Source organism: Hordeum vulgare, chromosome 2H (assembly GCF_904849725.1).
Source record: "Hordeum vulgare subsp. vulgare chromosome 2H, MorexV3_pseudomolecules_assembly, whole genome shotgun sequence".
Lineage (NCBI taxonomy): Eukaryota > Viridiplantae > Streptophyta > Magnoliopsida > Poales > Poaceae > Hordeum > Hordeum vulgare.
The window spans coordinates 182,757,204-182,829,292 of NC_058519.1; the positions used below are offsets into that span (position 1 = coordinate 182,757,204).

Consider the following 72,089-nt stretch of genomic DNA (forward strand, 5'->3'; position numbering starts at 1 on the left):
AGGCCTGAGGACAACGGCAGCCTCACCGGCGTCCATCTCCACCTCTCTAGCTGGAGATAGGAGAAGGACCCGACAGGTGGAGCCCACCTGTCGGTGTCCTGGGGCAGCCAGCGCGCGCAGCCGCTGACGCTCACCCCACGGGCCCGCAGGTCAGGTTTGAACCTGGCCCGCGCGTGCCTGGTGGCCAGGTCTGCTGGCTGGGCCGGCTGGATCTGTTTCCCTTGGCCTTTTTCTTTTGTTTTAATCTAGCAAACTAAATGATTTTTATAAAAAGATTTAGCGAGTAGAAAAATATAATTCTTCCACCAGTATTTTTCTAAAAATGAGTAGTATTTGATTCTGTAATAGTTGACATTTATCAATAACAGAAACTATTTTGGTATAATAAAATGATATTAAAAAGCACTTGTTTGCTTCTGTTTACTTTTAAATAAATATGTTTAGCTAATAAAACAATAGGAAACATTTTTCAAAATAATATCCTGAATTTATTCAAGCCTTGCAACATTTTTAAAAGCACTTTGTGATCTGTTTTAGTGAGATCTAGTATTTATTTATTCCTTTCTCGACGGTAGAGTTACCGAGTGACGGAGGATCCGGAGCGGAAGACCTCGAAGACCCCGGATACCTAGCTGACCAAGGCAAGCATGCCATTTTGCCATGACTTAAGTAAATAAAATGATGCATGCTAAAATAGCAAGTATTTTCCGTTGCATGTGATCACGATGCCGGTACATCATTGATGAGATGGTACCGAAGGCTTCTTCGAAGCACTTGCATTTATAGTAGTGATATTCACATGGCTCCTCGGAGCAAAAAAATGATGAGCTTGATCTTACCATCTACGAGGATCATGCTACTGTCATGTTGGCTAGTAGAGTAGAATCACTGCATTGAGCTTGACCCGACCCCGTGAGGGTCATGATATTATCATGTTGACAAGTAATAATAGAGCATCTTATCATGAGCATGATGATGAGTTAAATAAAAAGTTTATGAAAACCCCGTCGGGTGCCACTAATGCCCGAGGGTGATAATGAGTTGGTGATCACTTTTGGTGAAGTGATGCATCGGTGATTTTGGTGTGAGTATGGTTTCGGAAATGGATTAGATTTATGATGTGTCGACCGTCCCAACCTTACCCAGTACGACCACGATACCCCTTTATGGGACGGGGCTTTGTTGATTACTCTGGTCAGTGCTAGCAAAGAGCCACATTACTAGTGGCGGGAGTGATCGGTGTCACTCTCGTGATGGGGTCGTGCCAGGTAGGACGACTATGCCATTATTATGAGTTCCAGGCACACCGTTGGTCCCTGCATGGTTGATACAGTCCAGAGTCGGTGCTCTTAAGACGTACAACATGTGGGCTGGGTACCAATCGAGTGGATCTCTCTGTCTAGTATCGCTAGGGGAAAGATGATGATCGGATACTTACCTCGGGTATATGTGATATACCGCGAGTCGTGGATGACACGGAAGTATTCCGTTTCTCGTGGGTCCAGCGTACTGCCTCTGCAGAGTGTAAACTATTCGAATAGATGTGTCCACGGTCAAGGACAGTTGGGTGGTGCTGCTTAAACTACGTCCTGAGTTTCCGCATAAACCAAGTGTGTGTGCGTGGTGTTAAAAAGGTGTTGTTATGATAATCACAATAATATGATCAAGTTCGGTGACTTGACATATAGGGTAAACCCGGATGGTTTAGCCCTCATTAATACATTGAGGTTATGACAAGTCTGAAGACTTGGCATACAGGGTGAACCCGGTGTGTTCAACCCTTGACAGATATGTCAATATCCGTAACCTGTTCTTCAAAAGTAATTCTTTAACTTGTTGCATATACCTGATCATGCCACCACATTGCATTCCACTAAAGATACATGTTACTGTTATTCATTACCATATATATGTCATGGGCTGTTTGCGAGTACATTCAAAGTACTCATTGGCTTGCCACTGGTTATGTTATTGACCAGACATGGAAGGACCGGAGTTTGGCGATGAGTACGACGTCGGAGACGGACCTGCGATCTAGGACGCTTCCGAGTCAGAATTCCTGTCAGTGTAGGCTCGATGGCATGGGCACCGCTTAGCCCTTACGAGTTTCCGCTACTCGATTTATCTGTTTTATTTGGCTTTAGGCCTTGCTCTTGTACCCGACCTTCTAGTCATTTGATGTAATAATTTGGTACTTGGATGTAAGACTCTATTATTCAGTATATGTGTTCAGTGAACATTGATCCTTGGGGTCACTGGGCACGGCGAACTCGACTTGCTAGTCGGGGTCCCCACACGGGAAAACCTTCAAACTTAAATAAACCACAAACTTCATCTACATAGATCAGATGCAAGTCTGGATATGAATATCCATCTCCTGTAAAAGGATTAGCCAGCAGTTTCTCAAGCATACCCGAAGGAATTTCATAAAAGATATTTTCATTAGGTACCTCAGGTTGAGGAACAACTCCTCGTGCTTCCATTCGTGGTGAAGATACCCCGAACAAACTCCTCAAAGGAACAGTTTCCATAGTGACAAGTGACAATTAATTTCAGCACAGTATATAAATGTTTCCTTACCAAATTCCACTTACCAAAGGCGCTTCACTCCCCGGCAACGACGCCAGAAAAGAGTCTTGATGACCCACAAGTATAGGGGATCAATCGTAGTCCTTTCGATAAGTAAGAGTGTCGAACCCAACGAGGAGCAGAAGGCTCTGATAAACGGTTTTCAGCAAGGTAATAACTGCAAGCACTAAAAGTAGCGGTAACAAGTGATGGTGTAGTGAGGTGAAACGTAGCAAGCGAAAAGTAACAAGTAACAAGTAGTAGCAACGGTGCAGCAAAGTGGCCCAATCCCTTTTGTAGCAAGGGACAAGCCTGAACAAAGTCTTATAGGAGGAAAAACGCTCCTGCGGACACACGGGAATTTCTGTCATGCTAGTTTCATCATGTTCACGTAATTCGCGTTCGTTACTTTGATAGTTTGATATGTGGGTGGACCGGCGCTTGGGTACTTCCCTTACTTGGACAAGCATCCCACTTATGATTAACCCCTCTCGCAAGCATCCGCAACTACGAAAGAAGAATTAAGACAACGTCTAACCATAGCATTAAACTAGTGGATCCAAATCAGCCCCTTATGAAGCAACGCATAGACTGGGGTTTAAGCTTCTGTCACTCCAGCAACCCATCATCTACTTACTACTCCCCAATGCCTTCCTCTAGGCCCAAACATGGTGAAGTGTTATGTAGTCGACGTTCACATAACACCACTAGAGGAAAAGACAACATACAGCATATCAAAATAGCGAACGAATACCAAATTCACATGACTATTATCAGCATGACTTATCCCATGTCCTCAGGAACAAAAGTAACTACTCACAAAGCATAATCATAATCATGATCATAGGTGTAATGAGTAGCATCAAGGATCTGAACATAAACTCTTCCACCAAGTAATCCAACTAGCATCAACTACAAAGAGTAATCAACACTACTAGCAACCTTACAAGTGCCAATCGGAGTCGCGAGACGGAGATTGGTTACAAGAGATGAACTAGGGTTTGGAGAGGAGATGGTGCTGATGAAGATGTTGATGGAGATGACTCCCCTCCGACGAGAGGAGTGTTGGTGATGACGATGGCGACGATTTCCCCCTCTGGGAGGGAAGTTTCCCCAGCAGGATCGTCCTGCCGGAGCTCTAGATTGGATCTGCTCAAGTTCCGCCTCGTGGCGGCGGAGAACCCACGAAAAAGCTCCACCTTGATTTTTTCTGGAACGAAACCCTCCATATAGCAAAAGAGGGGGGCCAGTGGGCCGTCAGGGAGCCCACAAGCCATGTAGCCGCCACTAGGGGGTGGCGACTACCAGGCTTGTGGGGCCCTGGTAGCTCCCCTCTAGTACTTCTTTCGCCCAGTATTTTTTATATATTCCCAAAAAATTCCACATTCATTTTCAGGGCAATTGGAGTTGTGCAGAATAGAGGACTCAGACTTGCTCCTTTTCCAGTCCAGAATTCCAGCTACCGGTATTCTCCCTCTTCAAATAAACCTTGCAAAATAAGAGAGAAAAGGCATAAGTATGGTACCACAAGGTAATATAACAGCCCATAAAGGGATAAATATCAACATGAAAGCATGATGCAAAATGGACGTATCACTGCCCGTGGGTCTCAACACTTTTCGTGTCGGACTGACCGGTTTCTGGAGTAGTAGTGCAGGGCGGTAGTACCGCTTGTTACCACTGTGCCAGAATCCCTCGGTACTTTTGGGCCAGGTCTGCAACATATCCTGAGCGGATATAGGAAGCGGTACTACCTCTTATGAGCGGTAGTACCGCTCCTGGCAGCAGTAGTACAGCTCCGACCGTACTATCGGCACCTGCCTTCCTCTGTGGTTGCTGCCATCTGCCATAGCGGTAGTACCACCCCTCTCTGCAGCGGTACTACCTCTTATCATCGGTAGTACCGCTCCCTGGATCAGTAGTACTGCTTTGGTGCGGGCAGAGCAAGTGGGTAACGGTTGGATTCGTTCCCCCACTATATAAAGGGGTTCTTCTTCCGTGAGGACTTCACCTTTTCTAACCCTAAGCTCCATTGTTTATCCAAGCTCAATTTTCGCCTGATCACTCTCCCTAGCCAACAAAACTTGTTGATACTCTAGGGTTTGCTTGAGAGGGCCTTGATCTACACTTCCACCAAGAGAAATTTGTTTTCCCCCATCAACCCCTCGCGGATCTTGTTACTCTTGGGTGTTTGAGCACCCTAAACGGTTGAGGTCACCTCGAATCCATATTCCATTCTAGTGAAGCTTCGCAGTCTCGTTGGGAGCCTCCAATTCAATTGTGGAGATTGCCCCAACCTTGTTTGTAAAGGTTCGGTCGCCGCCTTCAAAGTTGTCATATTCTACTGCTTATCTTTATTTGAAGCTTTGATTGTATGTTGTCATCGGTTACCAAAAAGGGGTAGATTGAGAGCAAATATGCTCCCCTGGTGGTTTTGATAATTCATGACAACATACATTGTCTCTTGGACTAACACTTTTACCTAGTATATTTCAGATAGAGTCCACAAAGATGCATTGGCTAAGGATTGTGTGGAGAAGCCCTAAGGAAGGAAAGGAATAGGATTGGCCAAGCTTCAAGCTATAAGACTCTCCATTTTATATTTGTGAGAAATCACATTTGAGTCCATAGGAAAGGCAATACTATTCAAAGGGGTGAGGTATCTATGATGAATTGGTTGCTCAAGTGCTTAGAGATAGCCACCAAAACTAATGATCCATTCTCCCACAAAATTCTGTGTCCAAAAGCCTAAACATCAAAATCGATGCCACCAATATTTTCCACTCGACCCTACCGATTTTTCCAGAGACGGGACCTTTGCCAAACCCTAGAATCCCGGTACCACCAACATTCCATTCGGTGCCATCTAAAATTAGTGGACAACTTTCAGGTTTATCGCTTTCAAGAATCAGAAATTCCGAGTCTTAGAATCGGCCTCACCAAGATTTGGAAACTGCCCAAGGTCACCATATCGGTACCACCGAGATTCCTATATCGGTCTCACTGAAAATTCAAAAGTTGCCACATTTTGTGCAAATCAGTGCCACCAAGATTCACTTCGGTTTCACCGAGTTGTGCAATAATGTTGTAACGGTTGGATTTTTGTAGATGCCTATATATACCCATCCACCACCTCCCATTCGAAAAGGAAGCACTTAGAACACATACACTTGCCATATCCATTTTTTTAAGAGAGAGAGCCACCTACTCATGTGTTGAGATCAACATATTCCAATCCATCCATTTGAAACTTCATATGTAGCCTCCCCAAGTTGCTTTCCACCCAATCAATATATTCTACCCATGCCAAATCTGTGAGAGAGTGAATGAGTGTTGAGAAGACTATCTCTTGAAGCACAAGAGTAAGGAGTTCATTGTACTAGCACACCTATTACCTTTTGGAGGGTGGTGCCTCCTAGATTGGTTAGGTGTCACTTGGGAGCCTCCTACTTTCTATTGTTGAGTTGAACCAAGAAGTTTGTGCAGGCAAGGAGATCGCCTACTTCGTGAAGATCTACCTCAAGTGAGGCTAGTCCTTTATGGACGTAAGCCATGGTGGAATAGACAAGGTTGCTTCTTCATGGACCCCTTGTGGGTGGAGCCCTCCATGGACTCTCGCAGTCATTACCCTTCGTGGATTGAAGCCTCCACTAGCGTAGATATATGATAGCACCACCTATCGGAACCACGCCAAAAATCACAGTGTCCTTCTTTGCGTCTGATCTTCCTAAACTCTACTCCTTATTTTACATGGGCATGTCTTTACTTTTCGATGCTATACTTGTAGACTTGCATGTATGGGGTGTGTATGACTTGCTATAAATGCTAAAATGTGCCAACTATTAAAATTGGGAAAAGGCTAGGTTTTAATTTGTCAAGTAGTCTATTCACTCTCCCTCCCCTCTAGACATCCCTTCTAGTGATCTCATAACGGGGTGAACGGATGTGAGTTGGCTCCATTTACTCTAAGATTGTATGTCACTGAGGTCTCGCACATCATCATCGCGTGCACCCATCGGTCATCAAAGCCTAGGTGTTGCATCATCCGCCTTAGGAATTCCAAGTTCACCGTGTCATATGCCTTGGACAAATCAACTTTGTACGCACAACTTTCTTTCTTTTTTAGGAGCAACGTGAGGTCAAAGGGAGTTGCAACTGGGTTTTGATCATTTTTCTACCCCCCCCCCCCCCTCTCAATGACACAACTACTTTTTTTGTCTTAGTTGCAAGTGCACCAACAACTCTAAACCGAGTTTGGTCTCTTATTTTTGTCTTGGTTGCAAGTTCGCCATCGACGCACAATCGCCGTATGGTTTTTCTTTTGTCCTACATACAAATGCATTAACGGGCTCGACTTTTTACCCCTTAGTTGCAAGCCCACCCCCGACAAGTATTTTGTGGGCTCGACCTTCTTTTGACTTGGTTGCAAATCCATCATCGACGTTGCTCTCGGCTGCAAGTCCATCCTCAACCCATAACTAGGTTTAACTTTTTTTAAAGATTGCATGTCCATCATCGACATGCAACCTACCCAAAACTTTTCTTACACATGTTGCAAGTCAACATGCAACGAGCCTTTTACCCTCTTTTTCCCTAGTCTCAAGTCCAACCTTAACATGCAACCGGCCCCTTTTTTGCCCTATTGTTGTCTCAGTCATAAGTCTTCCCATGACTCCATAATTGGTCCTTGCTTTTTTCACCTTTACCTACTCTTTTTTTTGCCTCGGTTGCAAGCCAATCCTCTATTCGCAGCTGGGCTCGACTTGTTCTTCTTTAGTTGCAAGTCCATCCTCAACATGCAACTAGCCGCAGACCCTTTTTTCACTGTCATAAGTTCACCTTTGACGTGCAATTGATCAAAACCCTTTTTTCTTAGTTGCAAGTCCACCATCAACATGCAACATGGGCTTTTTTTACCCTTTTTGTCTCAGTTGCAAGCCCATCATTTACTCTGCATATGGCGCTGGCAAAAAAATCTCAGTTGCAAGTATACATCGATCCATAACTAGGGACCAACCTTATTTTCTCGGTTGCAAGTCCACCGTTGACACGCATTTTCTAGTCTCTGCTGATTTTTGTCCGAGTTACAAGTTCACCATCGACATGCAATTGGGACCATCCATATATTTTGGTCTTGTTTACAAGCCCACTCTTGACATGTAACCTGTCCAGACTCGTTTTTGCGTCAGTTGGAAGTCCATCATTGACATACAACTGAGCCTTTTTTGACCATTTTTTGTCCTAGTCGCGAATCGCACCAAACTCACAGCTCGGCCAAACTATTTTTGCATAACTGGACTTGGCTTGGAAGTCCACCCTCAACTCATAGTTGGGCCAAACTATTTTTTTTCTAATGAAAGTACACTTGACATGCAATTGAGGGTGCAGTCTTTTTTATTTGCCTTAGTTGCAAGTTCATACTCATATGCAACTGGGCTCAATCTTTTTTTCAGTTGCAAGTCCACCCTTAATTTTCTACTACCCCAAAGCCTTTTCGTGCAAGTTGCAAACTCATGAGGAAATGGAAACATTGGTAACAAAAAAATCGGCCTTTTTTCTATTTGCGATTTTTTGCATTTTTATTGGGCGTTAGTTTTTACTTTCTTCCCATAACAAACAAAAGCAATATTTATTTATTTTCAATTTTTTTATTTCCTGTAGTTCATTAATGAGCAATTATTATTATTATTATTATTATTTTCTATCACGTAGTGCATTCTCTTTGTCCAGTAGCCTAGTTCTGGCATGTGGAATAACTTTTTTGTTGAGAATGGATGGAAGCAGCTCTGGCAGGTGGACGTCCCAGGAAAGTTATGCAAAAAAAATGGAGGCTGGCAAAACATTCTATTCGAACTGAAGACGTCTCGCATCAATGATACTCCCTACGTGCCAAAATATATGACGTTAAAGGATTTGATGTGTAAATTTTGTAACACTACCAACATTTTCCACTTTTCAGAAATGCCCTCCCACCACCGCTCGCTCTCTCATTCCCCTCGACCGCCTCTGGCTCACTCTCGTTCCCCTCTCACCCACCCCCTGTCGCTCCCCTCCAGATCCACGCCGTCGCCGGCCTTCCCTCGCCGTCGTCGCTGTCCTCTCCTCTTAGTTGTCACCGGCCTCTCGTCGCCTTCCTTTCCCCCAACCACCGCGCACCCCGTTTCCTCCCACCGCGCACCCCGTTTCCTCCCACTGCTCACCCTGGTCAAAAGTTTGATTTTTTAGGCGCCGACGACGAGCTTCTTCCTCGACGGAGTAGATGGCGGACAGTGCTAGTGGAGCAAGACTACTAGCAGGAAGGGCACCTCGTTTCTTCCTCATCTTGAATCGGGGACAAGGAAGCTGGGGCAGATCAGGCGAGCAGCGTGGCTTGCAAGAAGGTTGGTGGGAGGTTGGTGGAGAGGCTGCTAGCAGGAGGGTCCAGCGCGCGCTGCTGGTGCTGGGCATGGGTCTGGAGTCGCAGTTCGACCGGCCGTACCTGTCGGCGTCGCTGTGGGACTTCTGGGGCCGGCGCTGGAACCTGTCGGTGCCCGTCGTGCTCCGGTCGGGCGTGTACCGCCCCGTGCGCGCGCGCCTGGGCCCGGCCGCCGGGGTGCTCGCGGCGTTCGTGGTGTCCGGGCTGGTGCACGAGCTCATGTTCTACCCACCGGGGAGGACATGGTGCGGCCGCCCATCGGGGAGGCGACGGCCTTCTTCGCGCTGCACGGCGCATGCACTGTGGCGGAGGCGTGGTGGGCGAGGCACCAGGGGTGGTGGGCGAGGCACCAGGGGTGGTGGCGACCGCCCCGGCTGGTTGCCACCCCATCGATAGCTTCCACACACCGCAGGGTGCAAAGCTTGTCAAGTATGATTGTCCATAACTAAATTTGTACAGTTCGTGTCTGAATTTGCATGCTTGCCAATTTAATTAATTACAGATTGTTGCACTCGACTCGACTGGATTGCTGTTGCATGTAAGTTGCAGGTGAAGACGCTGGGCAAGTTTTTCGCGATGAGCTTCAGCTGGGGCTTCTTCCAGTGGTTCTACACCGGCGGCAAAGACTGCGGATTCAGTTCCTTCCCCACCTTGGGCCTCGAGGCACGCAAACAAAAGTATGTTCCTTTAGAAATGTCAGCAACTTTTCACATTTCATGGCTAGCTAGCCTAAAGTTTGTAAATACTCCAAGTTCTAGGTTCTTCTTCGACTTCTTCCCAGGTGTTGGGCATGCAGAAAATGATTATTTGTTGTTGGGTCGATTTGCAATGAATCAATCCAGGTTCTTCTTTGACTTCTTCCCAGCAGCCTCCACGGCATCGTCGGCTACCGGGTACGCTTGCACCCCTCTCTTGTCCTTGTGATTCCATCGTCGTTGCAGCAAGGATTGATATGAATGGTGCATGTTAATTTTTGAGCTTAGCTTAGCTCTTCGCTCCCAATTTGCTGCATGCCCAGGAACACAAAGAAACCAACCATTTTGTTGGAGCAGTACTCCTCTCTTGTCTCCTTACAACAGTAGTTGTACACCTGTTTTGGAGTAGTGTAAGAGTAGCTTAGTTCCTTCTTTTCTCTTCTCTTATTTCCAAGTACCCCTCTTGTGCCCTCCATTATTTTAATTTTCTTTAATTAAAATTAAACTAGAAGAATTTCTTTAATTAAAATTGAAATTAAACTTGAAGAGTCCAAATGATCATAAAAATGAGAAAATTCAAAAACTTATCATACAAACAAGGTGTTATACACACGAGGGGTTCAAATGATCATACTCCACATGAGCTCATAATCACAAGGATGCAACACAACAAGAGAATGTCTCATCACAAAATACAACAAGGAATACAAATGATCACAACAAGACTCATCTCACTCATCAAGCATCTCAACAAGCCTCATCTCACTCCTCAAGCATCTCAACAAGCCTCATCTCACTCCTCAAGCATCTCAACAAGCCTCATCTCAAGCATCTGAACAAGCCTCATCTCACTCCTCAAGCATCTCAACAAGCCTCATCTCACTCCTCAAGCATCTGAACAAGCCTCATCTCAAGCATCTGAACAAGCCTCATCTCACTCCTCAAGCATCTGAACAAGCGTCATCTCACTCCTCAAGCATCTCAACAAGCCTCATCTCACTCCTCAAGCATCTGAACAAGCCTCATCTCAAGCATCTGAACAAGCCTCATCTCACTCCTCAAGCATCTGAACAAGCGCATCTCACTCCTCAAGCATCTCAACAAGCCTCATCTCAAGCATCTGAACAAGCCTCATCTCACTCCTCAAGCATCTCAACAAGCCTCATCTCACTCCTCAAGCATCTGAACAAGCGTCATGTTAAGCACTAGTGAACTCTCTCCATTAGCCCTAAATTGTGTAGGGCATTTGCATACACCTCTCGAGGGCATGAAAGCCGTAGAGGTAGAATTCCAAGATTCTCCAGCCTTTCTTTGTTCGCATGGGGTATTTTATACTCATTGCCACCAGCATTGTTCAAGATCTCTATCATGCAAGCCTGTAGAGATAGGAAAAATCTTTTCAGTTTGTAAACCTCGTAGTCTTCAAATTCCTCTAACACTCCATTAATTAGATCTTGAAGTGTTTTAGGGCTCACGCAATCTGTCACAGATTGCAATGAGTTGAAAAACCCAAGGTCAAGCGCATTCAAATCAGGACTGTTGGAGGGTTATTGTATTATTCTGACGTCCATTCCAGTTCTTGAAACGGCTTCTAAAAATTCCGGGTCAGTAGGTAGTATGTGGAGCTTGGCATTGTCATGTTATATATAGATTGTCTGCCAACATCACTTTCAGGCCAAACAACTTGTATTGCTGCCAAGACGTTCTCTATCAAGAATTCCCGCATCACCTTTCTGTCGACTTTTATTGATTTTGTCTCTATTGTGCCTCTAGGTCTATTATTACTTTTCCTCTGAGCTGGAACTTCTTTCACGAATGGCCAAATACCAATTTTCCCAGAGAACATCACATTTCCTTCACTATCCCATCTTGGCCTAGCAACTACCGTCAAGAACATGATTTTTCCAATACAGTTGCTGCTTAGTATAGTTCTTGTAGGCTCTTCCTCCCCATCCAAGAGATAATAGTTCCTGTTTCTCTTTGTCATATAAAACCATTTCTCGTCAATATGGACAATGTTGTGCATAGATTTGAATTTAAACCTTGGTGTTTCTATTGTTGTCTCATCAAGCATTGACAAGCAGAATTTCATCCTACTAATCTTATTCTTGTCCTTCAGAACAGGCTTCACGGTATTTGTATGTCTCTTTATGAGCTTCAGCTTGAACTTCCTATGAAATGTGCTAGGGCTGCAACCCAGTTGCCAAGCTAGTGATCTTATAGTCTACCTCTTGTTCAGTGGTATTGTTGGGATCCGCTCTAGGTTGATGTTCTTTGGCTTTCTTCCACATCTTCCCTTTTTTTGGTTGGAAACATCTACCTCCAAACCATCTGCAATTTGCTTCATGGCCTTCTGCCAAACTCTTTGTATACTCCTCACATCTACCTTAAAAAATTGTGCAACGTCTTTCTTGTCATTTCTCTTGAACTTTCCGCCTCTACTCATACACAATGTATGCAGTGCTACATAAGCATCATATTTTTCCTGGTCGCTGAGGGTTTTCCTTTTTGTAACTCCTTGCTCAACAACTGCAACAGCCAAGAAAAAATATTAGTCCCACTGAAATGATCAAATGATCAAATGAATATTACAACAAGAAAATACTTCCCAGAAAAAACTGTATAGCAAATATTTTTAACAAGCGAAACACTGCAGAGAAATGCCATCTCAAGATTCTTAACATAAAAGATATTTGCAGCTGCAATACTTTTTCAAAGCAGTAGTACCTTTTAGATATATTCAGTTTTCTCTTTAATACTGAAAGCGTTGCATTTCTTCCAACTTAGCCAAGGTCTTTGTAAAAAATATTTTCTGTAGACCAGAATCATGCTACATAGCCAACGGGAAACGTCTGAAATTCTACTCTCCAAATGGTACCAGAATCATGCTACATAGCCAACGGGATGAATAGAAACAAAACAGACCAGCATTGACACTATGTCGTTCATTGACTAACGCCACATACCAGCATTGGATTTGCATAGTCAAGTGTAAATGAGTTCAGGCTTCAAACTAATCCAGTTCATGTTAATACGCCATAGACCAGCATTGGATATGTACCTTGCTCGACACTGACTGCATCATGACCGGGATCAATGCCCTCTTCTTCTTCTTCCATGTTGATATCATCTTGGAGTATGTCTTCTTCTTGGGCTGGAGTACAATTGAGATCAAACTACATGCCTTTGCCCTGATTATGTCTCTGCTTTTTCAGCTGCTACCTCTTCTGGACCATTGAGTTGGACCTGCTGGACCTGGAGCCTGTTCAGATACTGCCACAATGTAAGTTCATGCAACATCAAGAACTGTAGTACTCCAACATCATGTAACTGTACTCCTGTCATGAAAATGATGTTGGATGATGTTATACTCCACTGAGTAAAAGTGATTTTGTTCCTGTAGCACTGCATCATGTAACCATACTCCACATCATGTTACTCCAGTACTTCCTATGGAGTAGTAATGCACTGATTTTTGTCATGCTCCAACATCATGCAACTACTCCAACATCATGCTCCAGTACTAATTTTTGTGATGCTAAGATTTGTTGATACAGCCTCAACATCATGCTACTGAATTGCCCGTGAGCAGGACGTGGAGCCGGCGGTGAAATGCGGTACCTGGAGCTGGCGAGGCCCTAGGAAGGTGGAGGCGATCTGCAGCAGGGCGTTGGCCAGGAAACCTCAAGGACAGGAGGTGGCTTGGCGCTGGCCAGGTCCTCTCCGGCACAGGGAGAGGCGATCTGCAACACGGCGCTCGCGAGATGGGAGAGGGATATACTGGGCGGCGAGATGGGAGGGGATCTGTTAGGCGGAGGTGGGCGTTGGAGGTGGGCGGCGCTGGAGGTGGGGGCGTTGGAGGTGGGGGCGATGGAGGTGGGGGGCAATTCAAAATTGTTGTACGATTCCTTTTTTTTATTGTAACGATTCGCCCCTGTAATGGATCTAAGGGGTAGACATGTCTTTTGGACGATTTTGAGAGGATGTCTTAAAACTCCCCAGCGTCATATATTTCGGGACAGAGGGAGTATATGTCACCATCTGATAGCTGTCAGTTGTGTGGAGCGACAGACTCGTGGCGTCATTCCCTACTCGAGTGCATGACATCGACGTGTGTCTGGGCTTTGGTCGATGGTGATCTAGCTGGGCACTTAATTGCTATGACAGACACAAGCGTCAAAACAGTGGCTATTTGGGATGATGGATACGTTATCACATGAAGCTTGTCACCCTCACGGTGACTCTTTGGGCTATATGAACAGCAAGGCGGAAGGCCATCCATGAGTCTATTTTCCATGGTCCTCTTGCCACACATATGTTCGTTCGGCGCTTCATTGCTGAATTGGAGAGCATGAAGAATGCCACTAGAGACCCATCAATGACCGGCTGAGCATAGCGTCAAGTATTGGTGGACGAACATGTTGAAGCCCAACACAGTGAACCGGAAGGCCATGGCTTTCCTGACTATGCTTGTTAGTTGGGTTATTTGAAACGAGAGAAACGCTAGAGTTTTTAGGAAGAAATCAACGCCGCCCTTCTACATCCTAAAACTTATTCAAGATGAAGCAAAGCTTTGGGTCACGGCAGGAGCTAGACACCCATGTATCATCATGCCGCGAGAGTAGTTGTTATTTCTTTTGTTGTTGGGCGGGCTACGACGTGGAGCCATTAACTTGTTCCGTAAAACTTTCCTTCTTTATTAATATATGAAGCAAGTCTTTTGCCACTGTTTAAAAAAATGCCACTAGACCGATGAGACCTACTCCTGCAACAAATGTTCAGGAGTACCAGGTTTGGACGCCTCCTCCATCAGAGATGTTTGAGATCAATGTGGATGGAGGGCTCTCCCAAGATAGATTCATGGGCGCATCCTCTGATGTATGCCGTGATGATAAGGGCCTTTACTTAGGGTCCTCAATGATGGTCTTTCAAGGAATTAATGACCCGAGCTGTCTTGAAACACTAGCATGTCGAGAAGCGCAAGCACTTGTCAAGACCTGGATCTGGGAAGAATTGTCATCTCATGTGATAGTAAGAGTGTTGTCAATGATATAAAGCATGGTTCACGAGGGAAGAACTGCGTAATAACTCAAGAGATCAATGCAAATCAACAGCTTTTTTAAGCATGTGGTACCCTGTTTAAGAATTCGTTCGATTAATCAGTTAACTTATTGATTAATCCCTACTCATAGGATCAAGATGTAGCCGATTAACTCATAAATCGTCTGATTAATTGATTAAATGATCGATTAACTTATTAATCCCCTACTCACCAACCAACGAAGCAAATAAACAATGATGTGGTACCATCTTCAAAGGTAGGGACATAAACAAAGAAGCTCATAGCTTGGTTAAATTCTCAGTTTCTCTTAACCAGGGTCGCCACTTATGGCTAGGCTATCCACGGACCCTTTTGCTATTCCTTTGAACTTCCCTATTAGTCAATAAAGTGTCCTTTACCCCTAAAAAACAAGAAAGCCCAGTGAATCTCAAAAAAAAAATCCAGTGGGGAGGGGAGTGGGCGGGTTGCAACAGAATAGTTTTCCAAGATACTCAGGTGAACGAAGCCAGCGTCTTATATCTCATCAAGCAAGACATTCTTCTAACCCACTGTCACCATGCAATGGATGTCACAGACTCAAAAAAAACGCAATGGATATCAAGCAAGCAAAACACTCTTCAACTCACTGTCACCATGCAATGGATCTCGGACTGTAAGAACGAACCACCTCCGGAGCCAGACTAACTTAGGCACTGTTCGGCAATGCTCCGCTCCGCGGAGCCAGCTTGGACCAGCTCCAAAAAATTTAACTGGACTCCACTCCGCTCCGGCGCGGAGCGGAGGGAATCCAAACGCCGCATTAATATTGATTTTGTACCAATACATGGAGCCCGAGCTCCAAAAGGCATTTTTGCACAGAGCTGCCTCAAAAAAAATTGGAACGGAGAAGGTAAGTAATTTTATCCTCACGAACCAGATTGTTGTGTGTCTACAATAAACAAGTACTGCTAGAAAATTAGGATTGTAGAACATGGCATCTGATTGTAGAACATGGCATTTGCGATGCTTCTTCCTGAACTAAATCCACAACAAAACTTGTGGACCGAGGGAGTACTAGTTCTCCCTGGACAGCTGATAGTTAGATGTATATCATTTACATTCTCGATGAATTGTTATTAACACCAATCTATTACTCCCTTTGTACCGAAATACTTGTAGTTGGGGGAACCAGTACTAGTTTCCCCAGCTACAAGTATTTCAGTGCAGAGGGAGTATTTTTTTAGTACAAGTATAGATAAACATCATGCATACCTACTCCCTCCGTTCCTAAATACAGTATAAGTTTTTTTTTAGAGATTTGACTAGTAGACTACATACGGAGTTAAATGAGTGAATCTACACTGTAAAGTATGTTTATATACATACGTATGGTCCTTTAGTAAAACCTTTAAAAAGACTTATATTTAGGAACGAGGGAGTACATGTATATGGCAGTTCACTGTTGGACACTGATCGTATCTGTAACGAAGTTTAAATTATAGCTAGTGGCAAATGTTACAGTTACACAGACGTATACAAGTGAAACTATGATCAATTCCATAACCGTACCGGAATAGTTCAAGCGACCAACACTAGATTTTATCCCTTCCTCGACAATTTTTTGGAAATCAACTTCCAATTGGTAGCATATAAATTGAGAACAAGCCATTTCTGATCGAGAGAACTAACTAGCTAGGGTATTGGTAGCCAGATGACTGTGTACCCGCTGATTGCGGCGGCTGCTGGGCTTCTCTCTGCTTGGCGTACTCCGCAAATATCACCCAACCATCGAAGAACTACAACAAAAAAGGGGGCCTAGTGTCACAAGAGTAGATTAAAAGTTGCTAAGAAACAGTGTAGACAATGTTTCGTGTCACCTAGACCAAGATAAGTAAGAAACGTCAGCTAATAACTGATCTACTGTTTCCGAGTTCCCATGTGGACACGATTATGCATATGTTTCATTATTTGGACAAGAACAAGTGTTCCCTCTACCACACCATGAATCATCCGGGTAGTGCATTAGCTGATCAATATAATGACTCACCTTTCCATCCATGCCTTTTATGCCCTCAGCAGCTTCTTCTACGGTTGCATATTTCACAAAGCCAAACCCTCTAGAGTATCCAGATATTCTATCAGTGATGACTCTTGCTGCAAATATCGTGACAATTGGATTTAGTAGTAGTACAGAGAGGAATGAGTTACAGAGCTGAGAACCACTTACCATCGGTAACCTGACCGAATTTCGAGAAGGCTTCCCTCAGTCCGTCAGATGTCGTGCGCTTATTCAAACCTGCATAGGTACAAGAACAAATTTCAAAATGAACACTAACAAGACTACAGAAATAATTCCTATATCATTGTCATCAACATTTTCTTCTGTAAATAAAATGAATTATTGACATCCAAACCACATGAACTACTGGCATCCCACTACAAAAAATCAAACAGCCCTCAAGACAATATACCAACTTTTGCTTTTCCAGGGCAGAAGTCAGTAGTTACTTAGCACGCATGATAGGAAACTGTAGTGAAGAGAACTGGGAAATGCTATGGAGAACTGCCTAACGCCACTCCCTCAAATCTCACCCTCCATCCTACATCACACGACGTTTGTCTTTAGCATCCCTCCATTAACCAAAATGTATTATTCTATTTCAAGCTCCTGTACATCTCTTTGTATTTTAGGTACACACAATACCCGCATGACATCACCCAGTGTACAGGCATCGCAATTAATGGAATATGCTTGAGAAAATATAAGTCTCTTTCTGGTTTTGCTTTGTTATAAAAAGAGTAATAGCGAAAAGGGGCAACTAGATGACCTGGTAGCTGATCAGTTGGAGACTTTCGACCACAACATTTTCCTTACATCGCTAACAGAATATTTCCGAAAAGCATTGACAAAAGATAATCATGCCTTATGGACAATTCCAAGTCTCATCAGTCAAAACTATTAATTGCATGTTTAGTTCCTGTTAAAATAGTATGTCTGGACCAAATACAGATAATTCATGTTCTGCACTATATTAACTACTCAAAAAAGGGAATGCTTGGTTGATGCCTAGCATTGCCACAAGTAACACATGTAAAATGTGGCTGCTACAAGGACTGGCAAACAAAATGATCACAAGGACGGCAAAGTTTGGCAAATAAAGTTGAGTCTATGACATAGTGTGGCAATGTAAGGAATGCATGCCTAAAGAATTGTGGTGCAACTCAGAAGTGCATGACTATACCTTGTTGCCAAAACTTTGCCTACTAAAAACTCGCCTCCTATCTTGCTCAAAGTGGATACAAACAAGAGTCTTTGAGGCGGTATCACAGCCCTCTGTGTTGGACCTGCTGCCACACCTCAGTTTCGGGCCGCATTGGAGGAACTAGGGGGCCATCCTTCTTGCTAGTTCAAAGCTCCTGCATCCTCCTTAATAGAGTCCCTGGGAGTAAGATCCATGGTCAGGGTCTGCAGAAAGGAGACCCCTCTGTCCCCTGTGCTATTCATTCTGGCTATTGAAGTCCTAAGTGCCTTATTCAAGAGTCGAGACAGCCGGACCATCCAACATGTTCCAATCTTTTGGGTCATGTGGGCATCCGTCACCAGGTGTCAGCTAGATGCTGGTGATGTGCTGGTCTTTTTCAGACCCAGATGCGGTGAATGCACTGCTGGAGGCCTGGAGCAAGTGTGCCACCACATCCACTAGACCTTGGTGCTGCTACTTCCAGCCTCACAACTAATATGAGCAAGTGCTCTGAGAAGAACACCCAGCTAGTCCTCCAGCCCCTCCCTTGTGCGGCGAAGCATTTGCCTTGCATCTACCCTGGGCTGCATTTGTCAATTGAGAAATGGTGAAAGCAGGACCTCCAGGCTCCAGCTAAGCTCCCAACCTGGAACACAAGCATGGTGACCAGGGGCGGCCGGTTAGCTCACCAAGACAATGCTCTCCACTCTCTCAGTGTTTCACATGCAGTGGTTTCCATTGAAGATCTAGCTGCTTAAGGCAATTGAGAGCCACCATTGTGCCCTCATCCAGAAGGGCACCAAAAAAGTGGCAGCCAGGCGCCGTCTTGTCGTTGGAGTGTTGTCTGTGTACCCTATGAGTATGGAGGTCTTAGCATCTTAAACTTCTTGGTTACGCACACCATGTTAGGTGGATGCGGCTGCACCATACCAACGCTGTGCGCACCTGGGCCGATCTCACCATACAGCACATGGTCCAGCAGATGTTACAGTAAACTTTGCGTTTGGAGATGGCCAGATCACCCTGTTCTGGCTTGATGGAGAATCAGTCAACTCCAGCGCTGGGCCCTTTGGTCCAAGACTGTCGAGATTCAAGAATCTAGGAAGGTCTCTGAGGCAATGGATGGGCTAGCTTGGGTCCACGTCATCACTGACGTGTTCACGGTCACTGACCTAGCCTAGTTTAGTAACTCTCCCTGTGGAGCCGTGGTTCTGGCACCACCCTCATCGCTTGCCAAGAATGTGGCCCTTCGGCGTCAGTCCTCAGATTTGCAATACTTGGCGCAATCAGCTCATAAAGTGTTCTTCCTTGGTCACACCACCTTCACTTGCTAATCACTGAAAAGCCATGTGCCCCTAAAGTGTTGGCTTTTGAACGTGCATATGCAGCTGTACAGGCGTGCCTATACGATTCTTGCTTCGGCCGGCTACTTGACGGAACTTGCATAACTAGCGACACGAATAAAACTGATCGATGGATTTGATGGCTAAAGGCCCGTGTCGAGCCTTTGCTTTGTATTGCTTTTCGTTTTTCTGGTGTTACAATCAACACCCCTAGGGTGTCTTTTATACACGTCCACAAGGGACTATGGAAATAGACTAGGACTAGGAATCATAATACTACTAGGACTCGGTTTGGCTTTCTTTCCTAATCCTAAAGAAACAACATGATTAACTTCTACATTCACCTCCTTAATCTTGTTGCTTGACTTCACTTCTTGCACTCCGACTTTCCTCCTCATCTCGATGAACTTCTGTCGACCGAGGGACTTGGTGAAAATATCGGCAAGTTGGTCTTTCGTGTTCACATGTTGAACCTCGATCAACCCTTCTTCAATGCACTCCCGGATATGGTGGAACTGGATATCTATGTGCTTGCTCCTTTCGTGATGAACCGGATTTTGCACAACGAGATTGCAGCTTGGTTATCGATCTTCAGTGACACCTTCTGCACCTCCCGCTTTGCAAGAATAGCTAGGAGTCTTCTCAGCCACACTGCTTGACAAGCCGCCGTGCTTGCCGCTATGTATTCTGCCTCGCATGAAGACAGTGCCACCACCTTTTGCTTCTGAGAATTCCAGCTAATCGGATTCGGGCCAAGGTAGAAAACCATGCCCGTTGTGCTCTTTCAGTCATCAACATCACCTGCCATGTCGCTATCTGAATATCCACGAAGGACCAATCCTTCCTTTCCCTTTCTGTACGTGCAGCCAAGATTAATTGTGCCTTTCACATAGCGTAGGATTTGATTGACCGCGCTCATGCGTTCGGTTGTCGGATTCCCCATGAAACGACTCACGATCCCGACTGAATAAGCCAAGTCAGGTCGGGTATGCACCAAATATCTTAGGTTGTCCACAACGCTTCGATACATTGTGGTGTCCACCGGCGGATTTGAGCTACGCTTGCTCAACTTGTGACGTTGGTCCATTGGAACTTGTGTCTCGTAGCAATCTGACATGCCACACTTTTCCAATAACTTGACCGCATAAGCCGATTGACATAGGGAAATCTCTCCGGAGCTTTGCTTCACTTCGATGCCCAAGTAATAGCTGAGTAATCCCAGATCGCTCATGCTAAACTTGTTCTTCATTTGCGCCTTGAAACGTTCAATTTCTTGTACGCTATCTCCGGTGATAATCAGATCGCCGACATAAACTCCAACTAGCAGGTTTGAGCCTTTTGAGTTCTTTGTATAGCCTGCGTGCTCGAGGGGACATCTCTTGAACCCGAGCGAGACCAGACTTCGGTCTAACTTTGAGTTCCAAGCTCTTGGCGCTTGCTTCAACCCGTAAAGTGCATTCTTGAGCTTGTAAACTTTCCCTTCTTCGCCTTTCTTCTCGTAGCCGAGGGGTTGTTCCACGTACACTTCTTCTGTAAGATCGCCGTTGAGGAAAGCGGATTTAACATTCATATGATGAACCTTCCAATCCTCTTGTGTTGCCAAAGCTAAGAGCACTCTCACTGTCTCGATTCGAGCAACCGGTGCAAACACCTCATCATAGTCAACTCCTTGACGTTGTACGTAGCCCTTTGCAACGAGTCTTGCCTTGTACTTCACAATGGCACCTTGTGTGTCCTTCTTTAACTTGTAAACCCACTTCAAACCTATCGCCTTTTGGTTTGGAGGACGGGTTACCAAGGTCCACGTGCCATTGCTCTCAGTTGCCTTCATCTCCTCATCCATGGCGTGCGTCCAGCTAGGACTTCTGCTCGCCTCTACGAAGTTCGCCGGCTCCTCAACTCCGAACAGACATAGTCCGGAGTACTCGAGCGTAACTGGCTTTGTGTACTTGCAGACTTTCTTGAGGGTCTTGTAGCGACGAGGCCCTAAGGAGTCCGTTGTGTCTTGCGAAGGAGGCGACACAAATTGTGTCGGTGTTGATGCACTTGAGGAAGACGGCTGAGACCCTGGTGTGTCATCGACATCCGCGTCATCGGCGTAGTCGTCGTGACCGTGACCATCATCTTGATTGTCGTCGTCGTCGTCACTATGCGCCTCGTTGTCAATGTTGTCGTCGAGATCTCCGCCTCTGTCGTGCGCGGCATTGTCGCTATCTCCTTGCGACCTATGCGCGTCGTCGGCGGCGTCGGCACCATGATGATTACTACCATTGTGGTCACCTTGGTTGGGCATCTTATCAACCACTTGGACATCCTCCCCTGCATCATCATCAGTTGGAAATTCAACCGTGAATATGTTACTGTTTGGAGCATTGTCGGCTGCGGCGCTCCAATTTCACGCTTGGTTTTCTTCAAACACGACGTCGCGTGAAATTCGTAGACGCTTGGTTTGTGGATCGTAGAAGCGGTATGCCTTGGTGCCGGAACTCCTCTCGTATCCGATGAACACCATCTTGATGCTACGATCCGCAAGCTTTGAGAGGTGCGGATCCGCCGTCTTCACATGTGACACGCACCCGAACGTGCGTAGATGAGACACATTCGGCTTACGTCCGTAAATTGCTTCATACGGAGTCTTGCCGATCACCGCCTTCGTTGGAGCCCGGTTGAGAAGATAGACCGCCGTCGAGATAGCTTCTCCCCAAAAAGTCCTCGGCAGGTTCTTGCTCTTGAGTAAACTCCTTGCCATGTCAACGACGGTTCGATTGCGCCTTTCAACGACCCCGTTCTGCTGCGGCGTGTAAGGTGCCGTGAGGAACCTTTTTATGCCAATCTTCTCGCAGTAATCGTTGAATTCGTTCGACGTAAATTCTCCGTCGCGATCTGTCCGTAGAGTGCAAACCTTCAACTTGTGTTCCATCTCCGTTGCAGCCTTCAGCTTCTTGAACGCTTCAAATGCCTCATCTTTAGATTATAAGAGAGCGACCCACATATATCTCGAGTAGTCGTCTATCACGAGGAAGAAATACTTCTTTCCCGCATGAGTTGCTGGGGTGATAGGGCCACATAGATCACCATGGAGCAGCTCGAGTGCATCACTTGCACGATAGGTAGACTGAGCAGGGAACGGCCTGCAGTGCTGTTTTCCAACCAAGCACCCGTCACATACTCGATCAACATGGTCGATAAATGGCATCCCGGATACCATCTCCATCTTTGACATCTTCTTCAAGGTGTAGAAGTTAAAGTGTCCAAATCTAGCATGCCATAACCATGAATCATCATCACTCTTGGCGAGCCAACACTCCGGTTGAGATTGATCAAGGTTGAGGATACAGAGCCTATTCCGTGTGCGATTAACACGAGCTAGCACGTTTCGGAGGTTGTCGAAGATCATCATCACTTCGTTCTCGATATTCACCTTGCATCCATTCTCGTCAAGCTTCCCAATAGAGATAATGTTGTTGCGAAGCCATGGGATGTAGTACACTCCGGTGAGTATGCGATGTTCGCCTGTGAGACCCTCGAAGAGGACAGATCCTTGCCCGCAAATCTCCACAGCTGAACCATCACCGAACTTGACCGAGCCTTGAACATCTGAAAGGATCGATATGGTTGGCTAGAGGGGGGGTGAATAGACAAGGACCACTTTTTAATTAATCTTAGCAAGTTAAGATAAACAACATACGGGTTCACAAATAATACGACAATGAGGTGAACCCTAAAGAAGCTAACAACGAGAGCTATTAAGACAAGTAAGATATAGTCACAAGCATAAGCAAATACAAAGTAAAGGATAGAGATAACCACAAGTGGAACCGATGGAGACGAGGATGTGTTACCGAAGTTCCTTCCCTTTGACAGGAAGTACGTCTCCGTTGGAGCGGTGTGGAGGCACAATGCTCCCCAAAAAGCCACTAAGGCCACCGTATTCTCCTCACGCCCTCGCACGATACAAGGTACCGTGATTCCACTATAGGTGCCCTTGAAGGCGGCGACCGAACCTTTACAAACAAGGTTGGGGCAAACTCCACACAAAGCTTGGAGGCTCCCAACTAGACCACGAAGTTTCACCACAATGGAATATGGCTTCGAGGTGACCTCAACCTAGGATGCTCAAACACCCAAGAGTAACAAGATCCGCAAGGAATTGATGGGGGAATCAACTTTTCTCTTGGTGGAAGTGTGGATCTAGGCCTTCTCAACCAATCCCTAAAGAATTAACAAGTTTGATTGGCTAGGGAGAGAGATCGGTCACTTTTGAGCTTGGGACGCAACAATGGAGCTTGGGATGTGGATGATACATGGGTCAAGCGCAAGTTCCTGAAAGCCATCATGCCTTTCAACAAAGCCATGTCATCTGTCATTCGTCAGCGGCCAGACTTCCACTCCTTGTCTTCCAGTGAGGTGTTGGATGAGTTCATTGCAATGTCAATCATGAACGAAACAGCCGACAATGCACTTGCTCGTGTTCGATCAAAGACAATTTTACCCAACCTTGCGTTGAAAGCAAAAGCAATGCTTGAAGAAGAAGAAGAAGAAGATGAGGAAGAGGAGAGCTGCCCTGAAGACACAAAGTATGCCTATCATGAGCACATGGCTCTTGCATCAAGGCAATTCTGGGGCAACAAGAGGAACTCAAGACCCACCTTCACCAAAAACAACTCGAGTGGATTCAAACCCAAACAACGAGTAAGGACATGTTATAACTGTGGTAACGTGAGTCACTTCGTGGCCGAATGTCCCTATGAGAAAAGGGAAGACAACGGAGGCAAGCTCATTCGCAAAGACAAAACCAAATCATTTCCAATCAAGAACAACTTTGTGAAGAAACCTCACCCAAAAGGGATGGTGGCCCTTGAAGAGTATCCTTCCGATGATGATGGTGATGATGATACAGTGGCAACGGCAACTGTTGCTATTGCCACTACCTCTTCCCAGAAGGTGTCTCTCTTCAACGCCCCCAACGAGAACCACATCACCAAGTGCCTCATGGCAAAAGGTATCAATCAGGTAACTCCCATCATTAAGACCAACATTGTTTCTGCTCCTTCATTGTTAAATTGTGTTGAAGATAGTGATGTTGGGGAACTTAATGAGCATGATCTTGATAAGTTTCTGTGCACTATTAAGGGAGAACCCAAGAAGCACTTTGTTGCTCTCTTGGAACAACTGGATGAGGCCACTGACCTCATTGAGTCTCATGAGGAGACCATCTCCGAGCTTCAGGGACATAGTCGTGACTATGCCGATGAAATTGCCGAATTATCTAGTGCTCTAGAAGAGGAGCGCACTCTTTGTTTGGCTCTTGAGGAGTCATATAACGATGACTGCGCTAAAATGCAAAAGCAACTAGATCATGATGTTGTTCTTATTCGTATGCTTAAATCTGAAAGTATGCTCTTGGGGTTGGCCATGACAGACTCAAAGAGGGGTTTGACATACTTGACAAGGCCCACAAAGCCTTGAAAGGTGCTCATTTCTCTCTGAAAGAGTCTCATGATCAACTCCAAGCAAAGCTTACCAAGGAGATCTCTACTTGTCCTCCCTTTGTGTTAATTGATAATGCTTGTGCAACTAACCCCTGTTGTGAACATGTACATCTTGTGGAGGAAAATGCCAAGTTAAAAGAGAAACTTGAGAAGGGCCTTGTGGCATGCATACAAGGTGAGAAGAGTCTGAACGATGTATTGAGCACTCAAAAGGGTGTTGTAGGAAAGGAAGGACTTGGACTTACCTCCAAGTCAAAAGGTAAAAGGAGGAAGAAGAACAAACGATCTCTCACCCTCATGGACATCTTTGTCAAAGAGGGTGAGGGGACTCAGAAGGTGAACAGGAACAAGGTGGACTATGGGAACCCCAAGAAGGGCAAAATCATTCCTACTAACACAGCCGGCAAACTCAATTCTTCTTATGTTTTGTGTTGTGCTAGTGATGGACATGTTTATGCCAGATTTGTTGGTTCCTACGATGAGGATATTGAATGGGCTATCTGGGTTCCTAAGACCCTTGTCTCTAACATGAAAGGACCCATTAAAAAATGGGTAACTAAAACCAAGCCTTGATCTATTGCAGGAGTTTGCTTCCGATGGGGTGTCATGGTTGCTCGATAGTGGAGCAACAAATCATATGACCGGAAGCAAGGACTTAGTGGTGGATGTGCATCCTTCTCCATCTATGCCCATCCATGTCCAATTCGTCGATGCATCCTCTTCAAAGGTATTGAGATTTGGTAAGGTGGTCGTCTTTTAAGATTTATCTATTGAGAAGGTTATGTTTGTTGAGTCAGTTGCCTACAATTTACTTTCGGTTTGTCAACTTGTAATTATGGGTTTTCCACATTCTTTAATATTGACACTGTGGTCCTCCTGAGGAGCAAGACTCTTAAAGTAGTCTATGTTGGACATGTCGAAAATGGTCTTTATATGGTGGACTTCTCAAAGCGACCCACTAAGACTGCGACATGTTTAATGGCTAAAGTTGACGTGGGCTGGCTTTGGCATCGCCGGTTAGCTCATGTCAATATGAGATCTTTGCAAAGTCTTCTGACAGGGGACCATGTTCGTGGACTAACAAATATGAGCTTTGCTAAAGATCGTGTTTGCAATGTCTACATTGAAGGAAAGATTCATGAAACTGCTCATCGTCCAACGACTCTTATCTACACTAAGAGGCCATTGGAACTTCTCCATATGGATCTGTTTGGTCCTCCATCATTTGATAGTCTTGGAGGCAGAAAGTATTGCTTGGTGATTGTTGATGACTACTCAAGATATACCTCGGTATATTTTTTTTTTAAGAGTGAAACTCAACAAACGGTCATCAACTTTGCTAATGAAGCGCAACGTCAACATGAAGCAAAGATCTTGATGATTAGGAGTGACAACGGCACCGAGTTCAAGAACTACACCTTAGATGAGTTTCTAGTTGATGAGGGAATAAAACACCAATATTCTGCACCATATACCCCTCAGCAAAACGGCATGGCAGAAAGGAAGAACCGGACCTTGATAGACGCTGCAAGGACAATGATGGCAGAATTTAAATCTCCATATAACTTCTGGGCAGAGGCCATCAACACAGCATGTCAGGCTCTTTCTCTTCCTCACGGCTCCTCCCTTCCCTAGCCCGAAATCTCCCTGTTTTGATCTCGTTTCGTGGAGCTCCTTCTCTCCGTTGGATTGGAGGGGTTGCTCCACCTATCCTTCCTCCTCCAAGGCCCATGAATCCCGGTAAAGCTCCTCCCCTTTTTCTATTGGTTGATGTTCTTATTGTAGGATTAGGAGCATTGGGGGATTGGATCCATGTCTTTGATTTTGTGCCTTATTCTTGGATGGCATGAAGGAGATATTTGAGGGGAGTGTAGGTCCTATGAATCATTGCTGATTATTTTGCCATGCCCTAGGATTTACTTGTTTTAGATCAAGCACTTGAACTATGTTTGGATTAGATTTAAAACTTGCTCTCTCTTGCCTAGGCATGTACTTATTTCGGTGATACCTATGATCCTCATGTGAGTAAGGCTGGGGTGGAGTTCTTGTGTTCATATACAGCCCATGTCCCTCGTAAAAATCGTGTAGCCCTATGCATGAGGTCTATTTTTATCTGTCAGATCTGAAAGTCAAACATCAGCGGTAGTACCGCCAGGGGTAGTGGTAGGTACTACCGCTAGGACCCCCAGCGGTACTACCGCCAGGGGTAGTGATACTACCGCTAGAACCATTATCTCAGAGAAGGTGTGATCAAGGATGTTGACCATGTTTGGGCAAAGGGTCAGTGCAGGATCTACCGTGATATTGTCATGCATTTCAAGAAAACTATGTCCCCGTTCAGTGGATTGACCTAGCTCATCTTCAGCGGAACCTGGACTATTTTGATGATGCTCTCTCTCTGATTGACAAACTGGGCATCATCACTTTCAAGACAGATTTTGACCCCACTGTTGTTGCTCAGTCTATGTCACCGTCCACTTCTCTCCTGATGAAGAGCGCTTTATAGTGTGGATGGCTGGGACTCAGAAGATGACCGGTACCTGGCATGAATTCATAACATTCCTCAAGGTTGACTTCCAGGGAGCTGACACTCCACTTGGGTTGCGTCCACATGCTGCAGCCCCCACCGATAGGTCCGCCGCAAAGGACAGATTGCAGCAACTCTATTTGAGGAAGGGTGTGCTCACCAAGTATCTGGACATCATGCATCGGATCCTTCACAATACCCTCTTCCCTCGCATTGGTAACTTCAACGAGGTTCATGGCTCTTTGGCTGAGATGCTGCTGCTTTGTGAGAAGGCTATGACTAAGGAGTCTGCCCCTCTTGATATTTCTAATGTGATGTTCACGGAGCTCTGGAACTGCATCATCATGCATAAGGTTTCCATCTACGGACCCTATCTGTTCGCTTATATTCGTCAGAAGTGGTAAGATGCTTTTCCGAAGGAGGTGCTTTACGCTCAGTCTGACTACATTGTGCACGACCCGATCAAGCTTCGCGTTAAGGAGAAATGGGCCAACCCATCAATTTCCTCTCAGCACATGGTTACTGACACAGAGACTGCTGCTGACAGAGGAGCGGTACTGATAGGCGGTTCCTCTGTCAGCAGGAGTCTCTGTGTCAGTATCCATGTGCTGAGAGGAAATTGATGGATTGGCCCATTTCTCCTTGACGCGAAGCTTGATCGGGTCGTGCAAAATGTAGTCAGACTGAGCGTAGAGCACCTTCTTCGGAAAAGCATCTTGCCACTTCTGACGAATATAAGCGAACAGATAGGGTCCGTAGATGGAAACCTTATGCATGATCATGCAGTTCCAGAGCTCCGTGAGCATCACATTAAAAATATCAAGAGGGGCAGACTCCTTAGTCATAGCCTCCTCATAAAGCAGCAGCATCTCAGCCAAAGAGTCATGAACCTCGTCAAAGTTACCAATGCGACGGAAGAGGGTGTTGCGAAGGATCCGATGCATGATGTCCAGATGTTTGGGGAGCACACCCTTCCTCACATAGAGTTTATGCAATCTGTCCTTTGCGGGGGGCCTATCGGTGGGGGCTGCAGCATGAGGACGCAACCCAAGTGGAGTGTTAGCTCCCTGAAAGTCAACCTTGAGGAATGTCATGAATTCACGTCAGGTACCGGTCATCTTCTGAGTCCCAGTCATCCACACCATAGAGCGCTCTTCATCAGGAGAGAAGTGGACCGTGACATAGAATTGAGCAACAGCAGTGGGATCAAAATCTGTCTTAAAAATGATGATGTCCTTGATGCCCAGTTTGTCAATCAGAGAGAGGGCATCACCAAAATAGTCCAGGTTCCGCTGAAGAATAGCTAGGTCAATTCACTGAACGGGGACATAATTTTCTTGAAATGCATGATAATATCACGGTAGATCCTGCACTGATCCTTTGCCCAAACATGGTCAACATGCTTGATCACAGCCTTCTCTTTGAGATAATGGTTCTAAATGCGAAACTGCAAAAAGTACTTGGGGACATTGTTCGGACATTGATCTTCTTATCCTTGTTCGCGGTCTTCTTGAAAGACTGCTTTTTGAGTTGCAGACCTGAGGTAACAGACCCCTCGGGAGCCTCTGGGTTGCGAAGCTGCTTTGACTGCGTGTCCCGTGGGGGTTCGAACGGCGAGAACTACCAGTGACACAAAACACACAGCGAAAAAAATCGACAAAAAGAGTCAAGGCAATGAACTAAAAAAAGCAGAAAAATAAACACTCATTGTCAAACACATGAAAAGAATGCACAGTGAATCCTCCTGACGGTAGTACCGCTATCCCTGGGGTAGTACCGTTGGGGCCCTAGCGGTAGTACCGCTACCCTTGGCGATAGTACCGCTGGGGTCCTACGGTAGTACCGCTACCCCTGACGGTAGTACCGCTCGGTTTGACTTTCAGATCTGACAGATAAAAATAGACCTCATGCATAGCGCTACACGATTTTTACGAGGGTCATGGGTTGTATATGAACACTAAGAACTCCACCCCAGCCCTACTCACATGAGGATCACAGGTATCACCGAAATAAGTACATGCCTATGCAAAAGAGAGCAAGTTTTAGATCTAATCCAAACATAATTTAAGTGTTAGATCTAAAACAATTAAATCATAGGGCATGGCAAAATAATCAGCAACGATTCATAGAACCTACACTTCCTCAAATATCTTCTTCATGCCATCCAAGAACAAGGCACAAGATTAAAGAAAGGGATCCAATCCCCCAATGCTCCTAACCCTAGAGTAAGAACATTAACCAAATAGAAGAAGGGGAGGACCTTTACCGGGATTTATAACCCTTGGAGGAAGGAGAGGTGGAGCAACCCTTCCAATCCAACGGAGAGAAGAAGCTCCATGAAACGAGATCAAAATAGGGTGATTTCGGGCTAGTGGAGGGGAGCCGCGAGAAAGAAGAAAGAGCCTGAAAAAACAGGTTCCCCCTCCTTTATATAGCTCAAGGGGTATGAGCCAGCGGTAGTACCGCTGAGGACCTAGCGGTAGTACCGCTGCCTGGCGGTAGTACCGCTGGATGCAACGGTAGTACCGCTGGGGTCCTGTCGGTAGTACCGCTCCCCCTGACGTTAGTACCGCTCCCCTGACGGTAGACAGCCCTAAAAATTTCCTATCCGGTCGTGTTAGATGGGAATCCTGGCGGTAGTACCGCCATACCTAGCGGTAGTACCGTTACCCCTGTCGGTACTAACGCTACCCCTGTCGGTAGTACCGCTGGGATACTGGCGATAGTACCGCTACCCCTGGCGGTAGTCCCGCTGCAAATGTCACAACGCGGCCTAGGATAAGAGAAGAATTTGGGCAAATGACAAGTAAGTAAAAACGAGATATCACCTAGAAAAATTTACTGACTTGTCATTGTATATCATTTCTTCTATACAAAAGGAAGGTGGGAGGGGCGGTGGCCGAGGCCACCTATATTGGAGACAATGGTATGACACCGCAAAAAATTATCCTTGGGTTTATGACCAATGCTCGTCTTTGAAGCATAAGGGCCATTTGACAATGGCTAAAGTTAAAGACTAGATGAATTTATGCATAATGAGGGAAGGGAAAGTTCATTGAGAGAATAACACTCCTCCTATGTCCATGCCTACATCTAGACCAAGATGGAATGCAAAGTGAGGTGCAACATGCCTAGTTTCAATCCACATTACTTGAATCAATGATATTTAGCTCATGCCTTAACTTCCGGAACCTTGCTTCATCTAGAGGCTTAGTGAAAATATATGCAAGTTGCTCTTCAGTGTGGATGAAGTGAACCTCAATATCACCTAGCTTGATATGTTTACGAATGAAGTGATGACGAATACCAATATGTTTGGTTTTGCTATGTTGCACTGGGTTGAGGGAAATCTTGATTGCGCTTTGATTGTCACATAGAAGAGGCACTTTGTCACAAGTGACACCGTAATCTTTTCAAGTTTGACTCATCCATAGCAATTGTGCAAAACAACTTGCGGCTGTCACATACTCAGCTTCGGTGGATGATAAGCAGACGCAATTCTGCTTCTTTGACGACCAACTTACCAATGAGCGACCAAGGAATTGGCATCCTCTAGACGTTGACTTCCTCTCCACACAATCTCCTGCCCAATCTGAGTCAGAATAGCCAACTAGATTGAAGTTTGCTCCTTTGGGATACCAGAGGCCAAAGTTTGGGGTATGAGCCAAATATCGAAAGATTCGCTTAACAGCCATGTAATGACTTTCTTTTGGTACGAATTGAAACCGTGCACATATCCCTACACTTAACATAATATCCGGTCTAGATGCACAAAGGTAAAGGAGGAATCCAATCATGGAGCGGTATACCTTTTGATCCACTGCTTTACCATTGGAATCACTGTCAAGCTTGCATCTTGTTGGCACGAGGAACTTGATCGGTTTGACATCTTCAAGCTCGAACCGTTTGAGCATGTCTTGAGTGTACTTGGTTTGTTTAATGAATGTCTCTTCTAAACCTTGTGTAGTCTCGAACCCGAGGAAGAACTTCAACTCTCCCGTCATGGACATCTCAAACTTCTCAGTCATTAGTGCAGCAAATTCTTCGTTGAAGGAAATGTTAGGAGAGTCAAAGATAATATCATTAACATATAGTTGGCATATGAACAAATCATCTTTAACCCTCTTAGTAAAAAGAGTGGGATATATCTTCCCAATTTCAAACTCACGATCTTGTAACAACTCAGTAAGATACTCATACCACGCGCGTGGGGCTTGTTTAAGGTCATAAAGTGCCTTATTGAGTTTGTACACATGATTGGGGAGCTTGGGATGTTCGAATCCCGGAGGTTGTTTGACATAGACCAACTCATTCAAAGGACCATTAAGAAAGACACTTTTCACATCCATTTGTCGTAACTTAAAGTTATGATGAGAAGCAAATACAAGCAACATGCGAATAGATTCTAGACGAGCAACAGGGGCAAAGGTTTCACCGTAGTCGATACCCTCGACTTGGGAGTAGCCTCGAGCCACCAATCTTGCCTTGTTTCGAATCACAATTCCATTGACATCTTGCTTGTTCTTGAATATCCATTTGGTCCCGATGACATTATGTTCCTCCGTTGGCCTAGGCACTAAATCCCAGACTTGGTTGCGCTCGAAGTTGTTAAGTTCTTCGTGCATGACCAAAAGACAATCCTCATCATCGAGCGCTTCCTGTACCTGTTGAGGTTCACAATACGAAACAAACGCGTGATGCTCATAATAATTCCAAATCTGTTGACGGATGGATATTCTCCTTTTTTATACTGCCAAGTATATTCTTCATAAGATGTGACTCGACTCTCAGCTTGTTCGCAATCTTGGCTGCTCGACGCTCCAAGAGTTCTTCATTAGATAACGGGGAAGCATCAACTTGTTTCCTTTGCTTGCCCTTGCGTCTTGAGCCGGCTGTTGGTGCTACAGAAGGGAATTGTGACACAGTCTCCTAATCATCTTGTCCTTCGACCTGAACAGGTTCATTAGTTTGTTCTCGTATTTGTGGTTCCTCTTGATCTTGATCTTGTGTTTTTACTTGGTCTGGATCTCGGGGTTGCACTTGATCTTGATCATGAGCAGGTTCGGAGTCTTGGGGTACTGCTTGTATATCCTGAGACACATCATCATTGTTGGGCAATTTATCTTGACCTTGAGCTTGTTTATTTTGTTGAGAGTCTTCTCTTTGTTCATTAAAAGCATGTGGGGCTTGTGGAGGTGATGGCTCCACTTGAGTAGAGCATTGTCCTTCTCCTTCGGCCACAAGGGGTTCCTCAATGAGGAGTATTTGACCAATCTCCATTCTTCTTATGGCTTGGGGAGGAATTTCATCACCTACATCACAAAGACCACTTTGCTCCACTTGGGAGCCATTATTTTCATCAAACTCTATGTTACACGTCTCCTCAATTAGTCCGATGGACTTGTTGAGGACACAGTAAGCATGAGAGTTTGTAGCATAACCAACAAAGATACCCTAATGTGCTCTAAAATCAAATTTAGCTAACCGTGCACCTTTCTTGAGAATGAAACACTTACAACCGAATAACCGGAAGTACTTGAGATTGGGTTTGTTTTCAGTTAGAATCTCATACGGAGTCTTGTTCAAGCCTTTACAGATGTAGAACCGGTTGGATGCATGACATGTTGTGTTGATGGCCTCCGCCCAGAAGTTATATGGAGATTTGAATTCTGCCATCATTGTCCTTGCAGCGTCTATCAAGGTCCGGTTCTTCCTTTCTGCCACGCCGTTTTGTTGAGGGGTATATGGTGCCGAATATTGGTGTTTTATTACCTCATCACCTAGAAACTCATCCAAGGTGTAGTTCTTGAACTCGGCGCCGTTGTCACTTCTAATCATCAAGATCTTTGCTTCATGTTGACGTTGCGCTTCATTAGCAAAGTTAATGACCGTTTGTTGAGTTTCACTCTTCTTTTTAAAGAAATATACCCAGGTATATCTTGATTAGTCGTCAACAATCACTAAGCAATACTTTCTGCCTCCAAGGCTATCAAATGATGGAGGACCAAACAGATCCATATGGAAAAGTTCCAATGTCCTCTTAGTGTAGATAAGAGTCGTTGGACGATGAGCAGTTTCATGAATCTTTCCTTCAATGCAGGCACTACAAACACGATCTTTAGCAAAACTCACATTTGTTAGTCCACGAATATGGTCCCCTGTCAGAAGGCTTTGCAAAGATCTCATATTGACATGAGCTAAACGACGATGCCAAAGCCAGCCCACATCAACTTTAGCCATTAAACATGTCGCAGTCTTAGTGGGTCGCTTTGAGAAGTTCACTACATAAAGACCATTTTCGACATATCCAACATAAGCTACTTTAAGAGTCTTGCTCCTCAGGAGGACCACAGTATCAAGAATAAAGAATGTGGAAAAATCCATAATTGCGAGTTAACGAACTGAAAGTAAATTGTAGGCAACTGACTCAACAAACATGACCTTCTCAATAGATAAATCTTGAGAGATGACCACCTTACGAAATCCCAATACCTTTGAAGAGGATGCATCAGCGAATTGGACATGGATGGGCATAGATGGAGAAGGATGCACATCCACCACTAAGTCCTTGCTTCCGGTCATATGATTTGTTGCTCCACTATCGAGCAACCATGACACCCCACCGGAAGCAAACTCCTGATTGATACCTTTTGACATGAGGCACTTGGTGATGTGGTTCTCGTTGGGGGCGTTGAAGAGAGACACCTTCTGGGGAGAGGTAGTGGAAATAGCAACAGTTGTCGTTGCCACTGTATCATCATCATCATCATCGGAAGGGTATTCTTCAACGGCCACCATCCCTTTTGGATGAGGTTTCTTCACAAAGTTGTTCTTGATCGGAAATGATTTGGTTTTGTCTTTGCGAATGAGGTTGCCTCCGTTGTCTTCCCTTTTCTCATAGGGACATTCGGCCACGAAGTGACTCACGTTACCATAGTTATAACATGTCCTTACTCGTTGTTTGGGTTTGAATCCACTCGAGTTGTTCTTGGTGAAGGTGGGCCTTGAGTTCCTCTTGTTGCCCTAGAATTGCCTTGATGCAAAAGTCATATGCTCATGATAGGCATATTTTGTTTATTCAGGGCAGCCCTCCTCTTCCTCATCATCTTCTTCTTCAAGCATTGCTTTTGCTTTCAAAGCAAGGTTGGGTGAAGTTGTTTTTGATTAAACACGAGCAAGTGCATTGTCGGCTGTTTCGTTCATGATTGACATTGCAATGAATTCATTCAACACCTCACTGGAAGACAAGGAGTGGAAGTCTGGCCGCTGACAAATGACAGATGACATGGCTTTGTTGAAAGGCATGATGGCTTTAAGGAACTTGCGCTTGACCCATGTGTTATCCACATCCTTGCTCCCATGATTCTTGAGTGCCACAACAATAGCAGTCACCCTCCGATAGAGATCACGAGGGTCCTCGTCTTCCTTCATCACAAACTCATCGGCCTTATCAAGTATCACTTGATAGTTGGATCGTTGAATGCTTGAGCTTCCCTTGTACAACACCATAATATGCTCCCAATAATCCTTGACCAAAGTGAAGGGAAGCAAGTGCGGAAGATCTTCAGGTGGCATTGCAGACTGAAGAATAAACAAAGCAGAGTGATTGTATTGATTGTCTGCATCTTCTCTTAGAGTGAGGTTGCTTGGATCATGGGGATAATATCCTTGCTCGATGATTCTCCACAAGTTTGTTGAGCTGTGATTCAAATGAGACTTAATAGAAAATACCCAGTTAGCAAAGTCACCTTTCACGAGCTTAGGAGAAGGACCAACAGGATTAAGACGAGGTGCGGGAACGGATCCTCCATAGACCATGGGGGTGGAACAAAGGCATATGTTCCAGTCCCATCCTTTTCGTAAGATGAGGAAGGTCGCATGCCCTTAGCCGCTTCCTTAGAGTTGGCCTCCGAATCGGTGACGGTGGGTTTAACCACTATAGCCGGTTCGGGAAAACTTTTAAATCCCTCAATTAACTCTTTAAGCATGGTCTTGACTTCGTTCGTCAAGGACGTCTTGAGGTCGGCCATAGCCTTATTCAAGTCGTCCCTTGTGACCGAGGTCAAGTCCATGGCCTCGGGTTGCCCATGGTTAATTCCCTCTTCGCCTTTCATAATCTTCGGATGGTAAACCCTTAACAAAGAGACGTGGCTCTGATACCAATTAAAAGGATCGATATGGTTGGCTAGAGGGGGGGTGAATAGACAACGACCACTTTTTAATTAATCTTAGCAAGTTAAGATAAACAACATACGGGTTCACAAATAATACGACAATGAGGTGAACCCTAAAAAAGCTAACAACGAGAGCTATTAAAACAAATAAGATATAGTCACAAGCATAAGCAAATACAAAGTAAAGGATAGAGATAACCAGAAGTGGAACCGATGGAGACGAGGATGTGTTACCGAAGTTCCTTCCTTTTGACAGGAAGTACGTCTTCGTTGGAGCGGTGTGGAGGCTAGGGAGAGAGATCGGACACTTTTAAACTTAGGACGCAACAATGGAGCTTGGGAAGGTAAGAGATAAGGTTTCACAGCTAGAAGAACCCTTTATATAGTGGGGGTGAAAATCAAACCGTTTTCCAACTCTCTGCTGGAGCTCCAGCGGTACTACCGCTGGCACTCCAGCGGTACTACCGCTGATCAGGGGCGGTACTACCGCTGGATGCAGCGGTACTACCGCTGGAACTACAGCGGTACTATCCCTGGGCCCCTGGTAGTGCAAAAGCACTACTACCGCCAAGAAAGTCTTCGCAAAAAGGTCCGTCCACGAACAACCACTAGGCAGGCGGTACTAAGCTCCTGGAGCGGTACTACCGCTGACCAGGGGGCATTCCAGCGGTACTACCGCTAGGGCCAGCGGTACTACCGCTGGGGACCATTTTGCAAGGAGGAAAGAAACACAGTGGCGGGGGCCGCTCCAAAGATGAAGGTAAGGGAGAATATGTGAAGTGTGCGCGTGCAAAGATAGATTCCACCCAAACCTTTCCACTACGGATCCCCTTTTAATAGTATGGCTTTCCTATGACTCAAATAAAGAGAATCGTAGAGAGCGCCGTGCTTCCGTTTCATGAATGAGGAGACGAGTCGTCTTGTGCCGTTGACGTGTGTTATCTGAAACCTTAACACACACGGTTAGTCCTTTACGATACTGTCATCAATCACCAAAATTACTTAGGCATAAACTATGCCCCAATAACATCATATTCCGGCTCGAGAAATTTCTCCTTGCATCCCGTCATGTGGTTACTGGCACCCGTGTCGAGATACCACGACACATTGTGATCCCCGGATAACTTAGGTGTCACATTCTTCTCATGAAGTAGCACCTTCCGGGTTGGTTTCACAACCACCGTTTCAGCAAGATCACAAACTTCGGCCATCAGAGGACCTGGACCTTCGTCTTCCTGCTTTGCCAAATTTGCCTTGATCTCCCGCTTGTTAGACTTCGGACAATCCTTTACAAAGTGATCCATCTCGTTGCAGTTATAGCACTTAACCTCGGATAAATCAAAGTTTCGTGGCTTCCGCCCTTTAGATTGGTCCGTCTTACCACGACCTTGTGGCTTGCCTTTTCCTTTGCCTTTTCCGGTTTGTCCGTCACGTTTCACGTTGCTTGAGCCTTCGCCACCATCACGCCTTCCTTTGCTACTTGGGGCCTCCCAATCTACGCGCGAGTACATGAGTTGGTCGCTACCTCCTCCTTTGCCTTTCCGACAGCCACGAGCATTCTCTTCCCATGTCCGCAAGCGTCCGATTGCCTCCGTTATGGTCATGTCGTCGATGTCGTAAAGCTGCTCGAGCGTGCCGATGATGTACGTGAATTTATCAGTCACCGAACTGAAAAATTTCTTCATAATCTCGGTCTCATCGAGCTTTGCACCAAGCGCGCGAATCTCTCCCACCAAAGTAGTAAGACGCATGGCATAGTCGTTCACCGATTCAGTTTCCTCCATCTGCAACTTGTGAAATTGGCGCTTCAGCACTTGTGAAATTACCTCCATCTCCTTGAGTGCGTTCCACGCCTCTCTTGCCGTCTCGAACTCCGCCAATGTCATTAGCACGGAATCCGGCACGGACTAGGCTATGGCGGCCATGGCACCTTCATCGGACTCGTCATCGACGTCGTCGTCCGTGATTGCCTGCCACACTCGGAGGGTTCAGAGAATAATCTTCATCTTCACCGCCCACACGCCGTAGTTGGCGTCGGTGAGCATCGGGTACTGGATGGGGATGTTGCGATGCGCCTGGACGTTGGCGCCGCTCGTTCCTCCACCACTGGTTGCTGACTTGACGCCCTTCTTCACCTTGTCGCCGTTCTTGTTCGCCTTGGCACCGCCCTTGCCGGACTTGACCGACTCAACGTCGATGTCCGTCATCGTAGATCGTAGATCGTCGAGGCTCTGATACCAATTGTTGGCTTTTGAACGTGCGTATGCAGCTGTACAGGCGTGCCTACGCGATTCTTGCTTCGGCCGGCTACTTGACGGAACTTGCGTAACTAGCGACACGAATAAAACTGATAGATGGATTTGATGGCTAAAGGCCCGTGTCGAGCCTTTGCTTTGTATTGCTTTTCGTTTTTCTGGTGTTACAATCAACACCCCTAGGGTGTCTTTTATACACGTCCACAAGGGACTATGAAAATAGACTAGGACTAGGAATCCTAATACTACTAGGACTCGGTTTGGCTTTTTTTCCTAATCCTAAAGAAACAACATGATTAACTTCTACATAAAGTGTCAATGATTGGCTACTGGCTAACATTGCAAGAGAACCATGGCCTCCCTAACCACGAAACTGCAGCCTGTGCTCCAAGAAACGAACTCAGCAAAGCATCTCTTCATCTGCTGCCAGTGGTCGAGGCAGCAGCTACTGGGTCTTATCTTTTGACGTGCGCGCCATGGCGATGCAATCCCCTTGGCAACTAACTCTTTGGAGTTTGGAGGGTTGCGGCTTTCTATGCATAGAAGTACTCTGAAGCACAAGATGAACCTTCTGGCCGTGGTATACAACACCAAGGCACAAATGGAGCTGTCGCAACCGGTTTTCAACTTTTGGTTGTGTGAACCATCATGAGGAGTAGCTAGTGTGTGCATGGTTGTGCGAACCATCATGATGAGTAGCTAGTGTGCATGTTGCCTTCCTGTGTTGTAAAAGTTGCCTCATCTGTAGTCTAGTATTGAACTTGACCTTTAGCACTATCTGATATCATGCTTTACTTCTTAATGCAAAAATATGCAAGCGCATGTTTGTACATTATCTAAAACCATACTTTCATGGGCAAACTATCTGTTTTAACTTGTGGAATTAACCAAAAACCAAATTTGAATTTTTATCCCAGAGACCACATTACATGAACAGGAACGCAAAACATGCAAAATAAGATGGAAAATGTTCAATCCAACAGCAAATCAACAAATACACGGGTAACATCCAATATATCTCAAGATTCAACCAAGGCCAGTGGAAGCGGAAGTTACGGCTTGAAGCTTGAATATTTGTTCTGCTGAAGAACAATGAACGTACAGTTTCACAGAAGCAGCCAACGACCTAACTGTGAGGGCCCTCAGAGCTACCATGACACAACAATAGCAGTCTACAGCACACATGAACGAGAAATTGATGCTCATGGTGGTGTTTCAGTTAAGGGACGAGCAGTAAGCTGTTGTGCCACTGGTTCCGCACCACCATTTCCAAAGAATGGGAATGCAGAGAGGCACAACTCCAGGAGAGCAGGAAGGATCTTTGTCATTGGAATAGTGGAGACAGTCAGGGATACATGAGAACATGCCCCAGCTGGTAGGGGATTTGCGATACGGCTAAGGGTAAGGAAGGAGAATGTCTGTTTGCTCTTACACTAAAATAGATCATTCAACTCTCGCGATGTATATCAATTCATGTCTACGGGATTTATACAGGAGAACATGCGATGATGAGATGAACAAGAGAGGGTACATGAGAACATGACCCAGCTGTGCACTAGACTCGACAAATCTGATACCGATACAACAGCGACCAAGCCAATCTGCTACAGTTTATAATGTTGCCTACTGTGTCGAAGCCCTTGATGCTTAACCTTGCGGTGTGTTATCTGTCTGCTATATACTTCATGTCTTTTCTCTGTTGTACGCTGATGTTTCCATACATAATGCATTTTATCTCGTGGTAAAACATAAAATGGAATTTCCTGTAATATAATTTAGTTCACCCGAAGTACCTAAACATTAGCAAAAGGGAAAGTTGTGGCTAAATCGACATGGTAGCAAAAATACAGTTACAATCAACCAGAAGGTGATAGCTTCCCACAATCCCACGTATCGCACCACAGGTAGCTAGGTTTGGCACGAGCCTCGAATCCAGGACACAGAAGAAGAAACAATGCAGAGGATTTTACAGCAGAGAAATAAGGGGAGAGTAAAGAGACGCGGGAGGAGGAGTTGCCTGAGACGAAGAGGTTGTTGCAGGGCTCCGCCGCGGGGCGAGCGGTTGGGGGAGGCGGGGGAGCGAAGGCGGAGACGGAGAACATCCGCCGGAACCCGACCCGTGCTGCACCGGCGCGAGCTGCGACCGCCGCCATGTCTCGATGAGTCGGTGGCGAAAGCGGCGCTAGGAAGGGGCGAATGGAGCGACGGAAGGGTTTCCGCTTGTGCCGATTGACGAAGAGTGTAAGGCCAATTTGGGTGGACCGAATTGGGCGGAATCCTGGCCCAGCAAAGACATATTCTTCTTCGCCGAGTGCTGTCCTGGCCGCCCAAGCGCGGGGCTGCCCAATAACATTGGATCTTTTTTCTCTCAAAACAATCTGTTACGAAAATGTTAAAAGAAATATTTGGAAATATTTTTTTGAAAGCACTGATTATCTCTCCCTAATCGATCCGTATCCCTATCCCTATTTCCCTCCCTAATAATCTTTACCTCTCCCCTAATAATAAAGCACGAAGCGCTTCTGTCGTCCGTCGAGGCAATTTTGCAGAAAAACCCCTGTATTTTGTCACAAATCAACCCGCAGTCCTCCAATTAGTTGAAAAAACGTTTGGCTTTTATAAATTCACCCCTCCGCACGGACCGGAGATGGCCGAAGGAGTCGCTGCGCTCGCGGGAGCCCTGGTCATCTTCCTCGGCGGGGCTTCCTCCTACTACCGCCTCCCGAGGCTCGCCGTGCCGGACGTGTTGCGCCTCGCGCCGGCGTGCGGCCAGCAAGAGGACCAAGCACAAGGACCCATGACGACCTCTCACTCCACCCCCGGTTCCCCTACCTCCCCACCCACCCACCTACCTCCGGCAATGCCGTGCCTAGCTAAACACCGGATCCGGGATCATCATCTGCCTTCCTCTCACACGCCTGCCTCGACCTCCCACCGCCGCCCTCACCTCTCTGCCCTACCGTGCCAGCCATTGGAACGATGTCGGTCACATCCCCCACAACCTCCACCCAGTGGCGCCTCCACCCTCAACCCAGCCCTTGCGTCGCGATCTGGAACCGCCGCCGGCCACCCACTACCCACCTTCTCCCAGAACGGCCCATCCTTCTGATCCAAAACTGCCAGAGGCCACCCCACGCTCTCCTCCCATCCAGAATATATGTCGGCCACACACCTCCCCATCAGGTCGCCGTCGCCGTAGTTCTCCCAGATCCAAGACCAACCTCGCAACGAAGGGCTTGCAACTGGCCGCGAGAAGGTGTTGGAGGTCGGCTCCTTCTCCATAGTCACGCCCGGTGATGGGGCCCTCCGCGGTGATTACGCGACCGTTCTTCCACTGGACCACTCAATCTCGATCTCCATCTGGATCTATGATGTGCCCGTCAGTGCCGTTGAAGCAGGATCCCGCACTTCCCAAATGGGTAAGTCTTCTCTTCCTTCCCTTGTTTCTCCAATCACCACCCTACTCCAACCTTTTGGTAATCCTGGACATGGTGATGATGCATACCTCATGTAATTAAGCTGGTGACGTACTGAAGATGTTTGGTTCACTCCGTGTGAGATATCTTATTGTTTCAGAAGATACGTGTGCACATCAATCTTAGTCGCTTTTTTTAATCCAATGTTGTTTATTCAGTTATTAATGTACAAAGTTCGCCTTTTGTTATTCTGAGTTCAGTGCTAGTAGATCCTGCAATGTCTCAATTTCATTTATCCTATCATCATTTGGTTCTAGCAAATATATGTTCATTCCTACATCTGTAGTAGCTCGAGTAATTACTTCCTTCAGAGCTATAACTTATAATATAGACTGTTAGTGCTTATATGCTTAGTACTTATATCTGTCATGCTAATATTGATGTAATATGTACGCCATGATTGGCGACTCTGTAATTTGCATTCAGTAAATGATTATTATTTTTTAGATGATTACATGTTGTGATGATGACTGTAGAAATTGGAGGGATTCTATTTACTTTTTTTGGGAGAAGGGATTATCTCCAAGGTTGCCGAACCTGTTGAGCTATTAATTATTATAGATTAAAAAAAAACAATGGCTAACGAAGTGTTCTTGGTTAGGATGAGCAGGCAACATGCCTAAATACTTTAGAATATCCTATACATTTCCTTTATTAACAAAGAGCAACGTATAATCTGTTAGGCATTACATCTCTGTTTTGCGCAAAAAATTCAGAAATTAACCTGCTTTCGGAAAGGACTTCTCAAGACTGGTTTGACATTTTGTTCCGGTGGTCACAAAATACTCATGGGATTTTATTTGAATGATTATTCCTGATATTATGGCGAACTAATTATGAGCAGTTTGGTGTGGTGTTTGATTTCAATGGCGAATTTGGTGTGCAGGAGTTTCTGAATCTGAAGCAAGGGTGAGCACCAAGGAAGGAAGCGTAGCCACGGGCGACGGTGGCGGGGTTGGTCGCCGGCGGCCGCAATTATTAATCGTTGTTCCTGAAATACACAATACTTGCTGCACAATCTCAACTAGGAGGAGAAGTCTTCTTATGTGGCACATATTATTAACACTTACCCTGGTGAAGACCCATTCTTGAAGAAGTACTTGCCAATTGACCTGTCCGACAACCAACTATTTTATCTTATTAGGGATGGTGTCCTGCTCTGGTGAGATGGCTTTCTGGCTAGCTTTAGGGTGCATGCTCATTTAGTATTTGGACATAAATTGTTTGCTAGCCGTAGCTGATGTTAATTCATTGATCAATATGTTGATCTATGTAGCTTTACATGGAGCCATTGATGAGCGAGAAATAAATAAAAATAGAGTTCTTAACCCATGAGAGAGGAATCAAAATCACTTGTTGTGCCTCAACTCTGCAAAGGCGATTGGATGAACTGTTCTCAACATTGTCACACATGATTTAGTGGAAGGATGGGTATGTCGTGTATTCCCCACCTGTTATCCATTCTTATAGGCTATGATGTAGTGTGGTTGGTATAGAAATGTTGCGCACCTCTAAACTATCCTTTTTGCAGTAACCTGAATAGCGTCTATCTTTAATTCTGCCATACCGTGTATAGTGATGTACTATATTGTTGTGATTAATTGACATGTAAGGTTAGGTACAAAATACTCTTATCATTGCAAAATCATGCTTATCCTTTATGCTTGTTCACTGTATTCTGCCAGATAAGCAACAGTTATTAAATACATTTTTTTGTTCGACGGGCAAATTGAGTTGTAGGACTGAATACAATGTTAACAAGGGCACTTAAATGGATATTGAGAGAACAGGTGCAGTGGAAGTCGGTTACACGGTTACACGATGGTAAAGAACAAGCCTATACAGAGTTCAGACTTCATGTGCACCTTTGCTAATAGAAAATAAAACAAACGTGAAGTTAGAATTAACATAAGAAAGAAGTTCGAAGATTATTAAAACCTAGGATTTACATGTTCAAAAAACGAAACAAAAACACAACGCCATTTTTAGCATTTAAAAAAACTCATAAAATAAAAAACAATTGTTGCTAGAAGTTCAAGTGCTCGGCCAAGAAAAGTTCAAAATTGCTACCCACTTTATACACACATAATTCTCTCTCCCGTATGTGTCGATGTTTTTTCGAAACTACAATGATCCAAAAGATAAAACTTCACATCTAACAAATCTGAAAAGTTTTGCAATTACTACTATTTGTTGTGATGTCTAAAATATAATTGAGTTTTCGTTGAAGTTCAAATAAATAAATATGAGTGGTTATATGTAAATAAATAAAATAAAAAGCCTCAAGAAGTCCAAAGTAAAAAAAGGAGCACTTCAATGTTACAAAATCCAGATTTTCCTCGTTGCTCAAGAATGAAAAACATTAAGTTCAACAATAAAAAACAAGAAGTGAAAATTCTAAAAATAGAGTAGTTCAATATTCAGACAATGTGGTTGACTACCTCGTGTGTTCAAAAGAAGTTTGTTTCATCAAGGTCGAAGTTTATTGTGTGTTCTTGGGTCGAAGTTCACATAAAAGATGGGAGAAGGTCGATGCGTGGATGTGATCCCACCTTGATAATGACTGCATGAAGACCCGACTTCCTTTCCATATGTCACTAATCACTTGTTATGCATATAATGCCACGACGAGTGGAGGCCAAGGTCTTCTGCCAATGCGAGGGCTTCCTATTGTCTCAAGTGTACTAGCATCTTGCAGACTTGGAATGACCGGAGATCAGCTCCCCATATAGTTGTCATGGTGATCTCGGTAGACCGCCACTACTGCTACTCTCGATCTTCAAAAACCGGCATCAACGTGTGTCTCATTTTTTCCTTCATGTTGTTTGCAGAGATTAAATAATAATGTTGTTTGAAGAGATTAAATAAGTAAAACTATGATGATGGTCTTGTGGTAACTATATGACTAATCTGTGTGAAGTTATACTTCATTTGTATGAAAGTTCATATGTTTGAATCTCTACTTGTACTTCAATGAAGGTACGGAGCTGAAGTAGACGTCGACAAAGAGTGAGGGCGGGACTTTTCAAATACAAAATTCATGATTCAAATATCAACGATCTAACCCGGTGCAATGCACGGGCACTTTTACTAGTAATAATAAAGAGGCTATCGCTTCCGTCAAAAAACCCACCGAGGTGATTTTATAAAAAAGCCCTTACTGTTTATGACATTAAACTCGTAGTATATGTATTAATTTTTTTTTTAAATACTCATATCTTTTAAACCGTAACTCCAAATTAAACATATTATACATGGAATTTGATTAGAAAAATACGTAGAATTTAAATATGGTATTATTTTATCTGTTAAACGTTTAATAAAAATACTATCTAGGGTGCAATCTTAATAAATAAATCATTATTCGTCTTTCTTTCATACCGGTACTCATTCGGGTTGGGAATGAACACGTCAACAAAATCAGGATTAGAAATGAAACTGAAGGTCGACTGATTCTTTGTACGTATTAAATCTACATGCAAGCCGTGTTAAAATAGAAGACCTGTGAAATTTTGAACTGCATTTTTGTAGGATAAGAACATCTTTATTTGTATCGTAACTAAAAATTCTCAAATTATAGACATTTTTTATAAATTAAGAGTGTGTGTCGTGTAGTATTTCTTTCTCCCGTTGCAACGCATGGGCCCTTTTGCTAGTAAAGCATAAATATGGTTTCTAGTTGTCCGTCATGAAAATTACGCCTAAAGTTTGCATTAATTACCCACCATGCCACCGGTAAGTAATAGAAAACGTTTCAGAAAGCAAAAAATCTTGGACTGGGCCGGCGCATGTAAAAACCTTCTATATTACGCTCTGCATGTTGGGAGAATATCCAGCACACCGTATGGGTCGGCCCATGCACAGACGCCTGATTTTAATTCCGTTTATTTATTTATTTTCAGTTCCGTTTTATTTTTTTATTTTAAATAATTTAGAACTTCAAATAATCTTTAAAATTTTAATAAACTAAAAATTATAAATTAACATATTTAAAAAATAAAATATTTTTCACTTCAAAAACTGTCCGGAGTTTTGTATAAAATGCTCTCATATACAATAAAATGTTGCAATTTTAGAAAAATATTTGTACAATAAGAAAAGTCCATGATTTCAAATACAATTCCATGTATTCAAAATTATTAAAGGCATTTAACAAAATGCTTTCTAATTGAAAATATGTTAATGCACTTAAGAAATGTCCTAAACTTTTAAAAATAGCTAATGCCTGTTTTGATAGTTTCTTTTTTTATTTAAAATTTTCCATTCCATTTTTGTTTATTTCTAATTTAAATAATTTAGAACTACATAAACTTTTGCATATTAAAAAATAGAAATTTTGAAATAAAATGCTGACGAAAACATAATGTCCATGAATTTAATAAATATATTACTGATTTATAACAATGTCCATGAATTTAATAAATATATTACTGATTTATAAAAATGTTTGTTTATTTAAAAAAATTCATGCATTTCAAAAAATGTTTGTCAATTTAAAATAAAATCCTCCAACATAAAAAATTATGTTCGCCTTTTTTTGAATTGGTCGCCAATTCAAAAGAAAATGTTTAAACCCATCCGAAATATAAAAAACATTCACGATTTTTAGTAAATGTTTGTAAATTGTAAAAAAAAATTCTCGATTTTAAAATTGTTCCTATATTTGTAAAATTGTTCACGAAAGATCTAATGTATGTAGTTAAACATTAATGATTTTAAGTCTTTGTGACAATATAACTGTGTGAATTTTGAAGAATTAACTGTTGGATGGATCGAATTATTATTGTATGTTTCCGAATTTTTTTTATTGAAATTCGGAATAAATCTTTGAGTTACCAAGATTTTTGACAACCGTGATATATATTTTTTGAAAATGTAAAAATTGCTTCAACTTGTGAATAAATTTAAAAGAAGAAACATTTTTCTTACATATTTGCATAAAATTTCAAAATCAAGCGATGATATGTGAACATAATGTGGTCGCCATCATTGAAGATTATTATTTTTTTCCGTGGCAACGCATGGGCCATTTTGCTAGTTATTAATAAAGCACATATTGCTTCGGTGGTACGTCATTAAAACTGTCTTCAAAGTTCTCTAATATTACCCAACAATGCCACCTATAAGTTCTAAAAAACGTTTTGCAGGGAATCCTCGCATGGGCCGGCCCAAGCACATGGACCAGCTATACTACGCTCTGCCCGCTGGAAAATACACAGCACGCCCATTTAGGCCAGCCCATGGGAGGTGGCCTATTTTTTTAGTTTTTTAGTTACTATTATTTATCTGTTCCTTTTTATTTTTTTCTAATTCAAATAAATCAAAATAAACTTTCGAAATTCAAAAAATTATATTTACTTCAATGTTTGATAAAACATAAAATGTTTGCAAATTCAAAAATAGTTCGGGATTTTTGGAAAAATGTTTACATATTTAAAAAATCGTAATTTTGGAGAAAACATTCGTGAATCAAGAGAAAGTCCATCATTTTGCGAAATTTCTTTAATGTAACTAAAAAATGTTTGATAATCTAAAAAATGAATTATTCGCCAATTCACAAGAAAATACTTGAAAACAGTTCGTAATATAAAATATTGTTTGGATTTAGAAAAATATATAAATAGTAAAAAATGTTCTTGATTTTAAAAATGTTTCCAAATTTGCAAAAATGTTCACGAATGATCGAGTGTATGCAGTTCAATAGTAATGCTTCTGAGTCTTTCAGATTATATACGTGAGTGAATTTTGAAGAATTAATTGTCAGGGTGGATCGGAATATTATAGTATATTTTAAAAAATGTTTCTTGAAATTCAGAATAATTCTTTGAGTTATCAAGTTTTTTGACAACCATGATATTTTTAAAAAAATATTAATATTGTTTCAACTTGTGAATTGTGAATAAAATTAAAAGAAGAAATCTTTTCTTGCATTTGTGAACAAATTTTTAAAATCATGCGATAGAGATATGAACATAATGTAGTCATCGCCATTGAAGATGGTGGGTTTTTTTCTTCCGTTGCAACGCACGGGTCCTTTTGCTTGTAATAATAAAGCGTGGAGCGCTTCTGTCATATGTCGTCGGTCAATTTGCAAAAACACCCTTCACTTTTTCGGTATTCAACCCGCAGTACGTTTTTGAGTTAAAAAAATGTTTCGTGCCCATGGCCGCCTCGGCCGGCCACCACCACGCACAGCGCAGCCATTGCCCATGGCAGCCGCGGCCGGCGACCACCACGCTCAGTGTAGCCACTTCTCCCGGCCGCCGAGGCCTGCCACCACCACGCCCTACACAGCGAGAGCTCACAGCCAAGGTCGGGGCCGGCCATCACCACACCCTCCCCGGCTTATCCATTCCCGTCCTGAAGAGGGGCCTTCTCGCCGGCGACGATCGAGGAGGCGATGGGTCGGTGTCTACCTGACGACGACGCTTGGAGGGGACGGGACGGAGATGGACTAGGGACAGGCCGGAGACGAACTGGCGACGGCGCGCTGATGTGGAGAGGGCCGGGCGTGACGAGCATGGCGATGCGGCGACGGGGATGGGGATGGCCGGGGGTGGCGTGGGAGGCTAGCGGGCAGGGGCGGCGCGACGACGGGATGGACGTGCCGGAGCACGGCGAGGCCGGGGATGCAACAAGGGGAAGGGGAGGCCGGCAGGCTTCACGCGGTGGTGCGTTACCGTGGCGATGGTGTCCGATTCAAAGTACAAATCGTGTCTTTGTGGAACTCAAATTGATGAAGTTCCCGTCCTGGATTGCTGCTGGATGCTATCAGAAGGACACCAGCTCGGCTGAAATCTGCATCAGGTCAATTGCCACGAAACTATCTCCATCGGGTCAATTGTCCACGAAACATCCAAGGTCGCCGCCGAGTTCGTCGGAGAAAGAAGCGCCGACTTTGCCGGAAGTAGAAGATCATTCGCCGAGCACTCCAATGTCGCCTGCTGCGGCTACACGAGAGGTATGTATCACACCGACCACTGTATTTTACACAATGTTTCCTTGTTGAGTGTGAACGAAGAACAGCACCAGGCCTGATATGCCTCCTGCAGCCAGTGATTTCTGGCTTCCGTTCTTCATGTAACCCATTACTCCACCAGCTGCAAAAGGTAGTAGCACAATGATCAGTTTTTGGTAAATGTTGCAACTTCCCGAGATCAGTCAATACTTTCAGCATGCTTTCAGTTATAACGTTGTAAAAGGTTGCGGAACCTCATAGTTCTATAAGATGGTTGATGGAGCTAAAATAATGTCAGGGGTATTTAGGGGGGGCAGTAATTGAGCTTGTATTACTTACCTTTTTCCTACGGGGCTTCTTCTCTCTTAAGTAATCCGGCTCAATCATGTTGGAAGTTTGTCCCATCTTAAAGAAAGAGGGGTCTGAATATCGTTTGAAGGAGGCCCCAGCACCAGCAACATCGAACCTGCAGAATAATCCTTGTGTGTAATTACTGATAACACATCCATGGTATATACCCACACACAAAAATAGAAAGCATCCACATACTTATCCAATGTGAATAAATGTGGTGGGCCACGACATTCTTCATATCAATCCAAAATGAAACGAGGCATATCTCCTATCGTGATCAAATTCTGATTAAGCTGAAGATTTGAATGCCACTCAACACTTACAAGAGAATGCACCAATAATTTCATACGTAAGAACCATAACAGTACAAAATAGTAACCATAAATGTGATTGTTTTGAACTTTCAACTAACCGTCATCATGTAGATAATTTGAATGGTCGGTCTGTGCTATGATTGCCTTCTCAACTGTAGGAAATTCTGCCTCTAGCTGCTGCAATCTAAGCATCAAACCGTGCCCTCTAGAAGCAGTGGCCATCACATCTTCATGCAGGTCATGAAAAATTTATGCGCGAACCTTTTTTGCACAAAGGAAACACAAAAGCTCTTCAGTACGAATGGAAAGAATGACATATCCACTACAATACATTAACTGCTAACATCTAAACTCGAGATGGACCATTTACCATTGAATGAGATCTGGGAGTCAGCTAGCAGCCCTCACATAGTCATGGATATGACCTTCAGCTACACCTAAATATGTTTATCTCATCCATCGGAATATCATGTGGGAATTATCAAGTGTAAACCCGAAATATGGGTTCCACTGGCTACTCACATGACTTATTTTATTCAAATATAAGAATATAACAGATCGGATAGAAGATAAAAGATTTATATTGTTCCAAAGGAAAGGAATGTATCTTTATTTAGTTACTATATACTCATATAACTAGCAGGCTACTGTATGTAGCTATGTGCATTTCTTTTTTAACTTGGGATAAGATTTTTTTCAAAAGGTTCAGACTTAATATCCCGACGAGGTAGGGTGCCGCACCAATTCATTAATAACAAACTGTAGGTACAAAATGGTGGAAAGCATCAATGGAAGCAGTTCAGTTCAACAAGCATTGAAAGGAATTTTGTTGCTGCCTCTCCAGATTTGGTCTGAATTAATTTGCTCATCAGCTTAGCAATCCATATAAACTATCACCAACCTCTATCTGGTCACATAAGGACTATTGAGAGCTTCCCTACGAGATGGCAGTGTGTGTTTTGAAACTGGTGCACTTCTTGTCATGTCTAACAATAAGATATCCATTTTGAGTTCTTCAGCCCCGACTTGAGTGTCATAACACTCATCTAATTGTCGGAACCTGTTCATCTGTATCCGCTGCATGTCTATAAACACAGGTTGTCCCTTGCCACTGCCCCTCGTTTCAATATCAATTTCTTCATGATCATGTCAACGTGAAAATGAGATCCTTGTAAGATCACCACCAATACCCAGGTCATCTTCCACTTTTGCACAGCACTAGCCGGTTCCTCTTCTACCTCCCCAAAACGGTTGGCTGGTGGAGCTCACTTCCTCTTATATGTATGCCCGGAACTTGTGTTTGGAAGCATGCACCTTGGTGCAGAAGACTTCTAGAAAGTTACTCACGCATCCTTGATCATAGACGTTAGGCCTACCACCTGACTGGAGATTCTCGTGGTCTGAGATACCACCAAAGTACCTATATCAGACATTAGGATTTAGGAGTTGTGCACAGGAAGGAAACTGCAGTTACTAACTTTAGATTGAAAGAGCCGTACAAGAACTCAAAATATTGTACACTATCAAAAAAGGCAGATTCAGGATCTACAGTTACTAACTTCAGATTAGTAGCTGGAACCAAACGTACCCCTTCCCCACTGCTTGCAGTGGAGAATGAACTGAACTACCTATTTCCATAGATGTGTATACCCTTGTTCTTAAAAAGGGACATCAATGCCTCCTTAATATTTTGTTCTAGCAATGTAAGTGAAAATGCACACGCAACTGCAATGGCCACTAGCGAGTGGTTGAATGCACAGCTGGTCCATCAACACAATAATCCTTCAGGGTCATACTGAATGGATTGACCACATTGCTTTTTCAAAAAATAAACTTTCCCTGCCAGACACAACCAAAAGTAGCGGCAGTCAGCACAAAACACTCAAATCAAAGTTGAGAACAGTGCAATAACCATGAGATGAACTTGCAGAACGAAAGAAAATACGTTTTTAATGGGATTGGTGGTGGTTTTTTTTTGTTATGGTTGAAGTGCACATGGTATTACTGATACACACATGAATTGGAAGTTGAGAATCTATTTGAGCTAATTATAATTATGTTGTTACTGCAGGAAATAGATGACATTGCTGAACTGAACATTGTAGAGGATTTGGATAACCGTCCTTCAAAAAAAGAAAAAAATCTGAATTAGGTGTTCTAGAGCCAAAACCAATGTCACCAACTATGTCAGCATATTCTCCAAATTCTAAATGTTTTGAATCAATTGTGCCAGAATCAGACATTCAGATAGATCGTGATCCATTGGCATCACCCCCATCCCCATCTAGCTCGACATTATCTCCTGTTTTACCATTACATGATGTTAAGGAACCAGATTCAAATAAAGAGATCAACATTGTTCAAAAATATGATTATCTGCCACAAGCTATTTGTTTCATTTATTTTGTGTACTTTTTTATTCAATATATTCTTAAATTATATGTCAGCATCTACTCCAAATTCTGAATGTTTTGAATCAATTATGCCAGAATCAGACATTCCGATAGATCATGATCCATTGGCATCACCTCCATCCCCATCTAGCTCGACATTATCTCATGTTTTACCATTACATGATGTTAAGGAACCAGATTCAAATAAAGAGATCAAAATTGTTCAAAAATATGATTATCGACCACAAGGTATTTGTTTCATTTATTCTGTGTACTTTTCTATTCAATATATTCTTAAATTAATTGATTTTTTGCAGACTATACATTGACCGATTATGATCTATGTGCTCATATAATAATTGAATCATCTTTGAGAAAACAAGAGTTGGTTCAGATAGATGGAAGTACTGTGTTACAAAATCAATTGATGTGCTTGCTTGATGAAAAAGAGTGGGTAAACGATGATGTAAGTATACCCTTACTCAAACACAAATAAGTTTCTAATCACTAATATCTATTACTAATGTATTTGTTTGAAAATAATCTTAATTATAGGTGATCGATGCATATATATGTTGTATAAAGGACCAAATACATGTCCGGAATGGCAATAAAGTATACTTTAAGAGTCCTTTTGTTATCTCACTATTAAAACGGGATGGTAACCTTGGCATACAACAAAATAGTGCCTTCATTACATAGATTGTCAAGAAATATATGGAGCATGACATGGTAATATACGTATCCATAATTTTCATGTTCATGTTTCAATCAATATTTATTTTTATTTTCCTAATTATCTTTATTATAGATTGAACTTCCAATAAATACAGCAACACACATTGGTATTTAGCTATTTTAAATTCCAAAAAACGTGAGATTCAAGTATTGGACTCATTGTGTTGGAAGTTTCACCGAGATGATCTCTCTATTACGGTTAGTTACATCATCAGTTTTAATCTTACATGTAAATGACATAAATTCATACATTGTTTAATGTCTATCTTTTCTGATCACTAAATCTTTTTCAGCTACGAGGAATACAATTTCATTCGGACCTTATTAAAAGTCAAAACTTGATTAACGAGGATTGGAAAGACGTTGATCTTACTGAATGGAAGATCACGGAACAATTTCAAAAGCCAGTTCAAAAAGACAGTTCTTCATGTGGTTTATTTATGGTCAAATTTATGGAATATTTCACCGGAAGTGCACTATCATACGCAATTACACATGTATATGTCTTTTTGTTTAATAGAAAGTATATCAATTTTACATAAAGTACGTTAATTTTTGAAAATATACTAATAATTGTTTATATTGCACAGGAAATGATTACTTCATTTAGGTTTAAGTTAGCCAACATACTATTATGTTGGAAAACAAACACTGCATCAATCAGTACAACCGTTGAAGAAACTGACGATGACACCAATGGAGATCCTGATGATGTTCAAATATTGAAAAGTCTAGATGATATAAAAAACTCAAAACAAAAAATCCCATTATCAGTTGAAATGAAATACAAATCAGTGATATCTATTCTTTCTAATATGAGCTTACATGAGTTAACATCTGGACTTTGTAGCTTCATTAAATCCATCAATTACACTGAGATTTTAGAGTAAGTCATTTCAAATTAGTAATACAATTGTACAATATCTTACTTATTTTCTTATTGATTCATTATCTTAATTTTTTCCATTACCAGGAAAGTATGGATCCAAAGTTCAAAGCCATATCCAATAAGCTTGTCTCTCAGAAAACTACAAGGAATGCTAAAGGATGATTTACCTATGGACCGAGATTGCTTTAATTTGGTCATACGGAAGATTATGTTTGATGGCATCCAAACGATGCAAAAATCAAAACAATTGATAGCAAAATATTATATGGACATGAAATTTTGGGTACGTTCTTAAATTCATTATTTACTTTTTTATATATTCTTATTTTCTAATCACTTTTCTAACCAATTATTTTTATGTTCTAGATGACTACTGATTTTGGACGGCACCCAGATTTTCGTAAAAAGTTAGATGTCGAACAACTAGCAAATTATGTTCGTAGTTGGCCTGGTATCAAATATAATGTTTCAAAATGCAAATCGGTAAGACCACTTTTGTATACTTTGGACCACACATTTTTTATTACATCTAATATATGTATCCTATTTCAGATCCATATTCCAGCCCAATCCAACAATGGTTTCATTCTATTCACATTGGACAAAGATACCAGAACAGTGTATATTTTGGACCCTGCTCCTATTAATCCCATTTACAAATGCAACCCACTCGCAAAATATGTGCACACAATTATATGGATTGCAGAACACTTACCAAAAGCAATGTCAAAGGCATGCCCTGGGTCTAGATGGAACGAGAATATTCTTCTATGGCATCAAAAAATCCTAGATGATATTCCAATTTACAACAGGTATTTTTGAAGAGATGAATACTATATAGTGAGAATTTGTTGTTTTGAAAATGAGTTTAAATTTAAATTAATAACATATATATTCTTATATATAAGGGAACTTTTCGGTTATATTGTTCCCCTGTTCATGTCCACATGGGAAGATGAAAGACCACATTTGTCATTTATAAAGGTAAATATCGAGACAATATAGATCATTTAATATTATATTATAATTACACATCTAATTTTGATGCCATTCATTTACAAAAATAATGGTTATACAGGATGGATATGAACTCAGAAAACTAATTTTTGGCCAACTATTAACATTGAAGGACAATGAATGTGAAGATAACATGCCTGCCGGTGTACTTGAATTCATCAGTTGTATCAGGAAAATCCAATTTAAATATGGTAAATATTATCGGTGAATACTCACAACATATGCCATAGGTAGGCTAAAGTCGGTGAGAACCGAAGGGACAACGAGGGCGCTGGGACGAGGTTGGTACAAGCATGGGACGCACGATGTACCCAGGTTCGGGGCTCTCCGTAGAGATAATACCCCTAGTCCCGCCGGAGTGTATGATGTATATGGATGGATTACAAGGTTGCTCCTGGAGCTATGTTGAGGAGGAGGAAGAGGGGAGCAGCCGGCTCGTCTCTGCCTCTCTCTATGTGGTTGGTGAGTGTGATATGTTGTTCGACCGACCCTCTGCATGGAGGGTGATCGGGGGTTTTTATAGACGAACCCACCGGCCTACGATATGGATAAAGGGTACAAGAGTGGGACCCGGCTGGCAGCCTCGCCGGCTGGCCAGGGGTCCCGCACGGGTCTTGTCTTGTCGCTTGAGGGCCCCGCCGGCTGCGAGGTCCCATCTGGCTGTGGGACCTGCCGGCTAGCCAACGAAGCTCTCGCGTAAGGTTGACGCTGAGCATGAGCGGTACATCAAGCGTTGTCCATCGAGATTCGTCATGGGAAGACAATACGGCCGCCTCCACTGTTCCCCACGCCGAGTGCAGTAATGGAGTGGGAGTTTGACGGTCCGACACTATGCTGGGTGATGGATCAGAGCCGGGGTAGGTCAGCGGAGTGGCCGCCGACGCTCGTACCTGCCAGGCACTCCGATCCAGTACCTTTGCTGACGCGTAGCCACCTTTAATCGTAGGGTCTCGTCATGACCTACGATCTGATGTGACTTGAGATCCCCGGCTGGCTAGCTCGCTTGGCTAGCCGGCTGGGGCACGGCCTCCTCGTCCCTAGCCGGCTGGCTTGGCCAAGGCGGTCAGGGAGAGGTAGCCGTCTTGCCTCTAGCCGATAGGGGTTGCCTGGCCGGCCAAAGAGTTGGCTGCCTCGTCCTCCAGCCGGCAGGCGCAGCCTAGCTGTCCAGAACACTTGGGCCTTGGAGAATTATACTTGGTCATCCCCTTTGGGCAGGAAATGAAGGAGTAGGCTCGATGAGCCTATCTCGGGGTTATCCTCCCGACAGTAGTCCCCGAAGCTGGAGAGGCCCGCCGTCTGCGGACGGGCGGCCTCGCCGGCTTGATATTTTGTCTTGGTATTGGCAGGGGACGCCGGCTCGGAAGCCGGTTGGCTTCGAAGCGACGCCTCGGCTTCGTTGTAGGCCGCGCAGACAGCGCCACGCGTCGGGCCGAGCCTGACGTAATGATGGTGATTACTGGTGACGGGATCGGGCCTGGGCCCTCGGTCCCGCCACGACACCCCCACGGCCTCCGCGCGGGAGATCCTCTGCGGATTTACTCCACGAGGTTGGGCTTTGGGAAGCGCTACCGCCCGTAATACACGGGGTTAGTGAGGTTCCGCGCGCACCGGATCCCCTCCCCACGACGCTTCGTGGGGGTTTAAATGGGATGTAGGGGTTCCGAGGAGGCCACTCGCCCCTCTTCTCGCCGCGCATTGGCACCCTCTTCCTCCCTGAGCCCAAAGAGAAAGAGCCCGTCCTCTTCGTCTTCATCATCTGCGTCATCGCCGAGCCACCAACCCCCTCGAGCTTTTGCCGTCCACAGTCATGGCCGGCGGCTCCTCCTTGAATAAGGTCTCGTTGCAGGGAACTTGGCTGGGTAGCGAGGTATGTGAAGGCCACATCGCGGCGCTCCGCCATCACCGGCTGTTGCCCCCGGCCTCCCAGGTGCTGGTGCGGATCCCTGATGCCGAGACCGCCCAACACCTGCAGCGGGAGAGATCGTCGTTTTCGACGAACACTTCTACAGGGGCTTTGGGCTCCCGACGAGCCCCTTCTTCTCCGAGTGGCTCCACTTCTTTGGCCTGCAGCCGCATCACCTGGCGCCGAACGCCATCTTGCAGCTGTCGGCCTTCGTGGTCTTGTGCGAGGGCTTCCTCGGGATCGAGCCCCGCCTCGATCTCTGGCGAAGCTTGTTTTTCTTCAAGCAGCAGTCCATTGCGATGGGCAAGGCCGAGTGGGAGAAGCATGTTGGGCCGCGCCCGATGACGCCGTGCGGAGCCGCACTGGTGCATCATCATTCGAAGTTCAGCTTCCCCGAGCTGCCGCTGCAGGAGTCCATCAAGCAGTGGCAGAAGGGCTTCTTCTACGTGAAGAACGCCGACCCTGCCCGGGACGCCCTCAACATGCCCCCGTTCAACATTAATTCTCCGACGAAGTTGAACTGGGGGCGAAGTTCCCTAAGCCGATTCCCGAGGTGGCGCAAATCGGCGCCCACCTCGATATTTTGGAGAAAGGTGGCCTCCTTGGCCGTGACCTGCTGACCACCATGGTTACCCGCAGGATCCTGCCGCTGCAGAGGCAGCCTCATTTGGTCTTTCAGATGGGCGGCCGACACGACCCCTGCATGACATCCACCAAGAGATTCACCCCCAGCGCGGTGGCGCGGGGGGTGAACCAGATTTCCACCGCCCGCATGGACGACAGTGGGAACTCGTCATGGGGGATGATCCCTTACAATAGGTCCCGTCCGCCTCCGGTGGTAAGCGCTCTTTGCTTTGTTTATGCTGTTTTATCTCGCGACTGGCCATCTCGCTGAGTCGGCTGTCCAATCCTTTGCGCAACTGTTTGAGAAGCTACAGTCAGCACTCAACCCGCTTGCCCCCGACGTCGCGGTGTCTGACGCCTCGGAGATCGAGGACGAAGGCATGATCGAGTCCCGCTCTGCCTCCTCCGAAGGCTCGGAGAACGCGCTGGAGTCGGAAGGGACGGAGCCGTCTGGTGAGCATCTGCAGCCCTCCATCATGGATTGGACGGATGATGACGAGAGTTCCTCCTCCCTATCTGATGCAGCCTTCGAGGAAGACTCCGACGGGGTGGAGGAGGTCACCAGCCCACCTCTAACACGCGGACGGCATCATAGGGCCGAGGCGACCAAAGCTGACAAGGTGTCCAGGAAGAAGGGCAAGGGTGCCACAGCTTCCAGGCCGGCCCCTAAGCGCCCGGCGACGGGTCCTCCAGCCGAAGCACGGGCAGTCGGCGCTAAGAAGCACCGTGGTGGCGGCAGGAGGCAAGTGCCCATCGTCGCGGGGTAAGGGTGGCTCTCCCTTCTTTTTATTTTATCTTGTGCGAAGCTTCGTTCCTCAACAACGTCACCCGGCAGGGCAGCGAAAGACGTGGAGGAAGACACCGCCTCTGCAGCCGAACGGGTCGGCTGGGTAGCGGCTGACACTACCCAGAGGGAGCTCGAGGCGGAGTCCAAGCGACGATGGGATGCGGCCGCGGGGAAGACGGCCGAGGGCCAGTCTCGCCCCAGCCGGGCCGGGAAGCCGGCACAGAAGCGTACGAAGGCTAGACAAGACCCTTCCACGCATGCTTGCATGGAGGAGCCAGCTAGCGAGGCGGCCCCGAGGCGCGCCCCGAGGGCTGAGGAGGCCCAGCCCTCTGAGCCGGACGCCTCTGCGCCTGTGGATCTTGAGGTGATCCCGAATTCACCTAGGGCCGAAGCGGCGACCAACGCACCGGAATTGGTCCTGGACGCGCCAGACGCGGCCCCGGATGCGCCAGGAGCGAACATGGATGCGCCGGATGCGGCCCATCCACCTCCCGCCGAGGAGGCAGCGCCAGCCGGAATGCCAGCGGAGCCGGCCGCCATGCCGGTACCTGGAGACGGTGCCATCGTCGTCCCCCACCAAGGTCCGGTTGCTCTAGGAGCCGGTCGATGAAGACTTGGCGAGCGGCCAACCTGGCGTGCTCGAAGCTGCCTACAGGCACCACGCTCCATGGTGTCCCGAAGCTGGTGTCGATGTTTGCGAGCAGCCGGTTCAAGGTGGACCAGGCGGCCCGCGTGGTGGGCGGCGATCTGGAGCGCTTGGAGGAACGCACCAGGGTAAGTGCCTCATCTTTATCTTTGATTTTTTCTTTTCTTCTCCTTGAATCAGTTGGGGCGCGCCAGCGCACCCACTGGGTGTAGCCCCCAAGAGTCGGGCGGGCGAGCATCGGCCGAGCCAAATCTCTTTTGAGCTTCTTCTCTTGCTTTGCTTCTTTAGTGGGTGCGCGCTAGCACACCCACTGGGTGTAGCCCCCGAGAATCGGGCTGGTTATGATTTAACCAGGCCGAATCTTACTTCTGCTTTATCCTCGCCTTGTAGGATCTTTATGATGCCCAGGTGCAGGCCTTCAACATGCTGCGGGCTCAGCACCAGGCAGCTAAATGTCAGGTTGCCGAGCTTCAAGCCCGGCTGGGCGGGGTGGTCGTGGAGCGGGACGCCCTGCGTGACGCGGACGGCGGGCTCCACGAGCAGCTGGCTCTTCTCCAGACAGAGAAGAAGGAGCTCGAGGCGGCTGGCCGGGCCGAGCTAGAGCAGCTGCGCGCCTCTCTGCAGGAGAAGGACGCTTCCCATGCTGCTGACGTGGAACGTCTTGGGTCGCTTCATCTCGAGGAGATGAAGCTCAAGGACGCCGCCTTGAAGGAGAAGGAGGACGCCCTGGCCCAGAAGCAGACGCAGCTGGCCAAGGCCCTAGACTCGGCGGCGACCCTCTAGGAGGAAGTTGCCCGCCTTACTCAAGCGAGCAAGGTGCGGGAGCTCGAGGTCCTGGAGAGCGCCCATGAGACCGATGGCGACTTCAATCGTGAGTCTTCTTTTGTTTCGTCTTGAACTTTCTTGGCCGTCTCCTCTTCTTACTCGTTTTTGTGCCCCTTTCCCTGTCTCAGGCCTTTTCCCTGAGACACAGGGCGTAGCCGACATGGCCGTCGAGGTGAGCCGCGAGGAGCGCCGTGCAGCTGGGCAGGAGGTAGATGCTACCTCCGGCTGGAGTGTGGAGGAGATCGGAGTGGGCCTCAGGGCCCGCCTGCGTGTCCTGGGCGAGTCTGTGGCTCAGCTCCAGGTCGCAGGCTCGTCGATGGTGGCGGCCCTGTGTCCTGATGGCGTGGAGCCGGCGTCGATGAGCCGGCTCTCCTGCTGGCTTGAGGCTGGCGAGGGACGTCTTGACACTTGGCGCGCTGGAGCCTACATGGCCCTGCGCTTGGCCAAGTCCTGGTACCGAAACCTGGACTTGGGCAAGCTCGTCGCTCAGCGCGACGACTCAGAGCCGGAGCTGCAGGCCGTGGAGGAGACGCTGCGCGTAAGGGCCAGCGACATCGCCACGTACGCCGCCTGGGATGAGCTCAACTTCGAGCAGGATGAAGGCGACAATGTGATCCCTGAAGATCTGCATGGCCTTCAGCCCTATGACGCCGATGGCATCTCCGACGAGGCGGCCCACGAGGTGGACAATGTTGTCGCCTCTAGCGGTGCGGCGTACACCGACTCCGGTGCGGGCGGAGCCGGAAGCCCTCACGGAGGAGACGGTGCCACCGCCTCGAGAGCAGCCGGCGATGGTGAAGCCACCACTTGAGGAGCAGCAGCCGGGGCGACCGATGAGGCCGCAACCCCTTAGCCGGTGTCCTGTTTTTGTTGTCTGAAATTATTTTGTCAGTCCAACAGTTCCACCCATTGGGGTGTAATGAACCTCGGCCTTCGGCCAATGCATTTTGAATGTATGGATTCAACATTATATTCCTATTGCCATGCATGTTGTTTTTATATCTTTATCTTTTGATTCCTGTTTGACTTATTTTTCTCCAATTCTTGTATCCCCAAGTTTCCACCCCGCCAGCCCGACAACCGTGAGCCGGTCTGTGACTGGGTCCAGGTTTCTGGCCTTGAGAATACAAGACTTAGATTTTTCGAAGCCATCAAGACTTAAAGATTCAGACATAAACCAGCAGAGGCCGGCTAGAATGAGATCGTAGAATAGATCAAGCCAACCCAAGCGGGCAACCTTTTTGTAGTCAAACTTTGCATGCATCCGGCCTTACCTGGCGTCACCTCGTTAGCCGGACAGCCGGGAGCCGGTCTGTAGCTGTTACGAGGTGACCAGGGATCGGTCTGGCGTACACTACGTGTTCTTCTACAACATAAGGAAGGCGTCCGGGCGGCTAGCGAGCCCCCGAGCTTACTAGAGCCAGCAAGGGGCTTCGCAGAGTGAGCACTCTAGATATGAACTTAAAAAGAAGCACAAGACATGCTCTTTTCATTGCATTCATTGGAAAACCCTGAAGAGGGAGAAAGATACATATGTGCATGCTCTTTCCATGTTTGATACTTGCCTTCTAGCGGTAGAACGGGCGAAGCAACGCCACGTTCCATGGACGTTCCGTCTCCTGGCCGGAGTCGTCCCTCTTGCGCTTCCTTGGCTTTTGGGCATCGATCAAGTAGTATGTGTTGTTGTGCAATGCCTTACTGATGATGAAGGGTCCCTCCCATGGGGATGAGAGCTTGCGCTGGCCGGCGGTGCACTGGATTCTTCTGATCAGCAAGTCTCCCTCTTTGAAAGAGAGAGGCTTGATCTTCTTGCTATGGTAGTATATTAGCTTCTGTTGATAGATGGCCGTCCGGCTCAAGGCCAAGTCCCTTGCTTCCTCGAGGAGATCCACAACGTCTTCTCTTGCCTCCTTCGCCTCCATTTCCGTGTATAGGGTGACCTGAGGCGAGTCGAACTTGATATTCGTAGGGATAATGGCCTCGGACCCATATACAAGGAAGAACAGAGTGAAGCCGGTCGACCGGTTGGGCGTGGTGCGGGGGCTCCACAGTACAGCTGAAAGTGCATGCTATGCCCCTAATCGTCTTTTGGTGTTAATGACAACACATACATAGGAAACTAATCCTATTTGTTGAGTGTATCTCAAGACGACAAGTACTTTAGTAGATTGAGATTTATGTGCCAAAGGTTGTCTGAAAAGATTGGTGATTTATATTTCAAGAAGGCTCGGGATTAAGAAGAGATGATGTAGAGTAGTCTGTTGAGTTTACTGATATTGAGTATAGGGATCCCGCACTATTAAGAGGGGATCACAGGTTTTCCGATGAACTTGCTCATACCACATCTTTACTATCATACCAAACACCACATACTCTCCACTCTGTCCTCAATTCAAAACATGTCCATTGCCTCGGACATCCGACTCCCTCCGGACGTCCGAAGGCCGGACGTCCGGCTGGCTTCGGAAATCCGCAGCCCGTCACCAGAAGTTTGTGAGGCATATAACTCGGAAATCCGGCTCCCTCGGAACGTCCGGCCAAGCTCCGGAAATCCGTAAGCCTACATCAGTAGAATTTGTGTTCTATATCTCGGAAATCCGGCTCCCTCCGGACGTCCGAGCGCCGGACGTCCGACCCCCATCAGAAATCCGGAAGCCACCACCAGTAGAAATTGAGCTATATAACACGGATTTCTGGTCCACTCCGGACGTCCGGACGTTGATAAATTCAAATAGGTTCAGTTGTATCTACAGGCCTCGGACGACCGACCACTGTCGGACGTCCGGTCACTGATAAATTCAAAAGAGCTCCAGTCGTGCCAACACGCCTCGGACGACCGACTCCTGTCGGACGTCCGGCCCCTCGCGGACGCCCGGACTTTCGGCAAGTGTCGGACGTCCGGACCCTGTGTGACTTAATGCACCTCCAACGGCTAGATTTCACTCCACACTATATATACTCTTCTCCCACCTCGCGAAAGGGCGTTCAACACAGCTAGAATACACCCAAGAACACCTTTCCTCTCACTCACTCTTGTCTACACCAAATCCTAGATCCCAAGAGCATTTGTGAGTCCTTTTGAGTGTTTTTCCAATCAAAAGATAGATCGTCTCCCTCTCCTCCTTCCCACCAAAGTGATTTGTGATTTGAGCAAGTTTTGAGCAATCCCCGTGATCTTGTTACTCTTGGAGGTTGGAGACTCCTAGGCAGTAGGAGTCTTCGGAGAGGAATCAAACCATTGTGATATCCCCGCGGAAAGTTTGTGAAGGTTTGGAAGCCACCTCAAGGCTTACCACTAGTGGTTGAGAAATGCCTTCGTGGAGTTATCTCAAAGGGAGAATAGGGTGAGCCTTCGTGGCGTTGGTGTGCCTTCGTGGTAACATCCGCCCCTCTAACGGTGACGTAGCTTCCCTCCAAGGAAGTGAACATCGGGATACATCCTTGTCTCTCTCGGAGTTTCGGTTATTCCTAACCCTAACTCTCTACTTGTGTTAATCCTTATTACATACTTGTATTTGATTATTGTTTACCGCTTGTCTTACTTCACTCCTAATAGCTTACTCTTTGTCATAGCAATTATTAGGCTTACACTCATATTCCGCACTTTAGCCTAAAATTGCTAAGTAATTATTAAAATTTGGATTTGTACCTATTCACCCCCTCTAGGTCCATCTCGATCCTTTTCAACAGCTGGGAGTTTTTTGATCCAGCAGCCGGCTGACCTGACAAGTGGTGCCACCAGTCTTGGCTTGATGCCGGCCAGGATCAGGCCGTTGGCCCTCTCCGCCTGGCCAGTGGACTGGGGATGTGCCACTGACGCCAAGTCGAGCCGGATGCCTATCTTGGAGCAGTAGAGCGCTAGAGCGCCTTTGGCGAAGTTAGTGCCGTTGTCGGTGATGATGCTATGGGGGACGCCATATCGAACAGATATGTCTGTAATGAACTTGACAGCCGTGGGGCCATCAAGCTTCTTGATGGGTCTGGCCTCGATCCACTTGGTGAATTTGTCGACGGTTACCAAGAGGTGAGTCATGCCACCACGAGCCGTCTTGAAAGTCCCCACCATGTCCAGTCCCCAGACGGCGAAAGGCCATGACAAGGGGATGGTTTTGATAGCCGAAGGCGGCATGTGGCTCTGTGTGCTAAAGAATTGGCAGCCTTCACATTTGTCGACCAGATCCACAACCTCCTCGAGGGCCGTGGGCCAGTAGAATCTGTGGCGGAACACCTTGGCCACCAGGGTTCTTGAGGCGGCATGATACCCGCACTCCCCTGGTGAATGTCTCTGAGGATCTCCTATCCCTTTTCTGATTCGACGCAGCGCTGGAACACGCTAGTCACGCTACGCCGAACCAGCTCACGATTGATGATGGCGTAGGCTGTAGATGTGCGCTGGATCTGCCTCGCCTCCGCCTCGTCTTGAGGAAGTTCGCCGCGAAGGAGGAAGGCCAGGATGAGTTGCCCATGACAGAGCTGACACAAGGGCTGGCTCCGCCTCGACCTGACTGTTAGGGGCTTCCGCAGCTCCCGCGCTTGATGAAGCGGTAGTCATGGGCTCGAGACAGGGTGTCTCTGATGCCGTCGTGGCAGCTGGCTCGCCGTCTACCTCCATGACGTCCACCCACTGGGTGTCGAGACGACCGGATTCAAGGCAAGGCGGAGCCGGAGTTGTTGTTGTAGCCGGCGCCGCAATTGGAGTCGGCATAGCCAGCGTAGCCGGTACACGAGCTGTAACCGGCATAGCTGGTGGAGCCGACGGCGCTTGCACCGAAGATTCAGCCGGTGCCACAATTGGAGTCGACAGAGCCAGCGTAGCCAGCACAGGAGCTGTAGCCGGCGTAGCTGGTGGAGCCGACGACGCTTGCACCGAAGATTCAGCCGGTGCCGCAATTTGAGTCGGCAGAGCCAGCGTAGCCGGCGTAGCTGGTGAAGCCGACGGCGCTTGCAACGAAGAATCAGCCGACACGAAGATCGATGCCGACTCTGGAGACGGCCTGATAGACGGCTTGTGGAGCTGCTCGAGGGAGACGCGGTTGGGATAGCCCGTCTCATGGAGCCAATCTTGGCCAGTGTATCAGCCGCCTCGTTGTCTGCTCTGGGAACATGGTGGAACTCGCAACCCTCAAAGGGGCCACTGAGCTGCTGGATGAGGAAGCGGTAGCTTGCCATGTTGGCATCCCTGGCGTCCCATTCGCCAGAAACTTGCTGCACCACCAAGTCTGAGTCGCCGAAGCATATTAGCTGCCGGATGCCAATCTCCTTGGCGAGCTGGAGGCCATGGGCCCGTGCTTCGTACTCGGCGACGTTGTTGGAGGCGACGAAGTGGATCTGGAGAGCATACTTGAGCTGGTCTCCTTTCGGAGACGTCAAGACGATGCCGGCTCCCAGACCAGTCCGCATATTTGAGCCGTCGAAGTGCATCCGCCAATGTGTAGAGTCTGGAGGTGGTGGCTCGAACTGGGTTTCGGCCCAGTCGACTAAGAAGTCGGGCACCACCTGAGATTTGATGGCGGTGCGAGGCTCGTAGCGATATCGTGATCCTCCATGGCGATGGACCACTTGGCGATCCTGCCTGTTGCATCACGGTTGCCCATGATTTCTAAAAGTGGAGCAGTGCTCACCATGGTGATGGTATGCTCCTGGAAGTATTGCTTTAACTTCTTTGCAGCAAGGTAAACACCATAACACATTTTTTGGTAGTGGGGATAGTTCTGCTTGGAGGCGGACAAGACCTCGCTGAGGTAGTAAACAAGGTGCTGCACTAACAGTACCTTGCCCTCCTCCTTTCGTTGAACTACCAGCACTACACTAACCACGCGAGTGGTCGCTGCAATGTATATGAGTATGGGTTCCCTTTCAACCGGCGCTGCCAAGATTGGCAGGCTCGAGATGACCCGCTTGAGGTAGCGGAAGGCTTCGTCCGCCTGGTCGTTCCACTCGAATTTCGTCGTCTTCTTCATGAGTTGGTAGAGTGGAAGGGCCTTCTCGCCAAGCCGGCTGACGAACCGGCTAAGGGACGCCAGGCAGCCGACGAACTTTTGGACGTCTAGGATCCGAGCCGGCCGCACCATCCGCTCGATGGTGCCGATCTTCTCGGGGTTCGCCTCGATGCCACGAGTGGACACGAAGAACCCCAAGAGTTTGCCGCCTGGAACCCCAAAGATCCACTTCTCCGGGTTGAGCCGGATCTTGTATTCGCACAGGTTGGCGAACGTCTCCCGCAAGTCGTCGAGGAGGCTGAAGTGCTGCTTCGTCTTGACGATGATGTCATCCATATGGACGTGGATGTTTCTGCCGATCTGTGGCAGTAGGCACTGCTGCATGTAGCATTGGAACGTCGCACCAGCGTTCTTCAGACCGAACGTCATGGTGGTGTAGCAGTAGGCCCCGAAGGGCATGATGAAGGAGGTCTTCAGGCGATCAGCTGGATCCAGCTTGATTTGATGGTAGCCTGAATAAGCATCCAAAAACGACAGCATTTCGCAGCCTGCAGGGGAGTCGATCACTTGATCTATCCTAGGCAACGCGAAAGGGTCTTTCGGACAAGCCTTATTCAATCTAGTGTAGTCGATACACATTCGCCAGGTGTTGTTCTTTTTCAGCACCAGGACTGGATTGGCTAACCAGTTCGGGTCAAAAACCTCCATGATGAAGTTGGCTGCAAGGAGCCGGGTAATCTCTTCTCCAATTGTGCACCGCTTCCCCTCGGAAAAGCGGCGCAAAGGTTGTTTTACCGGCTTTGCATGCGGTCGCACGTGAAGTTTGTGCTCGACGTACTTCCTCGGAACACCCGGCATGTCTTTGGGGAACCATGCGAAGATGTCCCGGTTCTCACGGAGGAAGTCGACGAGCTCGCCTTCCTATTTGGGGCTGAGGTCAGCCCCGATGGTGATGCACTGCTTGGGTTTGCAAGGTCGAGTGGCACATGCTTGGTCTCTTTGTCCGGCTTGAAGGAGCCTTCGCCGGTCGACTGGGACGAAGGAGAAGGGATCGCCGGCTGCTCGGTAGCCTGGGCCACAAGCCAGTCAATCTGTCTCTTCTCCTCAGCAATCACCAGGGCGTCGGCCAGACGACTGCTGTCTTGGGCGCACTCGAGCGACTTCTTGTAGTCGTCAGCAATGGTGATGATGCCCTTTGGACCCGACATCTTCATCTTCAGGTAGGCGTAGTGCGGGGTAGCCATGAACTTGGCAAGAGCCGGTCTGCCCAGCAGCGCGTGATACATGTTGCTGAGGTCCACTACCTCAAACCATATGGACTCTCGGCGGAAGTGAGCCTTGTTGCCGAAGAGGACGTCCAGCCGTATTTTGCCGATAGGCGAGCAGGACTGTCTAGGCACGATGCCGTGGAAGACAGTGGTGGACGGCAGGACGTCCGTCTCCTTGAGCCCGAGCTTGCGGAGAGTATCGAGGTAGAGGATGTTGATGCTGCTGCCGCCATCTACCAGCACCCGGGAGAACCGACAGGTGAGCCTCTTGGAGGCAAAGGTGGGGTCGAGGAAGAGCGTGTATGAGCCCGGGTTGGGCATCACCGCAGGATGGTCTACCCGGCTCCATGTGATTGGTCTGTCGGACCAATGCATGTATTGGGGAACCGGGGGAACCATGGCATTCACCTTGCGCCATCTCTGGCGCATGCTATGTTTGTCGTCGCCTTCACTGGTGAAGATGACGAATGCTCTGTCTTGAAGGGGGTAGTCGTCGTGGAGGCGGCCATCGTCGCGAGGCGGTGGCGATGGAGCCGGAGCAGGACCAGCAGCCGGGGCATGAGGCGTGATACGTCTCAAACGTATCTATAATTTTTGATGGTTTCACGCTATTATCTTGTCATCTTTGGATGTTTTATGTACCTTTTATATCTTTTTTTGGGACTAACTTATTAATTCAGTGCCAAGTGCCAGTTCCTGTTTTTTCTGTGTTTTTGACTCTTTTCAGATCTGATTTTGGAACGGAGTCCAAACGGAATAAAAACCCCAAAATTATTTTTTCCCGAACGGAAAAGGATCAGGGGGCCTCAGGGCCAAGCCAGGTGGGCTCCAGGGAGCCCACAAGCTCCCACTCCGCCACCAGGGGGGAGGCGGCAGTGTCAGGGCTTGTGGCCTCCCTGGCCGCCCCCTGACCTAGATCCTTGGCCTATATATTCCCAAAAATTCAGCAAAAAATCAAGGAAGCCTCGAAAATACTTTTCCGCCGCCGCAAGCTTCCGTTTCTTCGAGATCTCATCTGGAGACCCTTCCCGGCGCCCTGCCGGAGGGGACTTTGGAGTTGGAGGGCTTCTTCATCATCATAATCACCCCTCCAATGACTCGTGAGTAGTTCACTTCAGACCTACGGGTCCATAGTTAGTAGCTAGATGGCTTCTTCTCTCTCTTGGATCTTCAATACAAAGTTCTCGATGATCTTCATGGAGATCTATCTGATGTAATCTTCTTTGGCAGTGTGTTTGTCGAGATCCGATGAATTGTGGATTTGTGATCAGATTATCTATGTTATATATTTGAGTCTTTGCTGATTTCTTATATGCATGATTTGATATCCTTGTAAGCCTGTGCGAGTCTTGGGTTTTGTTTGGCCAACTAGATCTATGATTCTTGCAATGAGAGAAGTGCTTGGTTTTGGGTTCTACCATGTGGTGACCTTTCCCAGTGATAGTAGGGGCAGCAAGGCACGCATTAAGTAGTTGCCATCAAGGGTAACAAGATGGGCTCTGTCGTTGATCTGAGATTGTCCGTCTACATCATGTCATCTTGCTTAAGGCGTTACTCTGTTCTTTTGGACTTAATACACTAGATGCATGCTGGATAGCGGTCGACGTGTGGAGTAATAGTAATAGATGCGGAAAGTATCGGTCTACTTGTTTTGGACGTGATGCCTATAGATATAATCATTGCCATAGATATCGTCACGACTTTGCGCGGTTCTATCAATTGCTCGACAGTAATTTGTTCACCCATCGTCTACTTTCTTTCATGAGAGAAGCCACTAGTAGACACTACGGCCCCCGGGTCTATTCACATCGATCATTTACACCTCCGCTTTTACTTTGCTTTGTTACTTTGTTGCTTTAAGTTCTCACTTGGCAAACAATCTATAAGGGATTGACAACCCCTTCATAGTGTTTGGAGCAAGCTTTTTGTGTTTGTGCAGGCTCTTGTGATACTCCTCCACTGGATCGATACCTTGGTTCTGAAAGTGAGGGAAATACTTACCACCGCTACGCTACATCACCCTTTCCGCTTCAAGGGAACACCACCGCAAGGCTCCAAGGCCACGGGGGAAATCCTTTGCATATTTGCCTAGGAAGTCCCTTAAGGCGTAGCTGTAGCAGAAGGATTCCTGGTGCCGTTGCTGAGGAGTATCAAGCAACACTCCTATTTTTGGCGCCGTTGTAAGGTCTTTTGTTGCAGTAGAAGAAGTATTTCTGGTGCCGTTGCCGGAGAGGAGAAATCAAGATCTATCCAACTAGGTCTCACAAACTCATCTCCTGTATTTTCTTTTGTTGCCAGTTGCCTCTCGTTTTCCTCTCCCCCACTTCACATTTGCCGTTTTCATTTGCCTTTCTCCTTTGCAGTTTTCCTTTGCCGGTTTTCTCGCTTGCTTGTGTGCTTGTTTGTTTGTTGAAGTCATCATGGCTGAAAACACCAAACTCTGCGACTTCTCGAGCACTAATAATAATGATTTTATTAGTACTCCGATTGCTCCCGCCACTAGTGCGGAATCGTATGAAATCAACGCACCTTTGCTGAATCTTGTTATGAAAGAGCAATTCTCTGGCCTTCCTAGTGAAGATGCCGCATCCCATCTCAATACCTTCATTGAGCTTTGTGATATGCAAAAGAAAAGAGATGTGGATAATGACGTGATTAAGTTGAAACTTTTTTCCTTTCTCGTTGCGAGATCGTGCAAAAACTTGGTTTTCTTCTTTGCCTAAAAATAGTATCGATTCTTGGGATAAGTGAAAGATGCTTACATATCCAAGTATTTTCCGCCAGCTAAGATCATCTCCTTACGTAACGATATCATGAATTTCAAACAACTTGATCATGAACACGTTGCACAATCTTGGGAGAGGATGAAGCTTATGATTAGAAATTGTCCCGCTCATGGCCTGAGTTTGTGGATGATTATACAAATCTTTTACGCTGGCTTGAATTTCGCTTCTCGCAATATCTTGGACTCCGCCTCAGGTGGAACGTTCATGGAAATCACGTTAGAAGACGCTACAAAACTCCTAGACAATATCATGACCAACTACTCTCAGTGGCACACTGAAAGGTCGCCTGCTAGCAAAAAGGTGCACGCTATAGAAGAGATTAACTCGCTTAGTGCTAAGATGGACGAGTTGATGAATTTGGTTGCTAGTAGAAACGCTACCGTAGATCCTAATGACATGCCACTATCTTCTTTGATTGAGAGTAGCAACGCTAGTTTGGACGTGAATTTTGTTGGTAGGAACAATTTTGGCAACAATAATGCGTTTAGAGGAAACTATGTTCCTAGGCCTTTTCCTAGTAACTCCTCTAAAAATTATGGCAATTCCTACGGCAACACTTATGGAAATCACAACAAATTACCCTCTGATTTAGAGAGTAATATCAAAGAGTTCATCAACTCTCAAAAGATTTTCAATGCGTCCATAGAGGAAAAACTACTCAAAATAGACGATTTGGTTAAGAGCCTTGATAGGATGTCTTGTGATATTGATGCTTTGAAAGTTAGATGCGCTCCTCCCAAGGTCAACTTGGATGAAACTTTGAAAGCTATGCGTGTCTCCATGAATGAGAGCAAAGAAAGAACCGCCCAAATTCGCGCTAGGCCTGAATGGTTTAAAAGGGTGCGTTCTGGTGATGCAAATCACGAAGATCTTAAAGTGCTTGGTGTGTCTCCTCTTGAATCTTTATTTTCGTGTGTCACACCTATTTATGGAGGGGTTGGATATGAATCCACTTTGGTTGAAAAACGCCCCAATGATTCGGAGTCCACCTATCTTGATGATAAAGGTGTGGAGAGTGGAGTAGAAGAAGTCAAAAATTTGGGTAGTAATGAAACTCCCACTTTGGATTTCAAGGAATTCAATTATGATAATTGCTCCTTGTTTGAATGCATTTCTTTGATGCAATCCATTGCAAACTCTCCACATGCTTATAGCCAAAGAAAAGCCTTTACCGCGCATATCGTAGATGCTATGATGAAATCTCTTCAAGAGAAGCTCAAACTAGAAGTCTCTATACCTAGAAAACTTCATGATGAGTGGGAGCCTACTATCAAAATCAAGATCAAAAACTATGAGTGCAATGCTTTGTGTGATTTGGGTGCTAGTGTTTCCGCGATTCCAAAGTCTTTATGTGATATTCTTGGTTTTCATGAGATTGAAGAGTGTTCTCTTAATTTGGATCTTGCGGATTCTACTGTCAAGAAACCCATGGGAAGGATCAATGATGTTCTTATTGTTGCAAATAAGAACTATGTACTCGTGGATTTCATTGTACTTGACATAGATTGCAATCCTTCATGTCCCATTATTCTTGGTAGACCTTTCCTAAGGACTATTGGTGCTATCATCGATATGAAGGAAGGGAATATTAGATTTCAATTTCCTTTAAATAAGGGCATGGAGCACTTTCCTAGAAAGAAAATAAGATTGCCTTATGAATCTATGATGAGGGCTACCTATGGTTTGAGCACCAAAGATGACTATACGTGATTTCATCACCTTTCGCCTAGCTAAGGGCGTTAAAGAAAATCGCTTGTTGGGAGGCAACCCAACGAATCTATCCTTTTTTCTTTCTGTTTTGTGTTTTCCACACTTTCATAATTCTATTATTATTGTGTTTTTGTGTTTCTTTTTGCGTTTGTGCCAAGCAAAACCGTTATGATTAGTCTTGGGGATGATCGTTTGGTCATGCTGGAAAAGACAGAAACTTTCTGCTCAGGAAAAGAATTTTAGTTTCTTTTCTGTAAGAGCTTTTGAGTTGATTCTTTTTGCTGCTGATTGCTACGCAAATTCTTCAGACGTTCGTAATTTTTTAGAATTTTTCAAGTACCAGAGGTATACGAAATATACAGATTGCTACAGACTGGTCTACTATTAACAAATTCTGTTTTTTGTTGTGCTGGTTGCTTATTTTGATGAAACTATGGATAGTATCGGGGAGTATTAGCCATGGAAGATTGAAAATACAGTAACCCAAGATCAGTGTAAGTAGAATTTAAGTTTGCTACAGTACCTAAGGAAGTGGTGGTTTGCTTTCTCATACTAATGTTATCACGAGTTTCTGTTTAAGTTTCGTGTTGTGAAGTTTTCAAGTTTTGGGTGAAGTTCCTATGGACAAAAAGATAAAGAGTGGCAAGAGCTCAAGCTTGGGGATGCCCAAGGCACCCCAAGAGATCCAAGGATGCCGTAAAAGCCTAAGCTTGGGGATGCCCCGAGAAGGCATCCTCTCTCTCGTCTTCAATCCATCGGTAACGTTACTTGGGGCTATATTTTTATTCACCACATGTTATGTGTTTTTGCTTGGAGCGTCTTGTATCGTAGGAGTCTTTTATTTTTTTTGTGTCACAATCATCCTTCCTGCACACCTAGAGAGAGAGACATGCACTCACCGTGATTTTGTCGAGCTTCACTTATATCTTTTGGTAGACAACTCAGCTCACATGTGCTTCACTTATATCTTTTGAGCTAGATACTTTTGCTCTCTGTGCTTCACTTATATCTTTTAGAGCACATAGGTGCGTGGCTTGGTAGTTGATCTATGCTTTGAAAGTAGTCTCAGATGGGGTAGTTATCCAAAGGGATACGAAAACTTCCACCTTCATGTGCATTGAATAGCTTGAGAAGTTTGATTCATCTCAATTAGTTTTGAGTTGTGGTTATGGTAATATTGAAGTCATGCTAGTAAGGTGTTGTGAATCTAGAAATACTTGTGTTGAAGTTAGTGATTCCCGTAGCATGCACGTATGGTGAACTGCTATGTGATGAAATCTGAGCATGATTAGTATATTGATTGTCATCCTTTGCATGGCGGTCGGGATCGCGCGATGGTTTATACCTACCAAGCCTTCCCCTAGGAGTATGCGTTGAATGCTTTGTTTCGATTACTAATAAAACTTTTGCAACAAGTATATGAGTTCTTCATGACTAATGTTGAGTCCATGGTTCAGATGCACTTTCACCTTCCACCATCACTATCTTCCTAGTGCCATGCAACTTTCGCCGGTACACAAAACCCACGATTAGCCTCCCTCAAAACAGCCACCATACCTACCTACTATGGCTTTTTCAAAGTCATTCCGAGATATATTGCCATGCAACTACCACCATGACATGTGCCACCACGTCTACATTTCCATTGCATGATCGTAAGATAGCTAGCATGATGTTTCCATTGATGTCTATGCCATGCTAGATCATTGC

General features: G+C 45.7%; 1 protein-coding gene across 1 annotated transcript; it reads right to left on the reverse strand.

Annotated features, from left to right (window-relative positions):
* Positions 1-16,195: 16,195 nt before the first annotated feature.
* LOC123425755 (organelle RRM domain-containing protein 2, mitochondrial) lies at positions 16,196-39,996 on the reverse strand. The gene is made up of 4 exons (XM_045109471.1): positions 39,770-39,996; positions 16,947-17,015; positions 16,767-16,873; positions 16,196-16,515 (listed from the first exon to the last, which is right to left on the reverse strand). Exons 1-4 carry the CDS (start codon positions 39,903-39,905, stop codon positions 16,408-16,410), a joined length of 420 nt encoding a protein of 139 aa, XP_044965406.1. The 5' UTR covers positions 39,906-39,996; the 3' UTR covers positions 16,196-16,407.
* Positions 39,997-72,089: the final 32,093 nt, after the last annotated feature.

Excerpts from the sequence above, each read along its gene's own strand:
- LOC123425755 (XM_045109471.1), bottom strand. The coding sequence starts at position 39,905 with ATGGCGGCGGTCGCAGCTCGCGCCGGTGCAGCACGGGTCGGGTTCCGG. Across the intron at positions 17,016-39,769 it reads CAACAACCTCTTCGTCTCAG|GTTTGAATAAGCGCACGACA; the intron begins GCAACTCCTCCT and ends GTACCTATGCAG. Across the intron at positions 16,874-16,946 it reads ATTCGGTCAGGTTACCGATG|CAAGAGTCATCACTGATAGA; the intron begins GTAAGTGGTTCT and ends CGATATTTGCAG.